The sequence below is a fragment of the Schistocerca americana genome, chromosome 1 (assembly GCF_021461395.2).
Source record: "Schistocerca americana isolate TAMUIC-IGC-003095 chromosome 1, iqSchAmer2.1, whole genome shotgun sequence".
Classification (NCBI taxonomy): domain Eukaryota; kingdom Metazoa; phylum Arthropoda; class Insecta; order Orthoptera; family Acrididae; genus Schistocerca; species Schistocerca americana.
Genome location: NC_060119.1, coordinates 698,048,312 through 698,120,400, shown reverse-complemented (window position 1 = coordinate 698,120,400; position 72,089 = coordinate 698,048,312). Strand labels below are relative to the sequence as shown.

General features: G+C 42.2%; 2 protein-coding genes across 2 annotated transcripts; both read right to left on the bottom strand.

Annotated features, from left to right (window-relative positions):
- Positions 1–17,762: 17,762 nt before the first annotated feature.
- Positions 17,763–27,955, bottom strand: LOC124544881 (cuticle protein 21-like). The gene is made up of 4 exons (XM_047123607.1): positions 27,919–27,955; positions 25,923–26,052; positions 21,970–22,575; positions 17,763–18,021 (listed from the first exon to the last, which is right to left on the bottom strand). Exons 1-4 carry the CDS (start codon positions 27,928–27,930, stop codon positions 17,897–17,899), a joined length of 873 nt encoding a protein of 290 aa, XP_046979563.1. The 5' UTR covers positions 27,931–27,955; the 3' UTR covers positions 17,763–17,896.
- Positions 27,956–47,966: 20,011 nt separating this feature from the next.
- LOC124544873 (cuticle protein 21-like) lies at positions 47,967–54,639 on the bottom strand. Its single transcript, XM_047123595.1, has 4 exons — positions 54,580–54,639; positions 49,769–49,898; positions 48,396–49,040; positions 47,967–48,246 (listed from the first exon to the last, which is right to left on the bottom strand). Exons 1-4 carry the CDS (start codon positions 54,589–54,591, stop codon positions 48,122–48,124), a joined length of 912 nt encoding a protein of 303 aa, XP_046979551.1. The 5' UTR covers positions 54,592–54,639; the 3' UTR covers positions 47,967–48,121.
- Between the last annotated feature and the right edge of the window lie 17,450 nt (positions 54,640–72,089).

Below are 72,089 nucleotides of genomic sequence, written 5' to 3'. Positions count from 1 at the left end.
TACACAGAGATTTGAGTCTCCGTGTCCTTCTTGAGATCTTGTGGAGAATTTTGGAACTTACTTCTCGAAGGGCTTCCTCAACACTTCCGCACAGTTCTTCATTAGTCTTGCACCGATGTTGAGCCACGTAAGATTTTATTATTGCCCACAATGAGTTGTCTGGCTTGGTATAGCCAGAGACTCATACTGGCAGTTTCAATAGACGGGCAGTGTTGTTGAACCACTTCCGTCACAGTTGTATCGAAATTGTTCATTGAGGAACTTACGTAACTGAATAGCAAAGTGTGCTGGAGCACCGACCTTCTTCAACCATACGTGATCGATGCTTATCTTTTCTTCGAGTTGAGGTATTAACCACATTTGCAACATGTTCAAATAAGAATTTACATTGTTATACCCTGAGAAAAATTTTTGTACCATCAAGTATCACGATGACATCACGGCCCTTATCCAACATGAGGTGCGTTCCTTTCCATCTGTTGCACATTATGGAGTTTTTTTCTTACATCTGAAAGCCACATTCCTAGTGTGTGAAATGAGACATAAATCGTACATTGTCGGGACTGGTGGTCTAGTGGTAAAGCGTGTACCTCGAAACAGAACTGTCGCAGTATCTAATCCCGGTCGGACCACGTAAATTTTCATTCTTCCTATAATCTAGCCTTCACCTCTCAACAATTTCAGAAAGCGCCGGGATCGACACGCGGTTCAGATTACACGTTAAACTGTAGGTACTCTTTTCTCCGGTTGATAACTGGTGCAGATTAAGGACACGTATTTTCTCTGCCTCGTGATGACTGGGTGTCGTATGATGTCCTTAGGTTAGTTAGGTTTAAGTAGTTCTAAGTTCTAGGGGACTGATGACCATAGATGTTAAGTCTCATAGTGCTCAGAGCCATATGAACCATTTTTAAGGACACGTAAATCGCCGAAGTGGCGTCCAATAGACTTGCACCTGGCCACTGAGCCACACGAGGTTATTACTGTATCGCACACTCTTCAACTAGATATGGTATTTCGAAAGTGGGTCAACAAAACCGCCAGGCTGCGACTCAACTGCTCCATGCTGTATACTTAATTCACAAAAATCGGAGCAAATCTGCTGATTTTCGGACAATTTTTAATGCAGTCATTCATTGTTGACCACAGGATTGTCAAGTCAGCTGCTCTTTGGGGAATGGATACAACTGGAGATTGCTCAGTTGACTGAGCAATGGCGGACATGTTTCTTCTAACTTTTTTTTATGTCGACCACGTGGCCTGTCTTCAACATTTCCTGAAGCAATCAAACACGATTACATTACGAAGATGGATATTGCCAAAGAGATATCTTACCCTACTCATTATCTCTGTCATTGTTTGTACTGTCTGTAGACGTTCGTGCACCCACATACACGCCAGTAATCGTTCCTCATGAGTGTAGCTGCGTCCGCTTACCTCAGCCATGGATTCACTAACGAAACAGTACGATACTGAAACAAAACAGTACCATATCGAAAACATTGCTTTTCATCAGTTTCAGAGCAAACAAATGTTTATTTCTTTAACTGTACAAAGTCAGTTAGCTTACGGTGACTTCTCGGACACCCTGTATAAAATGGTGAGGTGCTATATCATTATTAAAAGTATTCCAGAAGCTGAGTACGAGGCTATTGCTTGGTAATTTACTAGTGCAGTTTTTGGGCTGATGCAATTTACTATGTACACTGAAGTTTTGATTTGTTGTAAACTACTTGTGCCTACGTTTACCATTCGCAAATGGATGAAAGCTAACTCTTTCGTTTAGAAACCTGTAATATGTATATTCCAACTTCCCTTCAGAAAAATTCCGGACGTTTATTGTAGTCCTTTAAGTTCGACAATGGGACATTAAGCAGGTGGACCTACGAGCGCCTAATTAACCTCATACATTCCAGATATAACTCTGATAATGTCTCGTTTCTTATGAACGGATTCTTTCGATGATGAAAAGACATTCGGCAAAAATTTGAACATTAATAGCGTTTTCGTCTAGGCAGTTTTAAATGTATCCTAGTTTACACACACGTCTTGTTACTGCAATCTCAAAGTTCATTAGCAATGTTGTAGCGACATGAAGGTCCTTTTTGTACTGAGCGCAGCTGCTCCAACCTATCCCAGTTGCGTAATAAATTTAATGTTGAAAATTCACAATCTTATGTCTTAAATTTATTTTAAATTTCGAAGGAGAGGACGACTTCAGTCGCCATCGGGCATCGTAATAATTCGACGGTGAGAGCTGAAAATTTGTGCCTGGCCGGGACTCAGACCTCGCATAATGCGAGCGGCTGCCTCAACCGCCTCGGCCATCCAGACACGCTTCCCGTCCGACTCAAGTTCTCAAGTTGTCAGACGCTAGTAGCGTCCACTGTCCGTGCACCCACACACAGTAGTAGCGTCCACTGTCCTTTCACTTACTTCTTTGCAGCGAGTCTTGTATTCCCGAAAGAGGCACGGACGCTGTTGCGCATCCGCACTGAAGTTATCGAGACAAGTCATTCCTATAGACATACACACATCAAAAAACGTTTTGCATCACCTAGGTTCCGAGAGTTAAGGAACCTGTACAGAAAATTGGAACAGAGATCAACATAAACATCATTTCCGCCGATTTATTGCTCATGAAAATCACATATTGCGTGTTGTACCACCACACAGCGAGGCCTTCAGAGGTGGTGGTCCAGATTGCTGTACACACCGGTACCTCTAATACCCAGTAGCACGTCCTCTTGCGGTGATGCATGCCTGTATTCGTCGTGGCATATTATCCACAATGTCATCAAGGCACTGCTGGTCCAGGTTGACCCACTCTTCAACGGCGATTCGGCGTTGATCACTCAGAGTGGTTGGTGAGTCGCGTCGTCCACAAACAGTCCTTTTCAATCTATCCCAGGCATGTTCGATAGCGTTCATGTCTGGAGAATATGCTGGCCACTCTAGTCGAGCGATGTCGTTATCCTGAAGGAAGTCATTCACAAGATGTGCACGATGGGGGCATGAATCCGTGAAGACGAATGCCTCGCCAATATGCTGCCGATATGGTTGCACTATAAGTCGGAGGATGACATTCACGTATCGTACAGCCGTTATGGCGCCTTCCATGACCACCAGCGGTGTACGTCGCCCCCTCGCCGCCCCCCCCCCCCTTAATGCCACCCTAAAACAGCAGGGAACCTCCATCTTGATGCACTCTCTGGACAGTGTGTCTAAGGCGTTCAGCCTGACCGGTTTACCTCCAAGCATGTCTCCGACGATTGTCTCGTTGAAGGCATATGTGACACTCATCGGTGAAGAGAAGGTGATGCCAGTCCTGAGCAGTCCATTCGGCATGTTGTTGGGCCCATCTGTACAGCGCTGCATGGTGTCGTGGTTGCAAAGAAGGACCTCGCCATGGACGTCGAGAGTGAAGTTGCACATCATGCAGCCTATTGCGCACAGTTTGAGTCGTAACACGATGTCCTGTGGCTGCACGAAAAGCATTATTCAACATGATGGCGTTGCTTTCAGGGATCCTCAGAGCCATAGTCCGTAGGTAGCAGTCATCCACTGCAGTAGTAGCCCTTGGGCGGCCTGAGCGAGGCATGCCATCGACAGTTCCTGTCTCTCTGTATCTCCTCCATGTCCGAACAACATCGCTTTGGTTCACTCTGAGACATTTGGACACTTCCCTTGTTGAGAGCCCTTTCTGGCACAAAGTAACAATGCGGACGCGAACGAACCGCGGTATTGACCGTCTAGGCATGGTTGAACTACAGACAACACGAGCCGTGTACCTCCTTCCTGGTGGAATGACTGGAACTGATCCGTTGTCGCACCCCCTCCGTCTAATAGGCGCTGCTCAGGCATGGCTGTTTACATCTTTGGGCAGGCTTAGTGACGTCTCTGAACATTCAAAGGGACTGTGACTATCATCGGAGTCCTGGGAACTGGGATCAGGCAAAACGTTTTTTGATGTGTGTAATACATATATGTGCGATTATTGTGCCAGACATATCCGACAGAACTGACGCTACACATATATATTAGCTCCATCCAAACAGGCCTCTGAAGGCCCAACGGTACCGACCAATCGCCGTGTCACCCACAGGCGATGCATGTTGCAAGCGGTGCAGCTTTTTTAAACTGGTATTGTGGCCGATTTTCACTTGTCTGTAGTGTGCTGCCGCCAGTAGGGAATTCCTTACATCACTGGTAACAGTACTGCCAACTTACGGGACAATGCAGCAAAATGTAGATTTTTGATTACACGTTTTAAGTTTTAGTTGACGTTAAGTCGAGCTACAGAGTTAGTTGCTTCACTTTCTTATGCCTGTCCATCTAATGAAATATCATCCACACAAGATACCTCCTCCGAACATTAATGGATGTTTAATGGATGAAAACAGGTTACACCTTCTTCCGAATTCTTTTCTCAAAAATAGGTCCTGTACATGTCTTGGCATCTCCAATGTCACGAGTAATGAGCTATCCGCATGTGCATGTTCTCTCCTCTTTCAAAGAATTTTGCACACAACACGCATACTTCCATTGGGTACATGAGAGGTAGCCCGTATTTGACTGTGGTCCCTTCTGTTTGAGTTGAAAATAGCACCTTTGATAACTGGTGGGCGTGACGGTCTTTCGATGTGTCGGCTGTTTCTTGCGCACGCATTACGCTACATCTGTGAGTCACAAAAGGGTGAACATTTATTTTGCATTACCTTGCCTATCAATGGCTTTCAACGCCAGTTCGTTAGTAAATGATACTTTGACACCACATGATCCTCCAGGGAAATGCTGAGATGGTTCCTTTCAAAGGGCACGGCCGACTTCCTTCCGAGACCGATGACCTCGTTGTTTGGTCTCTTCCCCCAAAACAACCAACCAACACCACATGATCGACTTGGCTATCCCAACGGTCTTTTCTCGCTTCTGGATTATGCGCCTGCTGGCTTTGCAGGACCTTGTTCTGAATTATGCAGTTGCTGGATATGCAGAATGTTCGTAAGAAGATATGTCCGCTGGGCAAATCCGTAAGAAAAGTCATTAACAGACGCATGGATTACATAGCTATCTGATCGTCAAACGGAGTCTAACAGTATCCATAACAAATTTTACATCCCCATCGGAGCGAATAACACTTCTCTCGTTTAGATCAGCAAACTAGGGCTATAACATCATAAGCGCACATCCACGTACCAACAACGGCAACACAAAAAATTCAGAAAAAGTCGAACAATTTTGATAAACACCAGAAAAAAGACATAAAAAGTACTAAAGCACCACAAAACACTACTCGTAGCAGACTTCAACGCACAAATCGGCAGAGAAGAGAAATATAAGGCAACAGAAGGAAATTTTCCTGCACACGAACGCACCAATAAGAATGGAGAAAGCCTCATTAATCTCTGCAGACAACTCGACTTAGAAGTAATGTCAACCATTTTCAGAATATTACCGCGGTGAAAAAAGACCTGGTCTTCACCTAATATACATTTAGGCTCATACCAAATGGATCATGTGGATACAACCAAATAAAATCCTAGAGAAATCATGAAAATAGTAGAGATGATGACTTGCCATACTTTTGGACCACATTTTAACAGAAATCAAAGTAAAATCTCAACCTTAGAAACCAAACCTCAAAATTAAAAATATTCATAGAAATTACTCGAAATTACTATCAGACAACAGGAAGGAATTCGTTAAAAAGCTTCAGCCAAAGAAGTCCGGAAATTAGGACGAGATGAGAAAAGTAATAGCCGGCCGCGGTGGTCTAGTGGTTCTAGGCGCGCAGTCCGGAACCACGGGACTGCTACGGTCGCAGGTTCGAATCCTGCTTCGGGCATGGATGTGTGTGATGTCTTTAGGTTAGTTGGGTTTAAGTAGTTCTAAGTTCTAGGGGACTGATGACCACAGAAGTTAAGTCCCATAGTGCTCAGAGCCATTTGAACCATTTGAGAAAAGTAATGGTAGAAATGGTAAGAGATTTAAAACCACGAAGAAGGATACATAGATGGTGGAATAAGATATGTGACAAAGCGATAGAGTGTTAAGCTTGGAAAAAATAGAACGCCAGCAAAACGGAAAGAAAAGGAACACTTTCACTAAGATCGTAAAACACATATCAAAAATTATTCTAACAGAGAAACGGAAATATGATAAAAACGATTAAGAGAAATAGATACAACTGTCAAACATTACAACATGACTTCTCCAAAGTTTCCAAAGAATAAACAACAGGATGCTAGCCGGTGAGACTTCACTTCAAATGTCCAACAAGAACAGTGATTACCAACGACGAAGAAAACTGTGGGTTACTAGCAAAATACTTTATAAAAATCTTCTGAACTGCGACGAATTAACGCAACGAATAATTTTCAGATAGCTTCAAAAGCAAAACCAACCTTCAGAACCACCGTCACTACGTCAAATTGCACAACACATTGGCCAGCTGAAAAACGGTAGAGTGCCAAGTGAAGACAGGATATTAGCTGAAATATGGAAACTGGGAGGGAAATGGGCAGCTGAAACCATTTATGAGGTTGTTAACGATTTCTTGGAAGAAAGGAAGGATACCGGACCACTGGAAACAAACCATAATCCATCCCCTACATGAGGTGGAAGGCGGGTCAGACACCAAAAATTACTGAGGCACGTCTCTACTACCATTCACCTACAAAATTATATCGAAAGCTTTACTGAATAAGATAGAAGACTAAGCAGAACACACAACAGGCGAGTACAAAGCGGGCTTCAGAAAAAATAGACCGTGCCCAGAGCAAAACAGTCCTCAGAACAATACGGAACCTTAACACAGTCGTTATATCCACAGATTTTTTTTTATTTTAAAACCTACGATTATGTAGACAGACAAAGAGTATTCCTGACACTGGAAGAAGCAGGTAGGGACGAAAACACCAGACAATTAGTCGAACACAAAGTCACAGATACAATTTCAAAAGTTAAATTTCTAGGAGAAGTTTTTGAACCCTTAAGTATTAACTAGGACGTTCCCCAGGGTGATGGACTCTCACCAATCCTCTTCAATCTGGTCTTAGACAAGATGATGAGAGCGTGGGATATAGAACTACAAGAGGAGAGCATCGAAGGACTTCACCTAGGACAAGGAAGAGGAAGATTTGAGGTGCAGTATCTCGCTTTTGCTGGAGATATTCTAATAATTTCTAAGAACAAAACAGACGAAAAGATAATGGTAGAAACACTTCACGAAATTGCAGCTAAAACCGTATTACAGATATCGTATGAGAAAATGGAATACATTTAAGATAAACACAACATACACACACACATACTCGCACACGCAACACACGGAAACATTAAAAGAATCAATGCAGTTGACAAGTTAAGTGTTTAGGAGAATGGGTACAATGATATGGGTCAGATAACACCATATGTAAAGAGAAATCTAAGAAAATGGAATTAGCTTTCAAACTCACCCAAAACCAATATAATACAACATTAGCATCGTTCTAAGCAAAAATTAAACACAACGGAACAGAAATTAAACCGGAAGCACTATACGGTTTTTAATGCCTTACAATGAGTAAAAGAGATGAAGAAGAAGAATTGGAAAAGAAAGATAGGAAAATACTCAGAAAAATTTTAGGATAAAAAATGGATGAAGGGGAGAAATGAAGTTCTATACAGAAGCATAGAAACAAACTCAGACACATTGAGGAGGAAGAGAGAAATTTTTACGCTCGTATTTAGAAAATGAATGACAATGCCTAGCAAAGAAAAATTTTAATTTAATTTCCAAATTTATAAGCTTCACTGGATGCTGGGGGAGGCAAGAGGAGATTTAAGAATGCGTAACATCACAGAAGACAGCATACAAGACAGGGAAAATTTCGGGAAACTGATCAGTACTGCAAAATTTCCTATCCAACAACAAAAACCACACCCTAGGAGGGTGACGTCAAATTAACGGAGGCAACCTGTCAGTAAAATAAAACAAGAAAATACAAAACCTGTAGATAAATGGAACGAGAAGAAGACTCGGAATATTGTGGTTAGATTAAGTGTCAAATACAATCGTATGAGAAAGCGCGAAGATGGCGGAATGTGTTGCAGATGGTACTGAGCGAAATAGGTCGATCTGGATGTTAGATTGGAAAGCGAGAGGTGACATGTAAAACTATGGCATTGTGTTCCGTTTGAAAGATGAAGACATGGAAGACAGATGGGAACGAGGGGACAAGGAGGTCAGGAAGCATACTTTTCACCTACTGAATGCAGGAAATAGTGAATACTGTAAAACGGCTGTAATACAAAAAAAGTTTCACTAAGTGCTATTGTGATGATGAAATTTTCGTGTCAGTTGCTTTGTTTTTCCCACTTTAGTAACTTTCGAGGTTTTTCCCTGGTTTATGGAAGTGTGTATCATAAATGTAAAATAGTTATGATCCAACGGCCGCGACGTATGTGTCTGTGTGCTATGGATTCACAAGCACCCTTACTCTCGGTCAGCTCTTCTGTGAAGAGGGTCTCTCAGGTCTACTGTGACACCTGCACGTTATCGAGGGCTCCTTGTACAGTGTGTGATTCCTATTTTGGGAGCAAGATGGAGCAACACCTCATGTCGCTCACCCAGCGAAAAATCAGCTTAATCTTCAGAAGATTTCCAGGTGCATGGCCTGCAGGATCATCTGGTCTAGATTGATGTAACTTTTGGCCCTGGGAATATCTAAAAGAATGCGTTTTACCGGAACAAGGTCGGGCTCTACCTGGTCTGAAGACCAGTACATAGGACCGCGTTACTCAGATACCACCGGAAATGCGAGCAACTATTGATCACGTTGTTTTACGAATGCAGCATCTCATCTATGTCTCCGGTGATCATACTGAACAATTTGTGTAAGCAGCGTTTAATAATAAAATCATTATTACGCCTTTCTCACTTGTATGATATATTCTGTCCACGTCCCTTGTTCACTTAAATTCAATGTCTTTTTGCTAGGCACCCTTTAAATCGTTGGGCACAAAAGTGAGTATTAACTGTCCAGATAATTTCCTGCTAACCCTTTTTTTTCTTTTTAGTCATCAGTCTTCTGACTGGTTTGATGTAGCCCGCCAAGAATTCCCCTCCCGTGCCAAGCTTTTCATCTCGGAGTAGCACTTGCAATCTACGTCCTCAATTATTTATTGGATGTATTCCATTCTCTGTCTTCCTCACCAATTCTGAGGCGAACCTCCTCATCCCTTACCTTATTAGTCCACCTAATTTTCAACGTTTTTCTGTAGCACCACATTTCAAATGCTTCGAATATCTTCTGTTGCGGTTTTCCCTCAGTCCATGTTTCACTACTAAACAATTCTGTGCTCCAAATGTGCATTCTCAGAAATTTCTTCGTCAAATTAAGGTCTATGTCCGATACTAGTAGTCTTCTCTTCGCCAGGAAAGCCATTCTTGCCAGTGCTAGTCTACTTTTGATGTCGTCCTTGCTTCGTCCGTCATGGTCTGTTTTGCTGCCTAGGTAAAAGAATTCCTTAACTTCATGTACTTCTTGACAATCAGTCCTGATGTTAAGTTTCTCGCTGTTCTCATTTCTGATACTTCGCATTAATTTCGTATTTCTTCAATTTACTCTCAATCCATATTCTGTACTCATTAGACTGTTCATTGCGATCAACAGATCCTGTTATTCTTCTTCAGTTTCACTGAGGATAGCAATGTCATCAGCGAATCTTATCACTGATATCCTTTCAGCTTGAATTTTAATTCCATTCTTGAACCTTTCTTTTATTTACATCATTGCTTCTTCGAATGCCTGAACAATAGGGGCGAAAGACTACATCCCTGTCTTACACCCTATTTAATCCGAGCACTTCGTTCTTCACCTTTCAATCTTATTATTCCCTCTTGGTTCTTGTACATATTAAATATTACCAGTCTTTCCCTATAGCTTACCCCTCTTTTCCTCAGAATTTCGAACCTCTTGTACCATTTCACATCATCGAACACTATTTCTAGGTCGACGTATCCTATGAATGTATCTTGATTTTTCTTTTGTCTTGCTTCCATTATCAACCGCAACGTAAGTATTTCCTCGCAGGTGCCTTTACCTTTCCTAAAGTCAAACTGACAGTCATGTAACACTTCTTCAATTCTCATTTACATTCTTCTGTATATTGTTCTTGTCAACAACTTGAAGACAAGATGCATCAGCTATTAAGCTGATTGTGTGATAATTCTCGCATTTGTCGGCTCTTGCAAATCTTCGGAGTTGTGCGGCTGATGTTTTTCCGAAAGTCACATGGTATATCGCCAGCCCCATACATTCTACGCACCGACGTGAATAGTCGTTTTGTTGCCACTAGTCCAAATTATTTTAGAAATTCTGATGGAATATTATTTGTCCCATCTGCCTTATTTGATTTTAAATCTTACACAGCTCTTTTAAATTCTAATAGTCGATCCACCATCTCTTCTAAATCGACTCCTGTTTCATCTTCTATCAAGACATCAGACAAGTCGTCCCCCTCACAGGGGCCTTCAGTATATTCTTTCCACCTATCCGCTCTCACTTCTGCATTTAACAGTGGTATTCCCATTGCACTCTTTATGTTACCGTCCTTCCCTTTAGTTTCAGCGAAGGTTGTTTTGACTTTCTTACCTGTTGAGTCAGTTCTTCCGACAATTATTCTGTTTTCCATATTTACACATTTTTCATGCGGCCGTTTCGCCTTAGCTTCCCTGCACTTGCTATTTATTTCATTCCTTAGTGACTTGCATTTGTGTATTTCTGAATGTCCTTGAGATTTTTTGTACTTTCTATTTTGATCGACCAACTGAAGTATTTCTTCTGTTAGCCATGGTTTCTTCGCAGTTACTTTCTTTGGATCGACGGTTTGCTTTCCAGCTTCTGTGATTGCTCTTTTTGAAGATTTCCGCTTCTCTTCAGCTGAAATGCCTACTGAGCTTACATACCTTATCGCAGTATCTGTAGCCTCAGAAAACTGAAATGCGTACTGAGCTATTTCTTATCGCAATATCTGTAGTCTCAGAAAATTTCAAGCGTACCTCATCACTCCTAAGTACTTCCGCATTCCACTTTCTTGCGCACTGATTTTTCCTGACTAGTCTCTAAAACTTCAGCTTATTCTTCATCTGTACTGCCGGCCGGTGTGGCCGTGCGGTTAAAGGCGCTTCAGTCTGGAACCGCGTGACCGCTACGGTCGCAGGTTCGAATCCGGCCTCGGGCATGGATGTGTGTGATGTCCTTAGGTTAGTTAGGTTTAATTAGTTCTAAGTTCTAGGCGACTGATGACCTCAGAAGTTGAGTCGCATAGTGCTCAGAGCCATTTGAACCATTTTTTCATCTGTACTAAATTGTGATCTGATATCTATTTCGACTCCTGGGTACGCCTAACAATCCAATATCTGATTTCGGAATCTCTGCCTGACCGTGATGTAATGTAACTGAGATCTTCCAGTACCTCCGGGCCTTTTCCAAGTATTGCTGCTCCCGTTGCGATTGTTCAGCAGAGTATTGCTTCAAATGGCTCTGAGCACTATGGGGCTTAACAGCTGAAGTCATCAGTCCCCTAGAACTTAGAACTACTTAAACCTAACTAACCTAAGGACATCACACACATCCATGCCCGAGACAGGATTCGAACATGCGACCGCAGCGGTCGCGCGGTTCCGGACTGAAGCGCCTAGAACCGCTCTGCCACCGCGGCCGGCAACAGAGTATTCGCTGCTACTAGGTGCACTTTATTGAAGAACTTTATGGTTCTTAACATTGTATCTAACGGGACATGTTTCTTGATTCAGTGCATATCAGGAGTTACCTTGATTGTAATGAAAACCTTGTAGGAGCCTTACAAAAACTGTATGAATAGCGAATAAAATTTGGCAGATTCCCCAGTCATATGAGCTACTGTGAAAGTAGAAGCAAAACCCAAGTCTCGACTGTGCGTCAACATTTACAATAATGGAACCTCTCCATCCGGTAAAGTTCTGCCCTAATCAGGAGTATCACTCACCCGATGTTGAAGTCTTCGAGTCGTGTAGATGTGCAGCGCTCGAAAGCAAGGCTGCTAAAAAATTCAGTCACCCGTAAAATTTTAAAATGATGAAGCGGATCGGCTGGATTACCTCCCACAGACTAAGTTCAAATCCTTCCGAATGCTACCAGACTCACCACCAACTGTCCACCAGACCCGACCACGCGTAAACGACTGACCACAAAAGAACACGAGATGCAGCAGCGCAGCCTATTTTAACAACGAGGAAATTACATCACTCTAGTCGTGACCACAACATCTTATCGGTTTACATTAAAAATTTGTCATTGAAAGTACACTTTTTTTCTGAAAAGTAAACGAATTCAAATGAGAGCCCCCTCCTGCCACACTAGATGCGTTTGTGCCTTAGGAAGTCTTCTACCATTCATATTATACTAAGTATTAATGAAAACATGATAAGGTGCCACCAATCACAATTTTTAAAATAAGCAATTGCGACTAAATACAGTATTTCTATATCCACAATGTGACAACTGGAAAACAGAACACAATTTCCTAGTCATTCACACAATACTCTTGGTTCTTATGTTGTTGTTGTTGTGGTCTTCGGTCCTGAGACTGGTTTGATGCAGCTCTCCATGCTGCTCTATCCTGTGCAAGCTTCTTCATCTCCCAGTACTTACTGCAGCCTACATCTTTCTGAATCTGCTTAGTGTATTCATCTCTTGGTCTTCCTCTACGATTTTTACCCGCCACGCTGCCCTCCAATAATAAATTGGTGATCCCTCGATGTCTCAGAACATGTCCTACCAACCGATCCCTTCTTCTAGTCAGGTTGTGCCACAAGCTGCTCTTCTCCCCAATTCTATTCAATACCTCCTCATTAGTTATATTATCCACCCATCTAATCTTCAGGATTCTTCTGTAGCACCACATTTCGAGAGCTTCTAATCTCTTCTTGTCTGAACTATTTATCGTCCACGTTTCACTTCCATACATGGCTACACTCCATACAAATACTTTCAGAAACGACTTCCTGACATTTAAATCTATACTCGATGTTAACAAATTTTTCTTCTTCAGAAACGCTTTCCTTGCCATTGCCATTCTACAATTTATATCCTCTCTACTTCGACCATCATCAGTTATTTTGCTCCTCAAATAGCAAAACTCCTTTACTACTTTAAGAGTCTCATTTCCTAATCTAATTCCCTCAGGTTCTTATGTAGTCCACACCAAATTCGAATTATACTTTGTTTAGTTGGAGACCTGTCACAATCAAATGCTTTATGTGGTACCGAAACATATTTTGAGGGACAGTCAAATGAAAAACGAACACCCATCACAACGGGACCATTGGAATGCTTCCACAAAAGTATTTACCACACCCATTAAGACATTTATCCCACTGGGAGACGAGACGACCAATTTTTGTTTCGTAGCACACCGTCGGCCGTTGACGGTTTCACAATCGCAGCCACTCATGCGCTTCCTCGTCCAACTGAAACTGACGTCCCCAAATGTCTTTCTTCAGGTCGCCAAAGATCTGAAAGTCACAAAGTGAAAGACCCGGCCCGTACGGAGGATGTTGCAGTGTTTTCCAAGCAAATCGCGGAAGCTTTGCCTTCGTATGATTTTCAGTGTTTATCATGCAACAGAATGATTTTGTGCGACACTATTCCGACAACCCGAGGGCAAACGACAAAGCTAACAATGGAAACATCTCACACGCACCAGCAAAAAAAATCCGAAGCAGTTCACACAAGTTCTGATAAGGGCATGAAGACCTTCTTCTATTGCTGGGACCTAATGCTAGTCGAGTTCCTCGAGCGTGGAATCACAATCAATGCACAGTGCTATGAAGACACTCTGCAGAAACTGCGACGCCCCACGGAGTCAAAACGCACAGAAATGGTGTCGGATAGTATCATCCCGTTACACGAGAACATCCGACCCCACACTGCCAACCTGACGAAGGCTACGTTCCATCGATTTCGTTGGGAAACACTTCAACATTTTCCGTACAGCCCGGATCTTCAACTGTGTGATGTACCTGTTTTTGGCAACCTGAAGAAAGACATGCCTGGACATCGATTTCCAGTTGGACGAGGAAGTGCAGGAGTGTGCGGTTATCGATCAGTCAGCGCCGAGTGCGTTCCATGAAACAGGAATTGATCTTCTCATCTCCAAATTGGATAAATGTTTTAACATGTATGGTCATTACTTTTGAATTGTACTATTCCATGACCCAATTCTGGTGGGTGTTTGGTTTTCATTTGACTGCCCATTGTATACAGCTAAACATAAATACAATTAGGTCAAGAATAAAGGTATAAAGTAATGAACGCTAACTTCATGAAACATGTAATTGTGCAATATATTTCGTCCTGGTCAGTTTAATGGTGTGGTTTTAATCAGACCCTTGATACTCTGATACTATCTCGATCCAGTTAAGTTCAAAACAAACCGTATCGACATGTGGTCACTGTACAGTTCAATTTGTGTTTGACATATTGGTTATGTTGTGGCAGTTTTGATTTACCAGGGTGTAATTTATAATGTTTTGCAATCATTATTCATAGAAATGGACTTCAACTGTAAACTGACACAACATCGTAAATGCTGCAAGAGGTAAACAATTTGATATCTTCAATTTTCATGTAGGCTCACTGTATTCAGACTTAGTATTTTTAATATAATATTGGCGAGCAATATTTCATAGCTGCAAAGTGGCACCTTGGCAGTCACCCACGCATCGACAGCAGGCTAGAGCACCAGAAACGTTTAAGGGATTTATGGACGTTATCTGTGGTAGACAGGAGCCAGTCAGGCTTGTAAACTCATGATACCTGTATCTTCATTCAGTAAAATTCGAAGTTTCAAAAGGGAAAAGTCAATTTATAACCGACACACATAAGACAGTGCACAGCAAGATGAGCCTATATTTTCAGGAGATGTTCTCTGTATAGGTATGAAGTCATCCCTTAGAATGCTGGTCTACCCTGTGTAATTCTGAACTGAATAACAATGGCTCGGCATTTATGCTATAGGATCGCATCACACGTTCTTATATTTCTCGTGTTCTTACTGACAGGTCCATGTAGTCTACCCTGCAAATTAATATAACTCTTTCACGATCTGTTACTCGATTCCGTGGCCAAGGTCGCCAACGCACGCCTGTGCGGTGGCGCTCGACTCTTGGAGGTAAATGGATCGTATCCTTGTGGTGGATGAAATTATCAGTACCAGTATTTGGCCGACAGGGGCCGAAGAGGTGGTGATGTAAGGTTTCTGACCAACACTGTTTGCGCTAATGTGCTGGATTACACTCCAAACATCTCCGCAGTGTCTCGTGGAGTGAGGGTATGTGACACTGATGATGGTGATCCGTCTGTCGGATGGGGGCTTTAATCTTGGCTGTCACCTTGGAGCTATTCGAGAAGTGTAGGCTACGTGCCGGCACGGGATTTCACTTTCTCTCTTCCCATTATCACCACGAACACTAACATGACGCTACACTACACTGCACCACACACGCGCACACCAATTGCTGCCCCCCACACAAAACAGACACACTTATGCGCATAATTCTCGTACTTCGCGAAGGAATTCTTCATTTGTGTGGCCATAGTGTCCGTAGTTGCTTTACAATTCTTGTAAGTATTTTTGTTCTGTCATTGCAACTACAAAAGTGCGTCATTTTTTTCACCAGATGCGTTCCGCTTTATTGGGGTAAAGCGTCATAAGTGGTGGAGATTTTCGCTTGATTTCTCGACTACATCGGGAAACGCCGTCTGCTAGCACATCGTTGCTTTCCCGCGTTAGACACATAATTTGGGTCTTATATTTAATTGTTCTGCAGCACTATGCATTTCTTATGTTTTTCACAACACACTTTTATGCACACCATTGTATCTGTTTGTTTTGTACTTTTAAGCACTTTATAGTGCTGCAGAACAACTAAATATTAGACCAAAATTATCAGTGTCTAACCCATAAAAGCAACCATGTGCTAGCAGATGGTATTTCCCGATGTAAGCGAGAAATCAAGCGAAAATCTGCACCACTGATGATGCTTTACTTCAATAAAGCGAAACGCATCTGGCGAAAAACATCACGAATTTTTTGTTGTTGCAATGTATGAACAAAAATACCCACAAGAATTCGCGAAGGAAGGGCGCTTGCTGGCGCGAAGGGTAGGGAAAACCTTTCCCATTATGCTGCTGAACCTCTCCTTTGGGGTCTCCAAGCCACTCATGTCATGGGACTTTACTTTACTTTACGGGATCTACTTATCAATAATAGCACACAACTCGTAAGTGTAAGTGGTACATAATGAATAGTTTGACTGAATAAACTGATTTGTTCATTACCCGTATAGTAGCGAACAAAACCGGCCAAATAAATGTTATTAATTCCACCCAGTTGTAGCTGCTCAAGCACTTTTTGATCGGATTATAACAAGTTACAAATGCATCTATTTTTCCATTTATAGTCACTAGCTGGCAGAATTCGGTCTTTAACAATTTGATTTTACTCATGCTGGGTTCCTTAGCCTTGTTTGTATTTTTAGTAGTCAACAAATGTGTTCGTTTTGTTTTATCGGGCCAGTAGTCCCTGTATACCTAAGTCTCTTTCAGTACTCGTAGTAGTTGATTATATTACAAAAATAGGCATTTTTCGTACCTCTCGCATATGTAAGTCAGGCATTCTCATGCACCCTGTATGCAGATAACTGTTCCATTTTTAACGTCAGGCACGTGAGGGGGAAAGGCAGTTTATTATCAATACGATAAGCGGTTGGCGTCTGCTTGACTTGTTACTTGCCTAACAAAATACTAGCTCCATTTTATTTTCTTCACCTTTTGCGTTTCAGTATTTTATAACTTTGCATCTGACAGCATTTTAGCATTTTTATTTTTTCTAGATTTTGAGTTCTAAGGCGACTCATTGAAGCCGAAACCAGCAAAATCTCATAAATCCACCAAATGCGATCACGACTTTTGTGAATAAGAAAATTGGCCAGGTACGGCTACTACTCGCGCTCCCAGGGTTCCGTACTAGATTAATTGTGTATATAGATAGTTCATCCGACTCAAAAGTCGACCAAAGTGGCCGAGCGGTTAAAGGCGCTACAGTCTGGAACCGCACGACCGCTACGGTCGCAGGTTCGAATCCTGCCTCGGTCATGGATGTGTGTGATGTCCTTAGGTTAGTTAGGTTTAAGTAGTTCTAAGTTCTAGGGGACTGGTGACCACAGCAGTTGAGTCCCATAGTGCTCAGAGCCATTTGAATCGTTTTTGATGCTGCTGGTTGCAATTAGTTAAATCTAGTCGTTTTCAAATGTTATCTTAACGTCAACTTTCTTTCCCTGTAGAACCTACTGATATCTTAGAATGGATTTTTATTGATTTCTTTATAAAAGATACTCAATAATAAAGTAAGAGAAAATAAAAACTGTGTTTCAGACTTTTGTTATCTGCAATGAAAATGCCTGACGACGTAATTATTCCTCGAATGACATCATGTTAATTGCAACAGGACTCTACTAAATGATGCTGGTCACAACTGAAAATGATGAAGGCTTTGTAAGAAAACGATCATCAGCAAATTTCCACATCTTATACCTCGTTTTCATTATATTACGTTACGTTGAGAGATAAAAGAACAATTGCCGACATAGAGTTAACATGCAGAAGACAAAGGTCCTTCATATTATGTCCCTTATATCGAGAAGGGGCGCAAATTAAAGAAGAACAACATTTAAGTCAAGTCTGATAATTTTATTTTTGTATAAATATTGCAGTGATTTGTAAATATGTACATCTGTATTGCTACAAGCGAGCCGTTTTCGTACTATATATCGGTGGTCACATTTGGGGGGGTCCAGCTGGTAAGGGCACTAATAGTGGACATTGGCGTGGGGCGTAGCGATGGCGGAGTGTGCCGTCTTCAGAGGCGCTCCATAGACTCCAGCAGCGGACGCTGGAGACAGCAGGGAGCGCGCCGCTCCAGGAACTATGCCTCCTGAAACAACAGCAACAGACACTGCGGTAATTTGAAGATACTAGTTTTACACCCACCTGCAGCAGGATCAGTACACTACTGGTACATCAGTGCCAACGCTGAACTGAGCTAATAGAGCGTTTAAGTTGTGGATTATTTTATTTATTATTATCTGTCGAGCATTAAAAAAATATTAACGTGGTCCAAATCGTTTACTGATCTCAAATGCGTTGGTAACTGCCTAAACCCTTAAAACACACAAGTGTTAGTTAACGTGAAAAAAAACTAAACTTTTGCTGCCGTAGAAGCCTACGTCCCTGTGATGAACAGGGAATAACAAAACAATACTCACAAACATCAAGTCTTTGTAGACAGTCATGAGTAACAAACAGAGGATAGGAATAAACGTCCGGAAACACTATCCAGTGACGCTGCAACTTGGCATCCCTTTCAGCAGCTGTCTCGGGTTTTTGCGCCGAAGGACCGTAAGCAGCAGTTACGCAATGGAATTGTCAGCATTCAGGACAACTTTAGGTGGCATCGGATTCATCCGCTCCTGTCTCAGCACCGCAGAGAACGAGCTCGACTTTGCTGTTGAAAGGGTGGCCTAACTTCAGGTACTGGCCGTTATAACTACCACATTAACAACCTCAGTTTGTTCCTTAAGACGCCCTCTGCTGTTGGCATTGTTTTGACACATCTTGTTTATCACGCTGGTGTGGACTTGGGTTTGGAAATGAAAACTACATATGATGGTATAATACAGTTTGACAAATTATGCTCACACTGATTTGACATTGGATAGCCTATGATGGTGAAAAGATGTCATTATTTCCATCGTATGAGTATCAACTTCCCTGACATGCCATGCTCTTATGGGTAGATGATATTACTAGAGTTACAGATAAATTGAGAGACATCTGTTACCATAATACGCCCGGAAACACAGCAGAGGTAGGCCAGAACTACGCGTAACGTTTGGCACAACTGTGATTTGTCAACTAATGACCTTTTCACATTGCTTTATGTGGTGATGCATACTTTATTGGGGCTAAGAACAAACAGTATTCTGAATAAGTTTTGAATACATTGTTTGACGGCTGCATCCAACAGCTATTGTGAGAAGCATCAAACGAAATAAATATTTTTAGGCTTAAGGGCTACAAACAGAGCCCATCTTTTCGTGTTTTATTATTGGGAACCATAGTTACTATAAATTCTTCTCTTGCTAAATTTAGCCTAAAACATCAGCCAGAGATTCAAAAACCAGTGGACCTGCAGCTTTAGCTGACAAGAAACTGCAGTTTAAAGACACTTGCACACACTGTCTTTTGTCCTTAATACGCACATGCGCCGGTCGGGGTGGCAGAGCGGTTCTAGGCGCCACAGTCTGGAACCGCGCGACTGCTGCGGTCGCAGGCTCGACTCCTGCTTCGGGCATGGATGTGTGTGATGCCCTTAGGTTAATTAGATTTAAGTAGTTCTAAGTCTAGGGGACTGATGACCTCAGATGTTAAGTCCCATAGTGCTTAGATCCATTTGAACCATATTTTGCTATTACAGGAACGAAGAAGACCAAATGAAAAACAAACATCAAGAAAAATGGGAGAATATTTGTGTTTGGTCGAACTAATAGACAATCGCTATCAGCTTCTTAAAACGAGAACTGAAAACTATTAGTTCATATCTCGCAAACGCAGAACGCTTGTGTCTGAAGCTGAAAGACTTCAGAGATTGCGGTCTAGATAAATATATGTCTAGTAAAATAGTAAGAGCCGAAAAAGTTCATCTTGGTTTAACGGTAGCTTTTGGAGAATGATGTGAAAACAGATCTTCCTAAACTCTCTCTGAAGAAGAGACTAATAGCGAAAATCTAATAGTAACTCAGGCATTCGTAAGATGTGGCATCCCTTAACCCTACAATAAATTCCACAGTCAGATACTATGGGAAAATCTATCGGTTGATCCTAGAAAGTTCTTCTCACACGTAGAACCAGTGAATGGACGCACACATTCTCTTCAGTCTTTCGTGGATTAGTCTGGTGCTGAAACCAGACAGACACAGCTGACTGAAAGCGAAAATATTAAATTCTACATTTAAAAACGTATTTACGGATGAAGATGGTCCCGTATCATTGTTTGAACTGCACACAAACTCAAAAATCTGAAATATTAATATTATCTCCTTGGTATCAAACAACTATTAATCTATATGATAAAGCATATGTCTCCCAAAGGAAAGAACCCAGCCACATCGAGAAAAATAATAAGAGACAATATTCTAAATCCCCATTTTTGTTATGTAGGATGTGTTATTAGTTTTAACCATGCCAAAGACGTTGAGAAGAAAGTTAATAAATATCAAGCTATGTATGGAACAACTGGAAGAACTTGGGAACGAGAACAAGAAAGGAAACTCAAATGAAATTCTACAAATTTATGGATGTACCTACTCCTGTATATGGTTCCGAATCATAGACAGTAACAAAATGAGAAAAACCACGTATATGGGCAGTAGAGATGAAGTTCATGAGATATATAAGGCACTGTAATAAAATGGGTAAAATAAGAAATGAAATGGTAGGATCAGATCTAAAAATCTTTTCTGTTAATGACAAGATAGAAGAGAGTAGAATGAAATGGAAGGATCGCTTTGATAGAATGACAGAAAATAGATTGTCAAAACAGATAATGAATTATCGGCTGACTGGAAACAGAACTAGATAGACCTCATCAGAGGTCATTGAATGGATGACAGACTGGAGCATGTCACTGCAATACCTAATTCTTGAAAGTAGATGATGATGATGATGAAGCATAATTAAGACTACTTAAAATGAACAAGGTACTCGGGCTTGATAGTATTCCAGTTAGATTTTACATCAAATACCCTGCGGATTTAGCTCCTTTCGTAGCTCATATGTCTCTCTTGCAGAACCGGTAGTTACGCGTGACTGGAAAAGAGGGGCAGACCATTCCTACTTACGAGAAGAGCAAAAAATTGGGCCACAGAATTACAGATCAACATCACCCAGGGAACGTGCACATCTCGAAAATGGTTCGATTTATTGGACTCCTTATGAAGGAGGCGTGACGATAGACATCAAACGAATTCAGATACGCGCTGGTAGGATCGTAAAAAGTTGGTATAGCATTCAAGAAATTATAACAGAAATCTTTGAGGGAACCCTAGGAAGAAAGACAACGTAGTTCTCACGAAAATCTTGTGGCTCCCATGTTTGAACAAGTAACCATTATGCTGCCACTATATAACTTTCGATGGGATCGTGAGAGTTAGCTAAGAATCAGTAGGACATTTACAGAGGCGTACTGTCAATCTTCCCTCTTTGAGTAAGGGGAAGAAGTTGGACGTGCTTGCTGAAAGCTAGTGTGATTGTGTTTGTATTTGTGTTTATAGATGTAATAAGTGGTCTAGAAATTGCCTGTGGTGATTTACTTTTTGGGACAGAAGTTACAGGCTTGTGATTGTTTTCGTGATTTTTCCAGAGACGTTGCTCTTATATAGACACTGAGTCTCACATTTCCTGTTTCTCCATTATGAATGGGCCCACAGACAAAGCATTACATTCCAACTACCAACAGATGTGAATAATTTCTGTTCAGTATACTGACATTTTGTCATGAAAAGCTCCAAAGAGGTATCACTGAAAACGGCCATAAGGTTCGTCGTTTATTCCAACCCAGCCCTTAAATTCCACACAAACGTCATTTTCTCCACTGAAAAGACCTGCGACATCTGATTAATCTACTATTTTTGTGCATTTGTGTAACATATTTCTAAGCACATATGCTTTGTTCTCTCTTCTTTACAAGAGAAAATTCAGTAACTGTTTGGAATTGAATCCAGAATCAAGTCTTTCAGTCTTATAATCATGCAGCAGAATTTCTTTAGAGACTGAGATCTTAGAAGATTGAATATACAGCGGTACAAACATCACAATTACAAACCTGGAAGGATGTTTCGAGCAGCGGCAGCGCCAGGAACGACAGCAGCCCCCAGAGGGGCAGGCCCAGTTGGGACACCATCCTTGGAGACGACAGCATTAAAACCCGCACCAGGGGCAGCCGTGTACTGCACTGTGCGGACGCTGCCGTCAGGCTCGACCAGGCTGTAGCTGCCCTCCACCACGTCGCCGCTGCGGCTCTCCTGCTGCTGCTTGGCGTCGCCGGTCAGGGCGTCGCTGACGCTGTAGCTGAAGCTGTACTGCGGGTTGGGGTCGTAGTACGGGTCAGCCAGCTCAGCAGGCAGCCCACCGGCCAGGCGGCCCAGACCACCAACGTAGCGTGCTGCACCGAGACCAGCGTAGCTAGGGGCGAGACCAGAGTAGCCTGGAGCTACACCAGCGTAACCAGGGGCGGCACCTGAGTAGCCAGGGCCGAGGCGAGAGTAGGCACCACCAACACCGGCACCAGGGTAGGCGCCTGCTAGAGCTCCAGAGTAGCCAGGAGCATAACCACCAAGTCCAGCTACAGGTGAGCCAGCAGCAGACAGTCTGGCCCTAGCTGCTGCTGCAGCAGCGGCAGCGGTCGAAGCAGCAGCACTCCCAGACAGACCTGATTGCAAAGCAATGAGTTCAATGTCGCACTTGACTGTATCCTAAGACACACTTGCTTGTTTGTACACTACTGTCTGTCTAGAGTGGTGGCATATAGTCAGGTACAGTTGGATAAATGTCATGTTAAAGGAATGTCCATCTTCAGCCACTGGCGTTGCACACATTATTGAATCGCAGCTGACAATTCACACATTACATGCATTGTATATGGGGCCAGTATACAGAGTGCTCAGAGGCAGTCTGAAAATCTGGCAAGGATATTATAGGGTAGGGCGCGCTGAGAAGCAATTATTAAGAAAAAATTCGATACATTGCGCCATTTCCGAGTTAATTAGCATTGAAGTTAGGCTGTCTTATAGTGGCATGCCCAAATAGCCCATCAGAGTCGGTGTCGCCAAACATTATTCTTCATCTGGTTTACTACAACTGAAGAAGAAAGCAATACAAAAATAAGGCATAGAGGGATAGTAAGGACCAAACCCCTGCTAATGGCGGAGCTGTGTCATCCTCTATTGTCTACAATATGAGAACACCTGACACTAATTGTATCTGGTAGGCTGCTTGAATTTGTGCAGGTAATGCTCTGACAGGCTAACTTCAATGCAAATTAACTCAGAAACGGCGCAATGTACCGATTTTTATCAATTACTTCTCAGCATATCCCATCCTGAAACAATCTTCAGATTGTTTTTGACCACCAGGTACAATTTTCCACAGTTTTACTTATTTAATTTGCCTCGGGAAAAAGATTAGATTTTTAAAAAATGTATCATGTTATTAAAGTCAATTTAAACAGATAGTATCTGATCTCAAGTGTGTTGTTTTGAACTCCTTTGTAAAATAGTCACCAATCTGAATGTCGACCAGAAGCCCATGCTATTAGGGAGCGACTTCAGGAAGAACGTTGCACATGCAGTCCCATGATGAAACTACTGCACAAGAAGACAGGCGCATGGTCAGAAGAGAGTAGGTGTCCTGAGTTCGCTGCAGACACTATTCTGATGCGTTATGGACAAAAGATGCATCACACTGTGGGACTGAAATGTAGTAGCAGTTGGAAACGTACTCCCAAGATGAAGGTTGCGAAACAGTACGATTTTTGTTTGTAGAACGTCTAAATTGCACACAAATTCACCATGCAATTCTAGTGGCGTATGAATCAAATGCAATATCCCATTCAAAACTATTGAAATGGTGACAACAAGGCTGCACAAACGTGGGTTATGCTGTCGTAGAAGGAAGGAAGATCTTCCACTATGCGATTTTCACCGTTTGGAGAAGCCTAAAGAAAATCTGGGGGGGGGGGGGGGGGGTCATTTTCCAGCGATAACGACGTTCGCCCAGCGGTTCTCGAATAGCTCCATGACCATGGATCAGATTCTTTTCGTCAGGAGATTTGAAAGATTGGTAGATCTTTATCATCGTAGTTTACAGTCATCTGGTGACTATGTTGAAAATACACTACTGGCCATTAAAATTGCTACACCACGAAGATGACGTGCTACAGACGCGAAATTTAACCGACAGGAAGAAGATGCTGTGATATGCAAATTATTTGCTTTTCAGAGCATTCACACAAGGCTGGCGCCGGTGGTGATACCTAAAACGTGCTGACATGAGGAAAGTTTCCATCCGATTTCTCATACACAAACAGCAGTTGACCGGCGTTCCCTGGTGAAACGTTGTTGTGGTGCCTCATGTAAGGAGGAGAAATGCGTACCATTACGTTTCCGACTTTGATAAAGGTCTGACTGTAGCCTATCGCGAATGCGGGTATCATATCGCGACATTGCTGCTCGCGTTGGTCGAGATCCAATGACTGTTAGCAGAATATGGAATCGGTGGGTTCACGAGGGTAATACGGAACGCCGTGCTGGATCCCAACGGCCTCGTATCACTAGCAGTCGAGATTACAGGCATCTTAACGGCATGGATGGAACGGATCGTGCAGCCACGTCTCGATCCCTGAGTCAACAGATGGGGACGTTTGCAAGACAACAACCATCTGCACGAACAGTTCGACGACGTTTGCAGCAGCATGGACTATCAGCTCGGAGACCATGGCTGCGGTTACCCCTGGCGCTGCATCACAGACAGGAACGCCTGCGATGGTGTACTCAACGACGAACCTGGGTGCTCGAATGACAAAATGTCATTTTTTGGATGAATCCGGGTTCTGTTTACAGCATCATGATGGTCGCATCCGTGTTTGGCGACGTCTCGGTGAACGCACATTGGAAGCGAGTTTCGTCATCGCCATACTGGCGTATCACCCGGCTGGATGGTGTGGGGTGCCATTGGTTACACGTCTCGGTCACCTCTTGTTCGTATTGACGGCATTTTGAACAGTGGACGTTACATTTCAGATGTGTTACTACCTTTGGCTCTACCCTCAATTCGATCCCTGCGAAACCCTACATTTCAGCAGGATAATGCACGACCACATGTCGCAGGTCCTGTACGGGCCTTTCTGGATACAGAAAATGTTGGACTGCTGTCCTGGGCAGCACATTCTCCAGATGTCTCACCAACTGAAAACGTGTGGTCAATGGTGGCCGAGCAACTGGCTCGTCACAATACGCCAGTTACTACTCTTGATGAACTGTGGCATCGTGTTGAAGCTGCATGAGCAGCTGTACCTGTACACGCCATCCAAGCTCTGTTTGACTCAATTCTCAGGCATATGAAGGCCGTTATTACGGCCAGAGGTGGTTGTTCTGGGTACTGATTTCTCAGGATCTCTGCACCCAAATTGCGTGGAATGTTATCACATGTCAGTTCTAGTATAATATATTTGTCCAATGAATACCCGTTTATCATCTGCATTTCTTCTTGGTGTAGCAATTTTAATGGCGAGTAGTGTAGTATCATGTATGTCACTTTGAAGTGTACTGCAATATTAAAAACATTACACGGCTTGCCATAGTACTTTGTAACTTATTTTCTGATGTCCCATTGTAACTAATAACTCTACATTTCAAGGAGATATGCCATTATCTTCTTCCACATTGTAATGTGACGTTGTATAGGAGTATAAAAATTGAATGTTTAGTTGAAACACGAAACAAATAGAAACGTAGAACATAACAAATAAACGTGCAGTAAACCTTTATCGTACGTAGGTGTAGGTTACTGGAAGACTTGTGGGAGCAATGAAGGGCACAGTAAGCAGCATAAATTGTCACAAAGTATCCACCACAATGAATGAATTACGAGCATGTGCGTATTAAAGCACTCCATAGAGTGATGGCTGCAAAACCTCGGTGGAGCGGCCCCAAAACTCTTTATTGCTGGAGCGTTAAATCAAATACAGTCACTTCATCGAGAGAAATTTGCCAACGTTACCTGTGAGTCCGAGTGCTGCGTTGTAGGGCAGAGCACCACGCAGGGCGGGGGCTGCCGAGTAGGAGACTGCAGGGGAACCCAGGTACCCTGCGTTCGCTGCACCCAGCAACGCGCATGCGCACAGCAACACCTGAAACAGGACACCCAATGCATCCATCAGGTCTTTATATAATAGTTATGCTACTCTGATTAACATAGCCCCGCCTACCAATTAGTAGCTGTACATACGTTCGTTTGCGAAATTTTTTCATTCCTACATTCAAAGATAAAAGATAATTTCCTGTGAATCGTAAGATAAAGAAGTACAACGCTAACAAGTAGACGTTTTTTAATGTTTTTCGATACTCTTGCAAACGAACACTTTCTGTATGCTTGGCATTTTGTTAGATGCAATCTTTTATCAATAGTTTGTCATTGCTACTTCTGACACACCCCGAATAGTTACAGAATGAATACATTTTTGAGATGAAACTGTGTTATCCTCTTGTTTATAATTGTTCGCATTTTTAAGGTTGAAGTAAGAGAGCGTCTCTGAGCTTGTAACAGATTTACATATATGTTTTGCGAATGACGACACTAAACTGCCGTAGCGTTGTGGTCTAGCATTTGTTACGTTGAACTTTCTGGTAACTTAGTCACCAATCCAAAAATTAATGAAGAGGGACTCGTTCACCTTGACCACCAGGTTGCTAGTTTCGTGTCGAGGGGGTGGACATATTATTAGTGATAAGGTTTTGAACATAGTCAGAGTGACAGATTACCAGAGGAAAAATCGAAATGCACATAATCTCAGACACAAGTTTCCACACTTTCTATACCACAACGACGCAGCTGGTAGTTACAAGGTGGAGATTACCGCAAGGAAACTGATGAATACACAATATGGAAAAACAATTAGTGAAAGCTGCACGTATGGGACAATCACCACACAGTTCCTATTCACTCTCTCGTTCTCATAATATTATAATTGTCTAGAATTTGAGGTACTATCATGTGGGTAGAGCACAGTTTCGGAGTAGGCAGAAGTTCACATTATCGTAGGGCTCAGTGTAAGAGGGAACCAAAGCGTAATTTGTAGCTATGGATTTAGATCGTCCCTTTGACAGCCACTATCCTGACGAAGAAAATAAAGAATTTTGTAGAAAGATTAGTCTTATACTAGTTTCAGTTGACATTTCTTATAGATCAGCTCAGCATAGTTGGTGGGGGATTTTAGTTCAGTATAGTACGATAATGTTATACTGTTACAAAAAGGTGAAAAATTGAGGGTGAACAGCCATTAAAATTCAATATGGTCGTCAGCAGAAATAGCTCGAATGAGACTGAGATGATTAGAGCTTCGACCAATTATTGTGAAAAGAGAAAGAAATGGCAATGACCTTTCTGCTTGAGTGTTTCGCAGACGGAGAGTCATCATAATCGAAGTGAGAACATCAGTAGCAAATAGGCACCGATTATCAGAATTTTCAACTGAAGATGCGTGCATGAAGATGAATAAGTTATTTTGAGTCGACGCCTGAAACAGTGTGCGGAAAGAAAAGATGAGTGCTAGATAAAGAGAAAGAGAGGAAATTAGAAGAGTGTGAAATGCGGTGCTATTGAAAGACGCTATACTTGAAATTATGGAGTGGCCTAGCGGTTCTAGGCGCTTCAGTCTGGAACCGCGCGACTGCTACGGTCGCAGGTTCGAATCCTACCTCGGGCACGGATGTGTGTGATGTCCTTAGGTTAGTTAGGTTTAAGTAGTTCTAAGTTCTAGGGGACTGACGGCCTCAGCTGTTAAGTCCCATAGTGCCCAGAGCCATTTGAGCCATTTGATTATTCTGCGTATCCGTGTAGTCATTCAGAATCTACATAGTTACTTCAATAAGCTTCATTTGATGTGTGCCACAACCGATCTGGGAATAACAAATTCGCATCCACCAGCTCAAACGGGTATCTCTTGGAAATCTCGTGTATATACAAAACGCCTTTAGGTCTACACCCAGAGCCTCACCTGGAGAACCATGTCGGCGTGTGGAGACGACTGGTGGGCGACTGGCCCCTGCAGCAGCAGACGGCCTTTTTATAGTGACAGAGCAGGGCAGAGTCTCCATCTGCCCCCGCCGGGGATCTTTGAGTGGCAGACCGGACGGCGGTGACGCAACACCTGGTAGGCGGAATCTGGAATCTGGTTCGCCGCATCTGCCACGCCTCGCGACCTCCTGTACCGGCCGGCAGCCGATCTCGTTCTTCTGCCTCCGGCGTTTGGAAAGGGAGGTGACCTTGGCTTTTCACTCTGCTACTGAAAGGAAGATGGGGCGCGTTCAGCATCACTGTCATGTCGGACCTAATGGTAGGGAAAGGTGAGGTAAACTGGCCAGGGCAGGTAACGTGGCCATTGCACATTTTTTTGCCCTGAATAGTGCTGCTGCCTACCGAGAGGTCGCCAAACTAATTTTAATACACACCATTACTGTCCTCTGTAAATATGGCAAAGGAAGTTTGTTCTATCTTTTTTAGTAAACACTTTTCTGATTTTGAGTTGTTAATATAACGTAAGTGATTTACATTATTCTCGTTACTGCAAATATACGTAGAGTAATACATTTTTAGACTATCAAAGTTTAAGCAGTTCTTTTGGTTCGCAAATGTCTTCCTTGTTGCTTCTTTCCGTTTGATAGTTTCATCTACAAACCACTAACACCCACATGGCGTCTTGTCGGGAAAAGTGGTCACACTACTCGTCGGAAAATGTGGCCAACAAGGGCTACTTCCTGCAACATATCACGCATATCACTAGAGATCAGACTAACTTTGAAATTATTCCACATATTACGCATATTACAACAGATCAGAATAACTCCTAAATTATTTTATATACAAAGCTAACCTGCGTCTTTCTATCGCTTTGTGGCGATTGTGAATTAGTTAATGTTTTGTTCTTTAAAACCGTCTCTGTTCTATTACATTTGCCTCAAAACAAAAATCCAATTAAATACGATCTTCTGTAGCCTCATGGCATTGCTTGGCAATCTATGGCACCAAGATAAACAGAAACATGTCCGCAAATCAGAAAACAAGCAGGGGATTCTCTTGCAATAGCACCGAATAAAAGCCCTTTTCACTTCCGGTTAATTACGACTGAAATGAACGGTATACCTAAAGTCCCCTGTCGTGATCCAAAGGCATCTCCTCCGAAGAATAATTGAAATCCGTGAAATGTAAGTGCTGCTGTAACCTAATCACCAATGCTCTGTGCTTTTAGCAGTGACGATAAGAAAATGAACTTCGATAAAGGTAAAATGTAAATAAAGAATGAAATGGAATCACTGTTATTCGAAAAATATGGAAAGAAAGTTACCAGTTTAGTTACTGAATAAAGAAAATTAACTTTCAGCAGCTGAAATGAGAAAAATTACTGTTTCTGTAATTAATGATTCGTGTTCTGGTGAATTTGTGCAAGAAGACTTGGTTTGTTGTCAGGTGAAAATAGAACGAAATTGTAAATTTTACGTTAGCACAGCTTCAAATGGATATGTCACAGTGGTCAAAAACTTTTCAATTAAATCGTAAACCATGGAAACAATTTAGTAATGCCTAGAGAACAACGAAATTTCACTAACTGTGGAGGGTTACGTAAAATACTGAAATCGTGACGTCATTCTCTGTAATGCTTACTGTCGTTAGTTTTGTGCAGAAGGGATTTATACTTATTCATTGCCAAATGCTGTCATTTAAACCGGAGAACATCAGAATGATTTGAGCCATACTCAAGAATCACTTTTATGTAATCTACAAAGCTGAGTTTCAAATGCGCAAATGAGTCTAAATTCGAGAAATGATTTTGCTGACTTATTGATCACAAATAACTTCAACTTTCACTTCAACGTATTCGCTAACAGCCACTGAAAATCACTTTGTACAATTACCATTGTTTGCTCAAGGCTTAAAAATTCTTCTGAGTGATTGCAGTTGCGTAAAATGAAAACTTATTTACCATTAAAAATACTAAAAATACAATTTATTTAATTTTAATTTTTAAGCACTGATTTTGAAATTACTGTTCAAATTACTAGGCGTAAACACATTTGTTAATTACTGTCTTGCAGACAATTGAAACTTTAATTACTGGTACTTTTTTCAGCATAGCAACAAGTTACTCACCGATTTGTTATTTTATTAGACTTATATTGTGTCTGGCACAGTTGTTAGATCGGTTATCAAGATTTAAGTGAGTTTGAACATGGTGTTATAGTAGGCGCACTAGCGACGGGACACAGCAGCTCTGACGTAGCTATGAAGTGAGGATTTTCCCCAACGACCATTTCACGAGTGTACCGTGAATATCAGGAATCCGGTAAAACATCAAATCTCCGACATCGCTGCGGCCGGAAAAAGATCCTGCAAGAACGGGCCCAACGACGTCAGAGGATAATCGTTCAACGTGACAGAAGTGCAACTCACCAATAAATTGCTGCAGATTTCAATGCTGTGCCATCAACAAGTGTCGGTGTCCGAACCATTCAACGAAACTTCACCGATATTGGCTTTCGAAGTCGAAGGCCCACTCGTGTACCTTTGATCACTGCTCGACACAAAGCCTTACGCCTCGCCTGTGCCCGCCAACACCGACATTGGACTGTTGGTGACTGGAAACATGTCGCCATGTCGGACGAGTCTCGTTTCAAATTGTATCGAGCCGATGGACATGTACCGGTATGGAGACAACCTCATCAATCCATGGACCCTGCATGTCAACAGGAGACTGTTCAAGCTGGTGGAGGTTCTGTATGGAGTTGGGAGTGTGCAGTTGGACTGACACGGGACCCCTCGTAGTCTAGATACGACTCTGACGGGTGACACGTACGTGAGCATCCTGTCTGATCACCTGCATCCAATCATGTCCATAGTGCATTCCGACGGACTTGGGCAATTCCAGCAGAAAAATGCGACACCCCACACGTCCAGAATTTCTGCTGAGTGGCTTCAGGAATACTCTTCTGAGCTTAAACGCTTGCGTTGTCCATCAGATTCCCAAGGCATGAACATTATTGAGGATATCTGGGATGCCATGCAACGTGCTGTTCAGAAGAGATCTCCACCCCTTCGTACTCTAACGGTTTATTGACAACCTTGCAGGATTCATGGTGTCAGTCCCCTCCAGCACTATTTCAGCCATTAGGCGCATACATCGCACGTCGTGTTGCGCCACTTTTGCGTGTTCGCGGGGGCCCTACACGATACTAGACAGGTGTACCGTTACCAGTTTCTTTGGCTCTTCATGTGTGTGTGTGTGTGTGTGTGTGTGTGTGTGTGTGTGTAGGGTGAGCATTTATAGTGTCGAGCCATGTTGTTCCGAAACGAAGGAGGAAATCAGAAAATCGAAAACGTTAACACACAAAATTTGCAGTATTCGTAAGGGGACATAAGATAGTGGCCATGACTCGTCCTTAAAATACCATTCTCAATGTTTTTTTCAGAGTGAAATAAATTTTTTGTGGGATGATGTGTTCTTTTCTACAGAAATGGAAAGGGCATTCAGTTCTGAGTATAAAAACTATAGTACATTTATCCACTAGGGTTAACATATGTTGTGATATTGGACAAATAAGACAGCAAATGGTTTTCACACATTTGATTTTACTGGGAGCCATTTACTTACAATACGTATACTTGTACACTGCATAACTGTAATTCGCGTTCATATTACAATATCAATTTAGTAAATGCTCAGAGTGAAGACCATTAACTTCGATGAATTTCCGAAAACGCGTTCTAAAAGACAGCTGAACATGAATCAACATTTCTTTACTGATTCCTGCAGAGATATTTCGAATTTGTTGACACATATTTTCGGGTGTGTCTAGCATTTATTGATAATCTTTGCTGTTAATGGGTCCCCATGAGAGAAAGCGTGGAGACGTGAGATTAGGGCGAGCGAATTGGCCAATGGACAGGCCCACTATGTCCTATCCACCGATCAGGATAATCTCTGTTCAGTATTTTTCGTGCTATAGCTGAATAATGAGAACGACAATCATCGAATTGACACTACGTGGCACAAAGTTCCACAAGGGGCGCATCTTCAAGCAACGCTGGAAGTTCTTCATCAAAAATTTTGAGAATTTCTAGCCATTCAGTTTACCTCCATTGAAGAACGATCCAATGATAGTTAATCCCAGAATTCCGCACCAAAGATTCACACTCCACTATCTTTGATGCTCAGTTTCCCGTAACCATCTTGGATTTTCTACTGAGGAATAATACATACCTTTTTCAATTTGTACTGGAGTCCATTGCCAGAATTCAACACGATTCTCGAAATCATCCCCGTGAAAGACTTGATGGAGACCAATGTTATACGGATGGAATTTATTACGTTTAGGTATATGAAGAACACTCTTCCGAGAAATACTCGAATCATGTTGCAATTGACGCGCACCTACGTGAGGATTAACGGCAACTGCAGCTAATACAGCGGCTTCAGAATATTCCCCAGTAGCAGTTCTTGTTCGATAATGGTTTTTTGGTGCGACACCTCCCGATTCAGAGAATGTGATCGCAAGTCGTTGAAAACTTCTTACAGATGTCTCTCTCCTGACAGGATAACGTTATCCGTGTAATGTGCAAGCTGCTACAGCGTTCATCAAACCAAAGTGGTGCTCACTGAGAACAATATGTGATGTTCTTATGAGGTTTAAACTGGCAATGGATAAACATACCGATGTCAACAAACCTGTAAACAAATGAGTATTGTTATGGGAATAGAAATAAAAGATCAACAAACCAGCTTACGTCAACAAATGAATTTGCTTCACAAAATTATAATAACAAAATAAAAACAGAGAGAGAGAGGGAGTAGTATTTGCTGCCGTCTTTGTCCAGTACCACATTACTTATCACCCCTAGCGGATAATTGTACTTCAACTTTTATATTCAAAATTGAATTCACTTCCCATTTGTGGAAGATAACAGACCATTTTATTTTTAAAAAAGTAATTGGCCCTGGAAAAACATTGAGAATGGCATTGCAAGGACGAATTACGGTCACTCTCTTACGTTCCTTTATGAGAACTGCAAATATTGTAAGAACACTACTTCGATTTTCCCTTTAGTTTCGGAGCAACATGGCCGCGACACTATAAACGCCTCCCCCTACTGTTTCTTATTCACTGGGATTTTCTCGGATTAGTAAAAATGGATAGGATGGAATCTACTTCGGTAAACTGTCTTTGGTAGAACTGATAATCAACACTTTGAAAAATCTTGCGGCTATTCAGTCACAAAATTAACTACGATGCTGGCTAGCCGAATATAAGACTAATCAAATAACTAGTTGGATCTTAATTCACGCTGAGTCGTCGTCGTTGCATGTAAGGCACTATTCGTTGACAGCGTGTGACACAGGCTCTTCTTCTCCCAGATCCACAATAAATAAAACTAGACTCACAGTAATCTTCACGTTAATTGGTTCCTCTTACACTGATTGTACTGTACCAGGTTAATGCCTAATACTGTGCCTGGCCACACCAAACTTCCGCCGAGCCTTTACATACTTTAGCACCTATGCCTTATGCCCACGTCTCGAAATAAAAACCTCGTCGGTATTCTCTGCACCGTTCTCTATACGCAACCCAACTCAAATGTAAACATCTCAACACTATTGTATACTGTTCTGCTAGTGCGCTCGCACGCCCAGCGATATGCGATTGTAGCTTTTCTGTCCTCTTCGACAACGACGTATAACATTGACTAAGCAGGGGTACCTGCATACAAGTAGCATACATTTAATATTCATTTAATTTCACGATAGAAAAGCAGTATAATATTACAGAATTTCATACGAAAAATGTTAATACAAATTTTTACAAGGTTTGTTTCACAGAAAAACACACATCATAATAGCGAAATCGAAAGAAAAAATAAATTGGTAATCTAGATGTAATCTGGACACATTACTCATCTAGGTAGGGAAAAGTTGTCACTATGTAAACCTTAAGAAATTGCACATAGTTCCTATTGACGATTTTCCTTTTGCCTTAATATTTTTTGATGTGACACCTTACAGTAGGTAATTCAAGGCATGTAAGCGGCGAACTTCCACCAATAACCACGGACTGGTGAAAATTCAGTTTCCCTCAAAGCGACCACATTATCCACCTTCCCCTGTACCAATATTGGTTAGAGCTGAAAGACTAAATTATTGCTACACCTGTGCTTGTACAAGGACAAATATATCAATACACGCGAAGCAGTTGTACAGTACACGGTTACAACTCACATTTTAACTGTTTTTTTTTAATTTTTAAATGGTGTATAATACGGAGGAAGCAAACTGAAACACACATTCACATTAAACAATGTTTGTAGCGGTCAAAACACTGTAGCTGTTTTGCAGAGAAGATCGATTTACAACTTCGTTTTCAGTGGTTTTTCGCCAACACTGTACGAAAATTATAGAATGTTTTTTTTAAAACAACGTTTCCGTGTTCAAGCGATCTAATTCTACTACACACTCGTCGACACGGTGTAAAACAGGAAACTCTTTCGAGTACATGCAGTGACAGATAAAAGGTGTTGATACATCAAAGCGCGAATATGCTCAAAATTTACGAAGAAAGGTTTCTGCGTCACTTTTCTTACATTTCGACAGCGAAATGTTGATCCACGTGGAATGTCTAAGCTTAGTTATTTCTTACCATTAGATATTATATGCTTCGTGTGGAACGTCTAAGTGAATCATTCATTACCACTAAATCTGATAATGCTTACAGTCATCCTTACAATCTCCTACTTACATTTCACTGACACGTTACAGCCGTCCTAGTGACATTAGGAGTGTTTGTGTGGGCATATAACGGAAAGGAATGGGAAATAAAGATTGTGGCGAAATCCTACACGCAGAACGGTTTTGCTATTATTGAGAGTTGCCTTTTATTAACTCCATGGATTGTACATACAAAAGCGTAATCCATGAAAGTACTACACTGAAGCGCCAAAGAAACTGGTATAGGCATCTGTCTTCAGAGATATGTAAACAGGCAGAATACGGGGCTGCGGTCGGCAACGCCTAAATAAGTCAACTGTCTGGAGCAGTTAGATCGGTTACTGCTGCTACACGGCAGGTTTTCAAGATTTAAGTGAGGTTGAACGTGGTGTTGTAGTCGGCGCACGAGCGATGGGACACGGCATCTCCGACATAGAGATGAAGTGGGGATTTTCCGGTACGACCATTTCACGAGTACATCAGGAATCCGGCAAAACATCAAATCTCCGGCATCACTACGGCCGAAAAAAGATCATGCAAGAACGGGGCCAACGACGACTGAAGAGAATCGTTCAACGTGATAGACGTGCAGTCCTTCGACAAAATTGATGAAAATTTCTATGCTGGGCCATCAAATAGTGTCAGCGTGCAAACCATTCAACGAAACATCATCGGTATGGGCTTTCGGAGACGAAGGCCCACTCGTGTACCCTTGATGACCGCACGACACAAAGCTGTACGCCTCGCCTGAGCCCGTTAACACCGACATTGGACTGTTGATGACTGGAAACATGTTGCCTGTTCGGACGGGTCTCGTTTCAAACTGTGTCGAGCGAATGGACGTGTGTAGGTACGGAGACAAACTCTTGAAGCCATGGATCCTGCATGTCAGCAGGAGATTGTTCAAGTTTGTGGAGCCTCTGTAATGGTGTGAGGAATGTGCAGTTAGAGTGGTATGGGACCCCTGATACGTCTAGATACGACTCTGACAGGTGACACGTGCGTAAGTATCCTGTCTAATCACCTGCATCCATTCATTGTGCATTCCGAACGACTTGGGCAATTCCAGCAGGACGATGTGACAACCACAAATCCAGAATTGCTACAGAGTGGCTCGAGGAACACTCTTCTGAGTGTAAACACTTCCGCTAGCCACCAAACTCCGCAGACGTGATCATTATTGAGCGTATCTGGGATGCCTTACAACGTGCTGTTCGGAAGAGATTTCCAACTCCTCGCACTGTTACGGATTTATGGACAGCCCTGTTGGATCCATGGTGTCAGCTTCCTCCAGCACTACTTCAGACATTAGTCGAGTGCATGCCATGTCGTGTAGAGGCACTTTTGCCTTCTCGCGGGGGCCCTACATGATAATAGGCAGGTGTACAAATTTGTTTTGGCTCTTCACTGTGTTTACTAATCACAGGTGTTATCAAGCAACCCACATCCTCCATATCCAGGTCATGCAGGTGAATGAGGCTGATTCTGTTGTCATCTGAAGTGCCTTGCACCATGGTGTGTATTTTTCAGTCTCATCCTTCTAATTTATCTTGAATTTTCATTTTTTTGGTGTCAAATCTATCGTTAATTTCATCAATTTGTCCTTGCATAGTTTCAACATTACTATTAATAATATTGATTTAACTTTTTAAATCTCTAATTGAATTTCTCACAACTACTCTTGAATTTACTTCATCACTTTGTTTACTGATTTTAACCCCTTGCATCTGAATTTGCTTACTTTGTGTTTTCTCAAGTGTTTCAATTTTGTTGTTAATGTCACTACTCAATGCTTTCATTTGATGACCCTGTGTTGTAATTTGTTTGTTAATGTCACAGCATTTTGTTTGTTAATGCTGAAATCTGAGCAGCCGACATTTTTAACAATTTAGTCATATCTAGTGGTTTTTCGCTTTCCTGTTCTGATATGTCCACACATTCAAATTCTGCCGGCTGTGGTGGCCGAGCGGTTCTAGGAGCTACAGTGTGGAACCGCGCGACCGCTACAGTCGCAGGATCGAATCCTGCCTCGGGCATGGATGTGTGTGATGTCCTTAGGTTAGTTAGGTTTCTAGGGGACTGATGACCTTAGAAGTTAAGTCTCATAATGCTCAGAAAGATTTGAACAATTTTGAACCATTCAAATTCTGCTCCTCGCGACTCACTCGTTTCACTTTTGACCTTCGATGAATTAAACATATCCATCGATTCGTTGACATAACCACTGCCTTCTATCGTGTCCTCTCACCTGCCTTTTTTTCATTTGCGACAAGTTCATTATTTGAATCTGATCGTTTGTGTGTGTATGATACTCCACGTAAGCCTGCTGTCGTTTCGTGGCGTCATCTATGTTTGCATCTAGCGAACTTCTGCCACCTAATGCACTTTGTACTTTCCAGTCCCGCTCGTCCTGGTCTACTTTCGTTTTTGTATCCATTTTTACTTTGTTACTATTTTGTATCTTTGACTTTCAGATCTGGGAAACTTTGTACTTTCTATTTCACCTGATACATTACAAGTCCGTGCCGCTGGACATTCAGCACAAGCCTTACTATTGTTTTTCGCCCAATATTTACGTTTTGAACTATTTTTGCAATTAATTGCCTCCTCAAGCTTCTTTCTGGCCGCACATGGGGCCTGGACCCCTCCACCATCCTACACACCTATAAATCCTTCATCCGCCCTATCCTCTGCTGTACCCATACTGCCTGGATCGCTGCCCCTCCTAATTTCTACAAATCCCTTGAAATCCTGGAACGCCACGTGCTCCACCTCGCCTATCGCATCCGCCTCCCCTCCCTCATGCGGATCCTGTATGACTTAATTCCGTTCCCACACCTCCTCCTTTTTCTCGAACGGATACGGATCCTTTATACGTCCCGCAAACTTGATCCCCCTCACCCACTTGTCTCTCCCATCCTTTCCCACCCCCATCCGCTACCATGCCTGCACTCCCACATTCCACCCACTCTCCATCTCTTCACATTCCATACCCTGCCCAAGCTGGCTTCGCCAACTCCCCCTCCCTGATGATGCCCTCCTCCCCTAGATCTACCCCTCCTACCAACTTTGATTCTCCCCTTCATCCCCCTGTGTTTTTCCTCCAGGGCATCCTCTCTCCCTTTTCTCCCTCTTCTCTTCCTCCCTCCCTCCCCTCCCCCCTGGGCTTCCACTAACCCCCTACCCTTTCCCCTACCTCTCCTTTCTCCTCTCCCACTGGCATCAACACCCCCCCCTCTCCCTCCAACCCGCACCTCTTCCCTTTGGAAGGTTCCCATCTTTGTTTCGTGAAAAGTGCAATTTCGTGCGCCTGAGATCGTCGCCAGTGCTCTTGTGTGTCTTCGCGTCAGTGTTTCAGTGTTTCTCCGTTTGTGCTCCTCCGTTCACGTGTGTAAATTCGTTCTTCCCCATTGTGTTTAGTGATGAACGTTTTTTATTCAAACAGTGCACCTGTGAACGGCTTCATTTGTTTTACTATGTCTGTCTCCCAATTTTGTCCACCATGTTTGTTTTTCTGTCTTTCTGTTCCCTGTATGTGTTCACTGTGGCCGAAGAGTGGCATACATAGACCGCTGCCGGCCTACCTTTATTGTAAAGGTTTGAAAATAATAATAAAGAAAAAAATTTGCAATTAAAACTGATAATAAATGTACTGCCACGCGGCGCCAGGTATAACACCTATATGTACATTGTGTCAAATATGACTTTAACTTACAATAGGCGTTACCCTCTGGGAGGAACTAGGAATTGTTTGACCATCTGTTAACCTAATGGAGAGAGGGTATCGAACATAAATTTCGTTACTATGGCAATTAATAGAAAGCTGAAAGACTTTAATTTAGGAAATAATAAAAGTAGTGAAAGATTTCGTGAATGAAATAATAAACGGTCTCCAGCCCAATTAGGCATAATAATAGGGAACATTAAGTTCAAAGAATTTAATTATAACTTTGCAAAAAGGACTCTCATTATTTCTCTCTTTGTACAGTGCAATGAACACACACAATAAGTGGACGAACTGAACAGTGATTAGCAGTATTTATCATTCGCATAAATTAGCAGTCACAGAAAGATAAATGGTACTTGACGCCTGTTTATAATAAACGTCATCTCAACCACTAACCAGTTCAGCACCAAAAGTTATCAAAGACATCACGAGACATCTTAAGATAATCATCAGGAACAATCATTATATAGACAAGTGGGATAGTGAAGTACTGAGGACTGGTGATGTGTGTTTGAAGTTCGATAACGAACATCACAATAGGCGGTTCGGTAGAAGAGGAATGGGAATCCCTAAAAAGGACAGTTACAGAATTTTGACAGACAAATTTACTTATAAGGAAGGCAGCTGTGAAGGAATCTTTAATAGCAGAAGAAACAATTAAAAGTGACTGACGATAAAAGAAAATACAAACAAATTTAGGAGAAGTAAGTATACAGTAATGTTACTTAGGAATGAAATCAATAGGAAGTGCTGGGAACCCAAAGGGAAACGGCCGCAGGAAAACTGTGAGGAAATCGGAAGGGAATGGACATCGAAAGGAAACATTCAGCATACAGAAAAGTCATAATGATACTTGGTGAAATTTAAAATAAGTGCATTAACGTTAAGAATCCATAAGGAATTTCGCTGTTGAATGAAGAGAAGAGAGAGGATAGGTAGAAAGAGTGAACTGAGGTCCTCGACAAACGGGAGTAGCTGACGGATGGTGTGATCAAATCAAATAAAGCGTAGAGCATCCAGTACTAGAGTTAAAGCAAAATAGACAGATAATACTTCTACAGTTATTTTTTAAATCATTGGAGAAGTGACAGGCAAACTATTACTCAAATTAATGTGTAGGATCTACGAGGCTGCGGACGTACCACCTCACTTATCCAAGTTCTGCCCCATGTGGTGGCACAGTTGTTTTTGTTTCAAACGAGATAATATAATGCTTGTGGTGTGTTTTATCTCTTCAATTAAATTTTACGATTTTGCATGTGATTTCAGGGTATACTATTGGTTAACAACTTTTTCATGTGCCTGATTTCTGTAACCAGCTTATTTCTAATAGATTTCCAGAAGGCTTTTGACAGTGAACCACACAAGCGGTTCGTAGTGAAATTGCTTATGGAATATCGTCTCAATTACGTGACTGAATTCGTGATTTCCTGTCAGAGAGGTCACAATTCGTAGTAACTGACGGAAAGTCACCTAGTAAAACAGAAGTAATTTCTGAGTTTCCACAGGGTAGTGTTATAGGCCCTCTGCTGTTCCTTATCTATACAAACTATTTAGGAGTCAATCCGAGCAGCAGTCGTAGGCTGTTTGCAGATGATGCTGTCGTTTATCGTCAAGTAAAGTCATCAGAAGATAAAAAAACCGCAAAATGCTTTAGAAAAGAAATCTGTATGGTACAAAAATTGGCAATTGACGCCAAATAATGAAAAGTGTGAGGTCATCCACATGAGTACTAAAAAGAATCCGTTAAACTTCGTTTGCATAATAGTCAAATCTAATGGCCGTAAATTCGACTAAATAACTAGGAATTACAATTACGAATAACATAAACTGAAAAAAACCATAGAAAATGTTGGGTAGAGGGCAAATCAAAGTCTGTGTTTTATTGGCACAACACTTAAGAAATGTAACAGATCTACTGAAGAGACTGCCTACACTTTGCTTGTCTGCCCTCTTTCGGAGTACTGCTTTGCGGTCTGGGATCCTTACCAGATATGATCGGTGGAGAACATCAAGAAAGTTCCAAGAAGAACAGTACGTCTTGTATTATCGCGAAATAGGGGAGAGATCGTCACTGACGTGATACAGGATTTGGGATGGACATCATTAAAACAAAGGCGTTTTTTGTTGCTGCGGAATCATCTCACGAAATTTCAATCGCCATCTGTCTCCTTCGAATGCGAAAGTATTTTGCTAACGCCGACCTGCACAGGGAGGAACGATCATCATTATAAAATAAGGACAGTCAGAGCACGCACGGAAAAATAAAGGTGTTCCTTTTTTCCGCGCGCTGTTCGAGACTGGAATGACAAAGAATTATTGTGACGGTGGTTCGATGAACCCTCTGCTAGGCACTTAAATATGATTAGCAGAGTATCGACGTAACTGTAGGTGTAGATGTTGAGGTTGTGTTTTGCTCACAGTAGTTTGTGATGGAAAGTGTACATGCTCTTCAAAGATGAAGTCAGATCTCCTTCCTATTTTTGCATTAGTGTTATCAGTGCTCTCTTAGTTTTCAACTATTCATGACTCTTTCAAAATATGGTAATCTTTGGGTCACAGTTTGTGATAATGGATGTCAAATTAAACACCTTTCAGAAGTCTGGTTTACAAACTTGTTTTATTTGGCTATCGATTTCAGCGTTTTACTACGCCATCTTCAGGTCCCTGACCGACGTGTAGGAAGGTTCCACATCGGTTCTGGTCAAAACAGGGCCTTTCGGCAGATGATGGTTGAAGTGATCGCTACAGCAAAAATCTACTAATACCAGTATTGCTGGCCCTTGTTTTAATCAGAACCGAGGTAGAGTCTTCCTCCTCGTAGGTCATGGACCTGAAGATGGCGTAGCAAAACGCTGAAATTGATAGCCAAATAATACAACTTTGGAAACTAGACGGCTGAAAGGTATTTAATTTGACATCCTGTGTAGAACAGCCGAGTCCCGCACCATCTCTAAAAAGATGGACATAGATTTGTGCTAATTTTGTCAAATGTTTTACACACTCCACTGTATTTGTGGTTGTATGATCATGTAAAATACAGAGTTGTTTGATGTTATTTTCTTTTTAGTTTCCTTTTTGACCGGAGTTAGGATCCATTGTCAGCAAGCATGCAATATAATTTTATTACATTAACAGAACACTCTTCTTTTCACTTCTTCATGGTGATTGTGCTACTTGATTTTCTCGATGGATATAATTTTATATTCTGTCGGAACCTATTCCAGGACCACTGGTCTTAGGCAAAGAAACGAAAAGATCAGTTGTAGATACGTCTCTCACTTTTCAGCAATGTCTGTATGCATGAAGCATTCATATTTTACTACCTTCCGATATTTATCATATGATATATATGATATGCGATCGTTTGTGGCTTAATTATGGAATACGCAGTAATCTTGTAATTTTTCTATCTTCTTTTCGGCTCAGTGATTGCAAGTTCTATCTAAATGTAAATCCACTTCCCTGTACGGTATATCGTAGTACTTGAGCCAATAGTGTCTCAATATTTTCCTCACCTCCGTCTTCGCATTCCTCCGTCAACATTTTTAGCTCTGGACCAGTATCTTGTTATGATTTGACGTTATTTAGTACCTTTACCTTTAATTAATCTTATCTTCGCTTGGTTAACAACATAGTTAACATGAAAATTTTCTGCTGTAGTTGCAATAAAACATATAAAATATTGATTTTCAAACCAGAATTTTTGCGACGTTAGAGATCATCACATTAATCGATTTTGTGTTAATTTGTGTTTCGTCAGAAAAGGTCCTTGCAGTTATATGTTCTGCCAAGATATAATATTAATATTTCTTGAAACTCGAAATTATCCCCACATATTTCCTTTCCTTCACAGTATTTTTCCCCGCTGCCAGATATCAGCTGACAATATCGACTATTCTGTGTTCATTCAGCCATCAAATTTTGAAACCAGTTCATTTATCTACAACAACCATTATCGCTGCTGTCTATCTTTCGCAAAAGTTTTTAGAAAGCCATTGTGGTGGAGAGTTCGTACACTGCGTAATTTTTACTTCATTGTATACAGCACATCCCCTTTTTCCCTCTGTCCATGTCAATTGGACATCTTTTTTTAATAATATCAGTAAATTCAAATTGCTTATACATTGGTTGCTGAACAATTTATCACTCAATGTACAGAAGCCAATAAATGGTTTTCACTGTCCGGCAAGCAGATACAGGGAACATTTCAGTAACTTGGTTTGCTTTCTTTCGATTCTTGATCCTTCTAAACTCATAAATGAAGCCAAATTTTTCTAACGACTTGCAAAGTTTGGACCAAAATTTCTAAGTGTTCTTACCAGGCATTTGTAATGATCAATATATCATTGATCCGCAAGGTCACCTTAATAGACGAATCGTCTCCCAGAATCCTGCAGAGAGCTCCCGTTAAAGCAGACAGTGAAAGCTTCAGTCGAAAAAGGATTTATTTTACTGATATAAGGAGGCAGAGCAGTTTTCCGAGATCCGTCAATGACTACTTACAACCTTCAAGAGAAAGTGATACATTTTCTTCTTTCAACAGAAAAGGCGATCCTTCACGCTCTTAGTTAATTAAATATCGTCCTTTCGAAGACTATCTGTGTGTATCCGAAGACTTTAAGACACACAGCGTGGTTTGGATCGTTATTTACTTCATCAGAGATAAGTCTAACTGTCTAGTACGAGGAAAGGTAATGTTTCTCATTTTTGTAGCTACTGGTATCATCTAGAAACTGCGAAGAATATTTACTGTTACAGTGTGAGACTAATATTGTGGATGTCAGTATGTATTTTTTAGGCATACAACAGTAAAGAAGGTTAACGATACGTTAATTGCATTGGTGCGAAAAATAACTGGCTGTCATCAAGTTCTATAACGCTGTTAAATACCAAAAATCTGAATGCCTCAACCTTTCTGTGTTTTCTCATAAAAAAATGTTTAATCACTTTTGACATGAAGTCTCTTTGCAGACCTGCAGCAGTAACAACGGAAATACACTAGTCTTCGTCATCAGTATAATCTTTACTAACATATTGTCACATGCTTCAGGATATCCCCATCGTCAGATCTGTCTAAAACAGTATACAGTCCCAAAATATTGAATGATAACACCATACATATTTGTAATATTCTTTAATATCTATTATGTAAATAATCGAATTCGGATGTAATATCAAGGTCAGACACAAAGACAAAATTATTTTGCTGTGTCTTTTGTGGGAGCAAAGACTCTTAACTAGGTATATCCCAAGAGTCTCTAATTTTGCTCTCAGTGATGACAGTTATTAACGTTGGATGTATGACTGAAGTCACAAGAGTTATTAAAAAAAAAAGCTATTTAGCTCAGATAAAAGTAGGACACATTAAAGTAATGAACGACATCACAAATTACAACTGTCGCACAAGGAAAGTATAAACTGAGCAGAATACATTAAACTTTGGTGACATGTTTCAAGGGCACGACTGAACAGGATAATTTTGTCTCAAACAGGTATAGTACAACAAGTAAGATACATGAAGAGACTAAACTAGTAACTGAAATAACTACAATTATACAGAGTACAATGTTAGGAAAAGAGAAACCACAGTAACTGAAATACGGTAAAATACGTGGCTTATACAGGGATCAGTAATTCACAAAATACTCCAGATGCGTCTACTTGCAGTATCTGCAATTAGAAGGGATAAGCAAGGGAACTGTATCTGATCATTCAGCAACAATTCTGGACAAATAACTATACGTTTATGAATTTCACTTTTTTCAAGACGGTTCATCTTCACCCCTATGAAAGTCTCCGTGTTGCACCTTGTAACTGTGGCCTTCATTAAGCAGATAGTTTGCAAAGCTAGAGACCCCATTTCTAAGTCTCCAACTTCTGTGGCATTCCTTCAAGTGGATGGATATTGCCTTGCCAGACTGGGATGTATAGAATTTGACATAACTACACAGTCCAGTCACTTTAGTGTGACTACCTGTCAAAAGCCTGAATAATCACTTTTTGCAGCATGGACGTGAGGGAAGAGAGTCAGTGAGATTCTGGAAGGTACCAACAGGGATGAGGAGCATTTCCGACTCCAGTGCTGTGGCCAGCTGCACTAGGTTTCTCGGTTGAAGATAAATAGCGTGACAGCCTGGTAGATGTTGTCCCACAGACTGTCGATTGGGTCTAAATCTGCGGAGTTTGGTGGCCAGAGGAGCACAGAAAACTCACCCTGGTGACCTGCAGGCTGTGTAACATGTTGTCCTGCTGGTAGATGCCATCATGCCAGAAAAATGTAAACTGCATATAGCAGTGGACTGGTCGCCAAAGAAGATGCATACTTGTGCTGAGCCATTGTGCCTTTCCGAATGACAAGACCACCCAGGGGAATGCCATGAAAGTATTCCCAAGATCATGACACTCCCTCCCCCAGCATGGATCCTTCCGACGATTACTGCAACTTGTTTGGTTTCAGATGTTCTACGTATTACACGCCAACGTCCATCTGTCCTATGTAACATAAAACGAAACTCGTGAAAAACTCCTGAAAAAGCCACCTGTCGCCGCTCTGTTGCTGATTTGGCGTGCAAATTCCAGTATTTGTCGCCAATGGACAGCAGTCAACATGGGTGCATCAACCATACCCATGCTTCAGAGGTCCGTACAACAAAGCAACGTTCGCCCAACAGTCTTTCAGGCGACACTGTTGATAGCTTCCTGGTTCATCTGGGCAGTCAGTCGCTCAATAGTTGTACGCCTATTCGTCCACACACATCTCCACAGTCGTCGTTCTCCACTGGCATCTATGGCCCATGGGGTGTCACACTTGCCTCGCCACCAATTTTGGGTAGCGCCATTTTTACATGCATGGTATGCTTTAACCACAGCGGCAAGCGAACAGTTTACAGACTTAGCCCTTTTGGAAATGACCCAAAAGCCAATGATCATGCCCTTTCGGATGGTTAGTTGACCTGGGAGAGGTGACCAAACAGCGAGGTCATCGGTCCCTTCGGACTAGGGAAGGAGGGGGATGGATGTCGGTCGTGCGCTTTCCAAAGGAACCATCCCGGCATTTTCCTGAAGCGATTTAGGGAAATCACGGAAAACCTAAATCAGGATGGCTGGATGTGGGTTTGAACAGTCGCCCTCCCGAAAGCGAGTCCAGTGTGCTAACCACTGCGTCACCTCACTCGGTCCTTTTGGAAGGCAGATAAATCGCTCCATTTTCGTACTTTGAGAATTAATGCAGTGTTTTCAGTGTTCTTTCTCTCCCGCCCCTCCTCCCCTTCCCCTCCGACACGCTTTCCACACCCTTCATTGTGAGTGCTGCCACCTGCCGTCTGTAAGTGGTTACTGCAGATTGACATCGAACGTAGTTGGTTTACACATTAATGTAACTGGTTTTTTTTTTTTTTTTTTTTTTGAGTCATCAGTCTTCTGACCTGCTTGACGCGGCCCGCCACGAATTCCTCTTCTGTACCAACCTCTTCAGCTCAGAGTAGCACTTGCAACCTATGGCCTCAATTATTTGCTAGATGTATTCCAGTCTCTGTCTACCTCCACAGCTTTTACCTTCTACAGCTCCCTGTAGACTGTGTTGTGTATAATTAGTACTGTTCAGTCCATTCCAGAGGTCATGTAGGGAAGCATGTTGTACCTAGAGGATAATGCACCTAGCAACACACGATGTTTTTTAGTCAGTACATCAGGGTAGTGACAAATTTTACAATCACATGTAGGAATGAGCACCGTAGACCTCCATAGCCAGTTTCGACAATTTTCTACAGTTCTTGTTATTGTTAGACATGGAGGTTGTGTTTTGCATGACATTAGTAAATTTTTGCATTCTACTCGTTTAGGTTTTGTGTAATATATTAAATATGGTGAGTAAAATGCTACATGTTTTTTGAAATATTGTATAACTTGCAGACTGTTAAGCCATAATTCGTCGGTCGTGCATCATCTTGTATCTTCAAAGATAAGAAGGTGTTTTACCACAGAATATATGACACTTGCAAATGAACTGAGTTTATTTTAAATCTTAACAATTTTATCTGTCTTGACAGTGGAAACTCTGTTAGTTCCCAATTGCTTCTGTCTCAAACATGTAACTACTTTTGATTATATTTCTCTTTAATTTCATTTCACTTACTGATTGGTGTTGTTTAGGAGAGAAATAGTGTAAAATACAGACTGTTAAATACAAAATTGACAAGATTTTCTCGATTGCAACACTTTTAAATTTCAATCGAATATTTGTTCCTAGGTGCATGAAAATGTCGCCCCTTGAAACATATTTTTATGTTTAGAAAAAACCTAATTTTCTGGAACAATTTTTGTAATTTTAGAAAATGACTGCAGCTCATAGAACATGAATGACAACATTTAAAAATAGAATACGAAAATATATTAAACTTCTATTACATGGTTGGCTAGAGGTGGAAGTATGAAAAGTGTACCAACACGTAACACTCTGCCTCCCCTAGTGTCGTCATCGTAATGAAGAATGATTTTACTGTTTACAGCTTCTTGACTTTCGAAATTCATCGCTCCCTAACTGTTTAACTGATTTTAGATTTTAGTTGAATTTTTACAGGTTCTACGATTAGTTATTTTATCATCTTGGCTTCAAAATTATTTGTCAGTATTCTTAACAGGCTTGAGTTAACCATATATTGCCATTGTTCCATTGAAGCCATAAGTATCTTGTCACCATTAAGTACATATATACTACTGTCGTAGTGAGAACAAAACATTTGTGAGACTACAGGTTTTAATCCATTAATTTGATTTGTGTTCAGATGTTGTCCTTGGCCATCTTTCTTAAGCATCCTTACATCCATCGAACAGAATGATCTGCCAGTATGGAAATATTTGATCAACTGATTGCATGATCAAGTTCGTCCAGCAACTTAGTAAGAATGAAAACATTTTGTTCACTATCCACAAGACCATTACATAATGTAACTCAGAGGGCAAGGCGATAAAGTTTCTGTTGCAGATTGTGTTGTACTTTAATGAAGATACTTGACTACGATCCTTCAAGACTACTGATGTATCGTCTATTCCCCAAACAACATCTAGAAAGGAAGAAAGATTAGGGTTTAACGTCCTGTTGACAATAAGTCAGCACAAATGGAGCACAATACTGCCTTAAGGAATTGTGGGGATGGAAGTCGGTTGCGCCTTTTCAAAGGAACAATCCCACCATTTACCATAAGCAATTTAGAGAAACCACAGAAGAACTTAAATCTAGATGGTCGAACATGGATTTGAAAACCTGTCCCCTAGAATGCGAGTCCAGTGTGCTAACTACTGTGAGATAGCACCATGTTAAGTAGAATAGGGTTCTACTTATGTGAAGTAGACTGCGATTGAAAACTACTTCTTCTAACAACGAAAGCACAACTTGACTTCCATATCTTATACGTCGGTTTTACTCTCCTGATTTGCTTGTTTCTCTTCTCAGGCAGAAAAACAAATGCCTAATGTAGGGAATTTCTCGTAGTTCAATTTCAATTCCAACACAACAATTTTTTCACGTAGTATTATGAGTAATGTGCAAAATTTAATAGGTACAACATTGAAATTACGACTGATAATTTTATTTTTATACAAATGTTGCACAGATACATTGAGAGAGTAATTCATAAATATGTACATTTTATTGCTATGTGTGAGCCTTATTCATAATATATATAGGTGGTCGTATTTACAAGGTGTCAGCTTGTGAGGGCGTTAATAGTGTACTTTAGCATGGGGTGTGGCGAGGGAGGCATGTGCAGTTTTGAGAGGTGCTCCGTAGACTCCAGCAGCGGCAGCAGGAGATAACAGAGAGCGTGCAGCTCCAGGAATTATGCCTCCTGAAACAATCACATCAGGCACTGGTGTAGATGTCTAGTCAAATGGGAAGATAGTATCTTTGGTACCTGTTTATATTTGGGAACATGATAGCACAATTACGTTGCTATTAGTACACTGAAAACGTCAAAGTCAGAGTACTATTACAAACCTGGGAGGATGTTTCGGGCACCAACAGCGGCAGGAGTGACAGCACCAGCTCCCAGGGGGGCAGGTCCAGTTGGGGCACCATCCTTGGAGACGACAGCATTAAAACCTGCACCAGGGGCAGCCGTGTACTGCACAGTGCGGACGCTGCCGTCGGGCTCGACCAGGCTGTAGCTGCCCTCGACCACGTCGCCGCTGCGGCTCTCCTGCTGCTGCTTGGCGTCGCCGGTCAGGGCGTCACTGACGCTGTAGCTGAAGCTGTACTGCGGGTTGGGGTCGTAGTACGGGTCAGCCAGCTCGGCGGGCAGCCCACTGGCCAGGCGGCCAAGACCACCGCCGTAACGTGCAGCACCGAGACCGGCATAGCCAGGGGCGGCGCCAGCGTAGCCAGGAGCGAGACGAGAGTAGGCACCACCAATACCAACACCAGGGTAGGCACCTCCTAGAGCGCCAGTGTAGCTAGGTGCGACACCAGAGTAGCCAGTGGCGAGGCGAGAGTAGGCGCCACCAACGCCAGGATAGGCACCTCCTAGTGCACCAGTGTAGCCAGGAGCATAGCCACCGATGCCAGCACCAGACAGTCTGGCCCTAGCCGCTGCAGCAGCAGCAGCGGCGGGGGCTGAAGCTGCGGCACCTCCGGCCAGGCCTCCTAGGACAGGAATGAATTCATAGTGGAGTCTTCTGTATTCACACACACACAGGTACTAGCAAATAGTTTCTTGAAGTACAAGATAGGCAATATGTTAAAGGAATGTTCATCTTCAGTTTATGGCGCTGCATAAGCTATCACAACTGACAATAACAATGCGTTACTGTGTACAGGTAGTATGTCTAGTAAATGCGCTGCATTTCTTTAATTTAAAGATCAATTTTAAGTTGCAATCCATCTGAAAATTTTTCATTAAATGTGATTGATTGTGAGGAGACATTTTGTTATTTCATAGGAATACGAAAACTTCATTAGAAGAAAAGAAAAGGAAAAACTTGTTTCAAAATCTCTTGTCGCTGCCAAAGACTGGTCCTTGAATACTTTTAAAAAAATTGCTACCAACAGCATGCAGCAAAAATTGTACTCTGGAACAAAAATTATGGCAGAACACTCACAACAGTGGATAAAGTGTCTATGTGGTTAAAGAATAGAGAGATAATTCTAAAATAAACCAGTTACTGCTGAAGTAATTTGGGAGGGGAACTGTGACGATAATTACTTATGAAATTATGTAGTAAATTTTCACGAATTCATATGTAGTAGTATAGATATGGAATCGAAACGGAAAACCAAAGTATTTTGTGTGTAGAAGGCCCAAAGACATGTTAGCCATTCCGGCATGTAAATCAGACGTCGTCCCTCCTTTGGGAGACTGCTGTACAAACTACCTGTGAGTCCGAGTCCGGCGTTGTAAGGAAGGCCGCCTCGCAGGGCGGGAGCCGCCGAGTAGGAGACGGCGGGAGAGCCCAGGTAGCCCGCACTGGCCGCGCCCAGCAGCGCGCATGCGCACAGCAGTACCTGCAACACCACAGACAGGGCACCGTGTACCGTCTGTAAACACAAATGCCACTATGCCGAAGAGTGCTATCAACGAGCTGCACAACATATGTTCAACCTAGAGGTTCTTTCTCTGCTATATTCAGGGATAAAAGAGCTTATCAAAATGGCTCTGAGCACTAGGGGACTAAACTTCTGAGGTCATCAATCGCCTATAACTTAGAACTACTTAAACCTAACTAACCTAAGGATATCACACACATCTATGCCCGAGGCAGGATTCGAACCTGCGACCATGGTGGTCGCGGGGCTGCAGACTGCAGCGCCTCCAGCCGACTAAGAGCATATTAGTAATTCTTAGAGTAAAAAAGAAGCAATGTAAACACGTAGTCATTTATGCTGTCTTCGATATTCAAATGAACAATGATCTCCTTTTCAGATTTTGAGTCTCAAAAATGCCCGTTCTCACCGCTGAAGTTTATTTCTACAGATTCAGCATTTTTTTGGAAACGATACTATTAAAAGAAATTTCTGGCTGGTACGGCCGACATGCCCAAAACATTATGAAGTGAACATAATTTTGGACACAAACAGAATTATCTACTTGCTCGGTATTGTTCACCTTTAACTTCACTTGACGGAAATGTATACATAATCACATGCATATCTCTTCACGTACATCTTATGATAGTCGGAAAGCTCCTTCATAATGTTTCCGGAAAGCTCCTTCATAATGTTTCCAGACTTTTAGCACTCAACTTTCACTCTAGAAAATTAATGTTAAACAATTCGGAAATACAGTTAACGGCGCCTGCATGGCTACAGAAGCTCCTATTCAGTCTCAGGTTCTGAGAATATCATAAGTATTAGAAAAAATATGAAGTGCTGTTTGGAAGAACTTTAATGAGGTAGGGAGCTTGAAAAGGGGCTTGAAATTCACGAAATTGCGCTGATGTGAATTGAAAGCGAAAGAGAAAGAACTCGTTATGGGCAATAGTTGGACATGTATCGGCTGCACGTTTGACTAGGGGATCTTCTGGTCATTATCTGCAGAACTTTAGACAAAATAACGGGAAACGATATTAACTGGGAACAACATTGATGCGGATGACATATTGTCGTTGACACCAGTGTGAAGAACCAATACAACAAGCTTCACATTCACGGATTTTCGTTATCAACTGCCAATCTTTCTTCTGAGTAAGAGAACGGAGGATAGCATCACAAGTGTGGAATCTTTTCTTGGTTTGACTCAACAAGAGCTTATGGCATGCATTATGTTAGCATGCTTTGTCGTGGCTTCGAACCCAAGAATTGTGTTCTAGCGTTATAAGAGGACTTAAGATCTGATATAATCAAGTATCAGAATTCCACATTTACAAAACCGAAATCATCCTAATGCTGGAAGAGAACTTTAATTTCCTTCATCGCCAGTGCCATTCTATGTATTCGACAGCAGTGTGCAAGGTGAATGTCAGTTTGTGCTGCTTTCATGAGGTTACAATAGTTGTTCAGATATATAACCTGAAAAAGCACAGCAAGACAGGGAGATTATAGGAAACCACAGCCAATTTTATGCATCTGAGTATGTTGGACGCGACTATGGTCTTCCTACAGTAGCTCTAGCGCTGAATTTCGGCTGAATTGGGCATCGAGAGACAGCAAGTGAGAGAGGTGGAGATAGAGATAGATAGATAGATAGAGAGAGAGAGAGAGAGAGAGAGAGGGGGGGGGGGGGGTGGCGAGGAGGCAAAGGAGAAACCTTAAGAGGGAGTGCGCAGCAAGTTTTTTATGTGCATATCTCAATGGCCGTTAACATACACTCTTTTAGTGTGGAGAGCCATCTTACTGGAACTATGAAGTGAAAACATCAGCAGAAGAGGCATAGGTGATCAGACATTTCCACAAAAGAGGTCAACTGATCTCAAATACTGACAGGAAGCTGCGGAGGAGGTTATAACAGGTGGATTTCTAAAACTTTCCCTTGAGTGGTAGAGGAAGACAGTTGCTGGGAAAATAGGAGGAGAAGGGCCAATTTATTTGAGATGTCGTGGTACACAAAGATACTAAAAATTGACGGATACAGTACTAAATGAAATGTTACTGGAAATAAAAGAAAGGACATATAATTGAGAAAGAAATTTGATGAACTTCAGGATCACAGTTTTGAAACGCAGTGATCACCACACGAAAATGTTCTGTTATGTCTTAAAATTTGGCACGTAAAAGAATGTTAAAAAGTGAGGGAACAAACACAATAAAATATAAAGAGGTATTATAAAAACAGTCCGCAAAAGAAATCTATATAAATTTTCACCAGGTCAATGATCATGCTAGTGGTATTATTGGTAAAACGTAAGAAACGCAACTAACTGGTTCCTGGAAAATGCAACGCCATAGCACTATTGCCGACGATGAATTCGAATATGTAAAAAAGTTACTGAGGCATATAGTTCATACGCCGAACCGAAAAAAATTGCAGGAGAAAGGAAGAGACGGGTAATCGCTTAAAACCAAACCAAAAACTGTAGAATATTATAAAAAAAGATTCAAAACTTCCATCCACAGACATGAAACTAGACGAAAGAAAATGAAAACATCACTGTTGACTATAATATTCAAGACTTTCCATTCGTATGTCGATTACAAAGCTTATTGCGTTAATTGTTTTCCATGGCGTTTTTACCATACATCCTTCCATTCACATAAATGAAAGATTATTTCGGTATCATTCTGTGTCAGAAACAAAACAAAAAAGTTCTTACAAGGTGGTCTGTCTCATATGGACTACAACATCCGTCTACTCACAGCTAAACAGGCAGCGATACGAGTATTTCACAGATAACTGAGACACAATGAATCAGAATTACTTTTCCACATGAATGGAAACGAAAGAAAGGAGTTAAGAGTCTTCATTGTTCTCTTATTTATGTAACCGAGCCAACAGATTTCAAACACCATTGACTAGGAATGATAGCATATTTTGTTAGACATTCACGATACATGGAAACTAGAAATTTGGATTTGAAACCAGAAATAGCCTTTCACAGTTGATATCCTCAGAGCTGTCATCTGCCCATTCTTTAGAATCGCCTTAGCTTGCCTTTCTATATCCTCGCTATGCTCATTGTCCTACAAGTCACCAGTACGCGTTCTGTAGCATTTCAAACAAAAGATGACGTTAAAAGATTAAAACTGGAAAAGCGGTTTAAGAACCCTGCTAGCACTAAGCAGTTTAATGTGAGCTCTAAACCATGGTGCCACTTGTCATTTTCAAATTAACAAACTATTGGCAGAGTTGAGAGAAGCAATAAATGCATTGTACGACGTACTAAGATCAAATTCCAGACCTGCGAATGAGTGATCTTCTGGTACCAATGGAACCAGCATAACATGCAGCTTACGATTAGCCCAATCACATGTCAACACATAATTCATATTTTCGAGTGAGGTTTCCTTTTGAGAAAGCACGTGTAACGTTGCTAACATTCACTGACACTCTGCACCATGGTTTTCCCTTTCTTTTCGGCGGATGTTGGGTTCTATATACAGTCACAGTTTCGTACATTGCGAAGCGGCAGAGTTAATGCAATGGTAAGAACTGGACTCGGTCCAAACACCCAGTTGACCATCCAGACTTACGCTTATTGGGATTCTGTTAGATCGTTTAGGGTGGATCCAATGAGGGTTAATTTGAAAAGTCGCGTTCTGTCTGCTTCCCCATCCTTCCCAATAGTTATCAGATATAATCTCTCACAATTTGGTCTACAAAGTGCTGTATCTGAGTCAAAGCAAATCAGAGTCATCCTTCAGCATGAGTAAAAATTTAAAAAAGAAGTTAACAGTTTCGGTTTTTGATTAAAGATGCATCCATTTCTCGGCATACGGTATCATCGATATCATGCCGTAAGTTTGATTTCCATATGTTCTAAATTGTTCAACTTTTCTCTTATTTATGCAACTCATTTTCCAAATTTCAAACAGGGTTAACTAAAAATGAGAACAGTAACACACTTTGTTAGACACTCAAGATATGTGAAACTAGAAATATGGATTTGAAGCCTGATGTTTCTTCCGCAAGCATCTGTCCATTCTTTAGAACCACCTTCGCTTGTCTTTCTCTCCGTCTCCCAGCTGTACTCATTGTCACACAAGCCATCTGGACGCGTTCCGGGTTATTTCAAACAAAAGATGACGTTGAAAGGTAAAAGCTGCAAAAGCAAGAACCCTGCCAGAGCTAAGTTTAACGTGAGCTACAAACTATGGAGCCGGTTTGCATTTTCTCGTTCACAAACTATTGGCAGAGCTAAGAGAAGCGATAACTGGCATAAACATGGTAAGACCTATTGAGGTCAAATCCCGAACCTATGAATATGTAATATATTGAAACAATCGAGCCAGCATAACATGCAGATTACGATTAATTGAACCATATACAGCTATAGTTTGTTACATTGCAGAAGTGTAGAGTTGATGCAGTGGTGAGAACTGGACTAGGTTCAAATGCCCATCTGACCATCCAGACTTACGCTTCCTGGGATTTCGTTAAATCACTTAAGATGCATGCTCTGATGGTTCTTTTGAAAAACCGTGGTGAGTTTCATTCCCCACCCTCTCCTATAGCTCGGAGATACCATCTTTTGGTCGACAGACTGCTGTACCTGCCTACTACTACGTCCTTCCCATCTCGCTGCTGCCTCACCTGAAGAGCCATGTCGGCTTGTGGAGACGACTGGTGGACGACTGACTCCAGCACCGGCTGGAAGCCTTTTTATAGTGACAGAGCAGGGCAGAGCCCCCGCCTACCCCGGCCGGACATCACTGAGTGGCAGACTAGCCGGTGGTGACGCAACACCTGCCCAGAGGGATCTGGTTCGCCGCATCTGCCACGCCTCGCGACCTCACACACACACACACACACACACACACACCGCCCGCCGGCTGATCTCGTTCTTCCGCCTGCGGCGTTTCGAAAGGCAGGTGACCTTGACATTTCACTCTGTGTCTGAAAGTAGGATGGGTAGCGTCCACCATCACTGTCATGTCTGGCCGAATGGGACGCCGGAAACGGTCAGTGGCAAAACACGAAATTGTTCCTCCTTAAGTGCGTATACTGCGTGACATTTCACAATACACGTCAAGCGGCTATACACCAGGTGAATGTAACACACACACATCGAGCATGTACACAAGGGATGAGATGAGTAGCAAAGTGAAGAAGCTAGACCAGCTTCAGAAACAGGAAACAGCGCCTTTGGCCTCTTTTGGGTCCCTGCTGAAATGCCGAGACAGCAATATCATATCAACTTTAGCAAAGGTCGTTCGTCACATCAGATCCCCAGCCACCAACTGTAATACTAGACGAGGCAACCTGGCCCTTGTCAGAGATATGATCCCGCAGCAGAACTCTTCTAGCTTCACCTATCTGCAGACGTCTTCATGGGAATGGATATGTCCTGTAAGCTGATCTGACAACATACTGAAGAACTGGATAATAATTACATCTTGCTGCTAAATTAATCCAAGGAGAACTGCAGAGAACTGTAATCAGTTGTACAGAGAAAACCCTATTTGCACTCGGAAAGAAACTAAATTTCTCAATGGCGTCGACATTTTATCAGTCCGGTGTAACACGTAGCCCTTGATCTTCTACGAATCAAATTCAGTAAAGATAATAAACAGTTGAAATACATGTAAAGTAATATGTGTTACGAAAAGGAGCTTCATGCTGCTGCCCCTCAGGAATTTATTTCCCTATGCCGAAGCTGACAAAGATCGTGTGGTGGTTAAGATTCTGGACTATGTTGAAACGTCCCCTTACAAAAATTATACATGACTGTGCTTAAACTGACACACAATATTTTTTAGCGCAACGCAATCTGACTTTCAATAATCCCTACAAGAGAATGGCCCTGACTAAATTAACCTATACGTTTCACAAATCACTTACCTCACAAAAATCTTCGTTACTCGAACTACTGCAATACTGCGAGCGCCACTACTGCCTGCTAAATAAAAGATTCAAACTACTGAAGGCGCTAACTACTGATAGGCATAGTTAGCAAAAGAAAGATTTTGGTAGAGAACAAACAATGTATTTACCTTAACAGTGTTCAAAAGTCATAATATATATATATCAGTCCATGATATCCAATATTACAAATTTACACTTTCTGATGGACACACGTGCAGATAGTCCGCTCTCAAAATTCCACCATCTCTCTCCCCACATCCACCACTGCTGGCGGCTCACTTCCAACTGCCCAACGCCACGCACTGATAACAGCCAACTGCCCAACACTACAATAGCAAATTCCAACAATGGAACCCAGCCACAGACTGCACACAGCACAGCCAGTGATTTTCATACAGAGCGCTAGGTGGCGGTAGCGTTACCAATATAAGAACCTAAATAGCCTACTTACAATGTATAGCTCCCCCCTCTTTCAGCAGCAGCGTGTAATTTATTTTGATGATAATAACCATTGAAATGTAGTGGAAGATATAGAAAATATACATACATTTTGAACTTTAAACACGACCATTATTTTCCATAAGTAGTTTTAAGACGCGTTTGACTTTCTATTTTAACACGCTTCATTACTGAAACAAATTTTTGTGCTGCAACACAATCATTAGCCTATACTCAAGCTCTGTCTCGTTCCGACAGTAGCTCCCATTGTCATCTTAAACTATACAGCAGATATTGATTTTAGCTTGTTCATCGAACTTAATTATAAATGTTTACAGGGCCATTCAAAACAAAGGACAAATTGCGGTTCTTTATTCCAGACAAACTATGAAAGAAACATATTGCGCATGTCATTGAATAGAGGAGGATTCAAAGTTTTATGTTCGCACAGACACTACACCTTTCACTCAACCTGAGCACCGTATGTTGTTCGAGAAACATCGAAACGGTAGGTGATTTCATTCCACGCACGAGTCAATAGGTCCTTGTTTATTGAACCGGCAGCAGCAATTCGATTTATCATCTCTTGAAGAGTGGCTACCATTGATGGAACAAAGACTGTCTTTCATTGGCGCAGAAAAAAATCGCAGGCTTTGATGTGTGGTGATCAGGGAGGGCTAAAGCAATGAACAAGATTTTGTTGCTCACCGCTTTCAATCCAGCGTTGTAGGATGCTGTTGTTAAGATATTGCCGCACGTGAAGTGAAAGTGAGGCCTTGCGCTGTCATGTATAAAAATGAAATCACCGGAGTCTCCGTGAAATCGAAGAAACAACCAATTTTACAGCATGTCCAGCTATGAGACTCCTGTCACAGTTCCCTTCACAAAAAGGAAACTTTGTGAACAGAAGCGGTACTAAACACGTTCCGTTTCGGTGAGTTTCTTTCGCGTTCGACGACGACGCCCGGATTTTGTAACCCCGATAGGTGAAACGTCGATTCGTCCGAAAAGATGCGTCGTTCGGAAAAAGTGTCCTCTGCCACGTCCTGGAGAACAGAAAAATTCGTAGCTTCTATTTTGATCGCCGGAACGCAATTGCTGCAGTAAATGTAACTTGTAACGCTTCACATGCAGGTTTCGTTTCAGGACACTCCACACCGTTGTTTGAGGTAGTTGAAGTTTCTGGCCTGCCCGTCCTCTTGACTTCCGACGGCTCCAGGTTAACGCACTGCGGATACGCTCGATATTTTCATTAGACGTGCGTGGCTAACCAGGGCTCTACTATTTGCATATGCAACCAACTTCCAGTAATTTTGTATGCCAGTCATAAATCTACACACATAAAAAAAAGTTTTGCATCATCCCCGTTCCCAGAACTCCTGAAGATAGACTTTGACTGTGGATATTGTATCACAGGCTGTTCAGAGACGTCGTTAAACCCGCCCAAAGATGTAAACAGCCATGCATGAGCAGCGTCTATTAGACGGAGGGAGACCGACAGCCGATCAGTTCCAGTCATTCCACCGGACAGGAGGTACACGGCTCTTGTTGTCTGTAGTTCGACCCTGCCTAGGCGGCAATGCCGCGGTTCGATCGCTTCCGCATTGTTACTTTCTGCCAGAAAGGACTCTCTGCAAGGGAAGTGTCCAGGCGTCTCGGAGTGAACCAAAGCAATGTTTTTCGGACATGGAGATAGGAACTTCGATCACATGCCTCGCTCAGGCCGCCTAACGGCTACTACTGCAGTGGATGACCTCTACCTGCAGATTATGGCTCGGAGGATCCGTGACAGCAACGTCATCATGTTGAATAAGCTTTTCGTGCAGCCACAGGACGTCGTGTTACGACTCAAATTGTGCGCAATAGGCTGCATGGTGCATAACTTCACTCCAGACGTCGATGGCGAGGTTCATCTTTGCAACCGCGACACCATGCAGCGCGATACAGATGTGCCCAACGACATGCCGAATGGACCGCTTAGGATTGGCATCATGTTCTCTTCACCGATGAGTGGCGCAAATGCCTTCAACCAGACAATCATCGGAGACGTTTTTGCAGGCATCCAAGTCAGGCTGAACGCCTTAGGCACACTGTCCAGCGAGTGCAGCAAGGTGGAGATTCCCTGCTGTTTTGGGGTGGCGTTATGTGGGGCCGACTAACGCCGCTGGTGGTCATGGAAAGCGCCGCAACGGCTGTACGATACATAATTCCAACCTCTGACCGATTGTGCAACCATATCGGCAGCATATTGCCGAGGCATTCGTCTTCATGGACGGCAATTCGCGCCTCCATTGTACACACCTTGTGAATTAATTCCTTCGGGATAACGAAATCGCTCGACAAGAGTGGCCAGCATGTTCTCCAGACATGAACCCTATCGAACATGCCTGGGATAGATTGAAAAGGGCTGTTTATGGACGACGTGACCCACCAACCACGCCGGCCGGTGTGGCCGAGCGGTTCTAGGGGCTACAGTCTGGAACCGCGCGACCGCTACGGTCGCAGGTTCGAATCCTGCCTCGGGCATGGATGTGTGTGATGTCCTTAGGATAGTTAGGTTTAAGTAGTTCTACGTTCTAGGGGACTGATGACCTCAGAAGTTAAGTCCCATAGTGCTCAGAGCCATGTGAACCATTTGAATCACCAACCACTCTGAGGGATCAGCGCCGAATCACTGTTGAGGAGTGGGACAATCTGGACCAATAGTGCATTGATGAACTTGTAGATAGCATGCCACGATGAATACAGGCATACATCAGAGCAAGAGTACATGCTACTGGGTATTTGCGGTACCGGTGTGTACAGCAATCTGAACCACCACCTCTGAACGTCTCGCTGTATAGTGGTACAACATGCAATGTGTGGTTTTCATGAGAAATAGTAGGGGCGGAAATGATGTTTATGTTGATTCTATTCCAATTTTCTTTACTGGTTCCGGAACTCTCGGAAACGAGGTGATGCAAAGCTTTTTTTAATGTGTGTACTTGTGCAGAAGCGGCTTCTTGCTGAAACGATGGTGGAATGCACATTGCACTGGAACAATGGATTGACTTCACTCAAATTCCAGCACACAGAGTGATTGCTCTTCTGGTGTAGTCGCCATGTAGCTACAAACAAACAACTTTGAACCTTCGTCTACCCAGTGACATGCGCAATGTGTTTCTATAATTTGTACTTTATCTGTAATAAACAACTGGAATCTGTTCTTTCTTTTTGAGTCACCCTGTAGATTACTCACTATGCACATGGGAAGAGCAGTATATTTATTTTTTACGCATAGCTGATGCTACGCTGACCCTCAAAACACGCTTACTGGTAGTGTGTAGTTCAGCCATATCGATTTAAGTTTTCAGTGGTTTTCCTAAGTCGCTTTAGGAAAATTGCGGAATGCGGAATGACTTTTCAGTACGGCCCTGGCCAATTTCCTGTCCCATCCCTGCTGAACTGACCTGGTTCTGCGTCTCTAGGTGTTTGGTATCGACGGGGCTGTAAACTTTAAACTTCTGCAAAAATATGCAACGGAAAATTCGTGATATGTGAATCTGCTCGTGTCCCTTCAATCAAGCAGAAGTCCTGGGGCGTTTCTCGTATGTCTGGAATGTGATGAGCAATCATATTGTAATGTTTTTCTGTAAATGCTGCTTACAAAGCTTAGAGTAATCTGATGTGTTCAGTTCTTCCAGTAGGCAACATCCTGCCCCAAGAGAAATGGAAAAAGAGTCTGTAAACCGCAGCTCCAACGTCAGCAAGTTTTAGGATGGTTTGTTGGTGCCTTATGCTACTTGTCTACACTTTAGGTAATTTAAACTACATAAGAGGCGTTCTGCAATAAAAAGTTATTCTTATAAATTACCATAATTATATAATTAAGGTACTAATCACTGCCAGCACATCGTTCAGTTCAAATTGCTGAACTCAACGTCCGCAGCAGATGGCACCTCTACATTCCAATGTTGACCCAACGACATTATCAATTGGGATTGCAGTGGGGACGGGGACACTGACATTGCATCCCGGGTCAATGGTAACGTGTTATATGGTCTGATGAATCACGTTTCTTGTTCCACCACGTCGATGGTCGTGTCCGAATACACCGTCGTGCTCGAAACTACGGAACCAGACTGACAGGTGCAGTATTATGTTAGGAGGGACACTGATTTGGGCTTCAGTTGGACCTATGTTAGTAATCGAAAGCATCAGGACGGTTGTAACCTACGTGGACGCTATTGTGGACTACAAGCAACCCTTCAACTTAATGTTTTCCCAGACGACAATGGCATGCTCCAGCAAAATAACTGTCTGCGTCACAAGGGCGAAATCGTACTACAGTTTTTCGAGGAATGTGATAGTAATTTCACAAAATGTCTTGGCCATGAAATCCGCCTGATTTGAACTCGATGAAGAACTTCTGCGATGTTATCTGGCGTAGGTTCTGCAGCCACAAACCACTGGTCCGTAATTTATTTCGTGAGCTGTGCTTAGACATCTAGTACTACAGAAAAGCAGAATTGCTACTCTACTGCGCTCTAAAGCTGAACAAGTGCGCTATCAAGCACTTGTGATTTGACACATCAGTGTATGACAAATAGTGTGGAGCAACTAATCTGAAGCAAGTATTACTAACTCTTTGTTGTTGTTGTGGTCTTCAGTCCTGAGACTGGTTTGATGCAGCTCTCCATGCTACCCTATCCTGTGCAAGCTGCTTCATCTCCCAGCACGTACTGCAGCCTACATCCTTCTGAATCTGCTTAGTGTATTCATCTCTTGGTCTCCCTCTACGATTTTTACCCTCCACGCTGCCCTCCAATCCTAAATTGGTGATCTCTTGATGCCTCAGAGTATGTCCTACCAACCGATCCCTTCTTCTAGTCAAGTTGTGCCACAAACTCCTCTTCTCCCCAATTCTATTCAATACCTCCTCATTAGTTATGTGTTCTACCCATCTAATCTTCAGCATTCTTCTGTACTAACTCATATGAAAATATTTCCAGTCATTCTTGCAGGCTCTTCTGGATTCCAGTAACGTTCTGCGGGCATGTTACGATGATTCTATTACCATACTGATGGGGAAGAAAATAGCAACATCAAGAAGGAGTTTTGCCACATAAACGGAAATTAGTAGGCCTGTTTTTATATCTGAAAGATGATGTCTATTCAAATTTCGCTCCAGTCGCATAAGAGTAGCACTAGCAGTACAACTATAAGGATGCCGATCAGATTTGTTTTAAATACACGATGTAACGGTCATGTGCGTTAATTAGCTTTTAGATTGGACGTGTTGAGTTGATGTTATTCAAGAACCCATTTAAGGCGACAAAGACGCCATTATTAACGCCTCACTGAGTTTGAACAAGGTCGTGCAATAAGGCTACGAGAAGCTGGATGTTCCTTCTGCGATATTGCAGAAAGACTTGGCAGGAATGTAGCCACTGTACATGACTGGTGGTAGTGGTGATCACGAGAATATACGGTTGCAACTAGACTGGGCTCCGGATGGCCACGTCGCACTACCGCCAGGGAAGACCATCATGTTCAGCGTATAGTTGTGGCGCATTATACTGCATCTGCAATTTGAGGAGCAGCTGGCACCACAGTGAGAACAGGAAACTGTTAGAAATCGCTTGCTTCTAGTACAGCTCCGAGCCAGACTGTCTGTAGCGATCAGTCCACTGACCCCAAACTACCACCACTTGCGACTTCAGTGGTGTCAAGCAAGAGCCCACTCGAGGACAGGGTGTAGATCTGTTGTCTTTTCTGATAAAACCTGGTTCTACATCTGTGCCAGTGATGGTCGTGTGTTGGTCGGAAGGAGGCAATTGAGGGCGTACAACCAACCTGTGTATGTGCTATACTCACTGGACCTCGGTATGGAGTTATGGTCTGGGGTGCGATTTCGAATGACAGCAGGAGGGCCCTTGTTGTTATCCCGTGCACACTAACTGCAGATTTGTAGGTGAGTCGAACTGTTATGCTGCTATTCATGAACAGCATTCTGGGGGTGTTAGCCAAAGGATAACTCTCGCACACATACTGCTGTTGTAGCCCAACATCATCAGATGACAACTCCAGTGTCATCCACAACCAGCATTGACAGACCTTGTATTGACTGAGTGCATCAAGCATGGAACTCCATACCACAAACTGACATCCGGCACCTGTACAACACAATACATGCAGTTTTGCATGCTGGTATTCTATTTTTTCTGTTTCCTTATTTCATTTCGATTCCCTCCCCCCCTCCCCCAAGAGGAGGGCTGGTGGGCTGGCAGCAGCGTAATATACTGCTCTACAGCCTACAGAAAAGTTAAAAACCACAATGAGAATATAAAAAAACAAAAAAAAGGCGATAAAACGGTGACGTTATAAAAATCTGTAAAACGGCGGAAGGTTGTGGAATTCAAAATATAAAAACACTGCGGTGATGCGGGTGAAGACACACAATTACAAAAAACAAGGTGACCTCTGTTCACACGAGAAGAAAAACACAACTCGCGACAGGATTGTGGCTGTTCACAACACTGACAGGGACGCACAACACTGAACACTCACTTAAAACAGGTGACACAGCGGCAGAGGGAGGTGGGGGGAGGACCCCGACCGATGACGAGAGGAAAAGAAAAAAAGGGGGAGCCGATGGAGGGATGGGACATAGAAAAGAGGGGGGGGGGGCTGGGAGGACGCGAGAAGGAGTGGGAAAGGCAGTGCAGGGGTGAGCAAAAATGACTCGGGGGGGAGAAGGAAGGCAGAGAGAGGGTAGGCAGGGAAAAAAACAGGGTGGAAGGGGGGGAAGAGGGGATCCCGGGAAAAGGACAGAGGAAGAGAGGGGAAGGTGAGGATCAGAGTTGGTAGGAGGGATAAATGGACGGAGAGAGGGCATCATCCAGAAGGGGGAGTCGACGGAAGCCACCTTGGAAAGAAGATGAAGGGTGTAGAGGTGAAGGGTAGGGGGGACACAACGGTGAAGGCGCGGCAGAGGGCGGGGGTTGGAGAGGAGAGGAGCAACCAGGGGATGAGGTGAATCAAGCCGGCGGGAGATGTAGAGGAAGCGGATATGTTCGAGGGGAAGGAGCATACGGGGGAAAGGAATCAGGTCGTATTGTATTCTACGTTCTGGCGGTTACTTATTAATGTACCAGCATTTCAATTTTGCAGTGGCTTATCTCGCCCATACATTAAACTATGATCTTGAAATCTTAATCACTTAAATATGTTACCTAGACAAATAATTTCTGGAAATTTTGTTACTGTACATTAATTATTCTTTGGCATTGCGACTTTTCTTTCCATCAGTGTAAAAGACTTACTATTTCTTTAAGTCGTACGCCTATAAATGTATTAGGCTTAATGGGAAATTCCTCATCTTGGTAGAGAGACGACACTGATATCAATGAAGGTTTGTTTTTCTCCATGCTGCACAATAGCGTAAGTCGAAGTCGAGCTTGATCTTCAATATGGTTTTGTTCACATGCAGATTTAAAGTAGACATGCTCACAGTGTTCCAATGGATAATTTAGAATACTGTGTTGCCAGTAAAACATTTATTAATTATAAATATTTTATGGCGAGCGGTGAAGTCTTATAAAGAGCTTGCTCTTTTGTTTCAAACAGGACGGAAAGAGAAGGAAGTGCTACCAAGACCATCAGAAATCTGGAGAAGCAGAAACTCACAGAATTTGGAACTGTGTGCTGATGCTTTGGAAGAAACGTCAAAATGAAGAACACGGATAAAATACGAAATAAAGTACTAAGAAATACAGGCGAGGACAGAAGACTACGGAAGACCCTTACCAGAAGAGCGAACAGGCTAGCGGGGCGTCTGCTACGGCATCCAGGAACAGGTAATCTGACAGTGAAAGAAGCTGTAGGGAAAAAGAGAGAGATCGAGAGAATGTTAGTTTAATAGTCATGTAGAAACGGAAAGCTTAGCACAAGACAGGAAAAGACAGAGCACAGTGTCAAATTGGTTGGAAGACTAAAAAGTAAAAGAAAAGAACGGATAACTGAATTCAATTTCACTCTAATTCTCTGCAACACGACGCACTCCCTAACACTGAAATCACTAATGAATGCTTCAATAAATTCAAATATATGGTAGTAGATCAATGACTGAAACCATAAGTAGTAGCTGTCGCATAGCCATATGAAAAGTACTAATCAACTAAGCCATTACTGGGCGACTCATTTGCTAGGAGCTCCACCTGCGAAAGGCTTGCGTGCAGATTCGAGGTCTTCCCAGACACACGGTTTAGTCCGTCTGGCACTTTCTTAGATTTTCCTTTTGTTTACGCAGCACTACAACTCCACCTTGCAGTAAACCAAATGATAATGTGTTCTGCGCATTAGGCAGGCCCTTCGCTGCACGTTCACTGTTCTCTGGCCTTCTCAGCTTGCCGCCAATCTTCTAACAGCTGCGATTAATGTAGTTTTCCTGAAGTCACTAACTGGTGGATATCTTCTTCTTCTTCTTCTTCTTCTTCTGGTGATCTTCCTGGTCGTTATATCTTCCATCGCTTATTATGCGGTTTCTTCTTATCCAGCGTCCTAATCAATTTCCTCTCCTCCTCTTGTTTCAAGTATTTGTGTATTTGCATTCGCCCTGTGAAACACAACCTCATTCCTCATTTTAGGTGTCCATTTCACACTTTCCACTCTTCTCCAGAGTCACATCTCAAAAGCATATAAGCATTTCTTCACTCTCCGCCACAATGTAGATGTTACGGTACCATGAACGACAACACTCCACACAAAACACTTCACTAAATCAAATAAACTGTTTGATTTCTTTCACAAAGTGACTAAATATTTTCGATTACCATGAATTTTTAGTGTGTAGAAAACACATACACAGTCTCGGAGTGGACCTACTCGTGAAGCTTAACGAGCGAAACAAGAAGGAAAACAGACGCCAAAGATAACCGCACATCTACATCTACGTGGCTAAGCTTCAAATCACTCTTCAATGCCTGGCGGAGGGTTCATCGAAACACCTTCACAATAATTCTCTGTTACTCCACTGTCGAAAAGGGAGCGGAAAAAACGAAGACTATGTTTTTCCGTGGGAGCTCTGATTGCCCTTATTTTATTATAATGATCGTTTTTCCCCTATGTAGGTCGGCGTCAACAAAATATTTTCGCATTCGGAGGAGAAAGTTGTTGATTGAAATTTCGGGGGAACATCCTGCCACAACAAGAAACGCCGCTGTTTTAATGACGTCCGCCCCAAATCATGTATCATTTTAGTGACAGTCTCTCCCCTGTTCCTCGACAATACAAAAAGGGCTGCTCTTCTTCGAACTTTCTCCATGTACTCCTTTAATCCTGTCTAGTACGGATCCCACACGGCGCAGCGGTACTCCAAAAGAGGATGGACAAACGTGGTGCAGACAGTCCCTTTAGTAGATCTGTTAGGTTCTCTAAGTGTTCCGCCAATAAAATGCAGTCTCCGGTTTGCCTTCCTCACAACATTTTCTATGTGTACTTTCCAATTTAAAGTGTTTGCAGTTGTAAGTCCTAGCTATTTAGATGGATTTACGTCTTTTAGATTAGACTGATTTATAGTGTAACCGAAGTTTAATTGATTCCTTTTGGCACTCATGTGGATTATTTCACATTTTTCATTATTTAGGGTCAGTTACCAAGTTTAACACCATACGGACATGTTATCTAAATCTTTTTGCAATTGGTTTTGATCTTCCGATGGCTGTACTAGATGATAAACGACAACATCATCTGTAAACAACCGAAGACGGTAGTTCAGATTGTCCCCTAAATAGTTCATACAGCTAAGGATCAAGAGAAGGTCTATAACACTACTTAGAGGAACGTCAGAAATCACTTCTCTTTAACTCGATGACCTTCCGTCAGTTGGTAAGAACTGTGATCTCTCTGACGGAAAATAACGAATTCAGTCACATTACTGAGGCGATATTCCATAATCACGCAATTTGATTACATCCTGCTAGTGCGGTACAGTGTCAGAAGCCTTCTGGAAATCTAGAAATACAGAATCAATTTCAAATCCGTTGCCGAAAGCACTCAATACTTCGTGTGAGTAAAGAACTAGTTGTGTTTCACAAGAACGATGTTTTGTACATCCGTGTTGACTGTGTGTCAATATACCGTTCTCTTCGAGGTAATTCATAATATTCGAAAACAATATATTTTCCAAAATCCTGCTGCATGATATGGGCCCGCCGAGCGGACTGGCCCCGCGGTTTGAGGCGCCATATCACTCAGTGCCCGGCCCCTCCCGCCGGAGGTTCGAGTGCTTCCTCGGGATGGGTGTGTGTGTTGTTCTTAGCGTAAGTTAGTTTAAGCAGTGTGTAAGTCAGGAGGCCGATGACCTCAGCAGTTTGGTCCCTTAGGAATTCACACACATTTGAACATTTTCGATATGGGCCTATAATTTAGTCGTTACTCCTATTGCCTGTCTTGAATTTGGTCTGACCTGTGCAACTATCCAGCTCTTGGGTACAAATCTTCCGTCGAGCGAGCGGTTGTATATGATTTTTATGTATGGGGCTAATGAATCAGCATATTCTGAAAGGAACCTAATTCGCATACAATCTGAACTGGAAGATTTGCTTTTATTAACTGATTCAAATTGTTTCACTACTCCGAGAATATCTCCTTCTATGTTACTCATGTTGGCAGTTGTCCTTGATTGGAATTCTGGTATATTTACGTCGCTTCTTTGGATTAAGAATTTCGGGAGGCTGTGTTTAGCAACACTGTCAACTATAGTATTTCCACTGCTATGCGCATAGCAGGCACTGATTGTGTATTGCCGCTAGCATACTTTACATACGACCAGAATATCTTTGGATTTTCTGGCAGGTTTCGAGACAAAGTTTCGTTGTGGGAACTGTTATGCACCATGTGCTCTTCATGGTATCCGGAAGGCGCATCTCGTGGTCGTGCGGTAGCGTTCTCGCTTCCCACGCCCGGGTTCCCGGGTTCGATTCCCGGCGGGGTCAGGGATTTTCTCTGCCTCGTGATGGCTGGGTGTTGTGTGATGTCCTTAGGTTAGTTAGGTTTAAGTAGTTCTAAGTTCTAGGGGACTGATGACCATAGATGTTAAGTCCCATAGTGCTCAGAGCCAGTATCCGGAAGGACCCGTTACACGTCTGGAATGACTCCACCCGGTATGCACGCGGAGTGCACACTGATTTTCTTCCGCTCTCGGCAGCCATGTCCCTAAGAGGCCCCATTATGCGCCTAACATTGGGACACCCAGCTACCACAATCCCACCCTCTGTGACTGCCTGGATCCTGCAGTCTGAGAGGTTTCCTCTGAAATAGGACAAGCGACTGCATCTGGCTGAGGGACATTGTCAGCTGCAAATAGTACCTGAAATGTGTTTGTCAGATTAGCCGGGGAGGCTTTACATTCAGCCCCCTGGGTAATCTTTCGCAGTCTGCCTACCCCTGACGCTATCTCCCACTTGACTACGGGCGAATGGTCTACCTCAATGTGACTACTGGTGCGGAACGAACGGTGGACTCATGGGTCGTGCTGGACGTTCGTTGGATCACCACGGCTGGTCCACAACAGTGATGTCCATCCACTTCAGCCTGAAGCTGTGTAGCCGAAACCAACACGCCCTGGAGCTGTGAGCAAAGTGTCACCAACTCAGCTCGCATCCGATACGGCAATCACAGTCCCTATCCATACTAAAGGTGGTGGAAAACTACACGACAAAGACAAACAAACGCCTATCGACGAAATTCTACTGTAAACACTGACGAAAATCCAAGAACTGTGTCCTATAAAGTAGATTAAGCCACAGGAATTTAAAAACTGAACTATCAAAGAACAAAGGTGAGACGATAATTCGCTCCTGGTTAGGAAGTCGTAAAATGTCACAAAATCGGGTACACTTCGACACAAACGAAAACGTGAGAACTGTATCTATTAAAAATTAAATTAACAAGCATAAATTCAAAAACTAAACTACCAAAGCGCACGGATGACATTAAATAATTCGCTCCGTGTTACAAATTCGTGAAATGTCACAAAATCGGATTACTTTCCTGTTGATGCTCTGTCTTGCCCGGGGTATGCTGTCTGATTAAGGACCGTTGCTCTGGCTATGCTTGTTAGGCTAAGGGTGACAAATGAATGGAAATGTCTGCCCAGGAGAGTAAAAACCCTTCGCGTAAAATCAATATTACAGGTGGGAGACATTCTGTCGTTGCTTGTGTACCAATTTATAGGATCCTCTATGTTTTGTTGTCCATTAGAAATAGAAAATGCGATGAATACCTCGAATGTTGACACTTTTCATTACATGTTTTAAAATGAGACAATCTGCTTAAAGGAGTACTGTAATCAGGGACCAAAGATTGGTGAATCATTTCCGCTCAGAAAATGAAGAAATAGAATATGTACAATACACTCACATTGCCCGACAATGAACATGTAAGAAACTGTAAAATGCAGTAACGTGTCCACTTTCCTGTCGTTTAGATAACACTTGTTTTTGTGCACTACACGAGCAGAAGTGACGCTTACGGCAACTCTATTCATCAAATTCGGAGCCTATCTGTATCGAAACCTCCCGAACGACAGTCAGGTTTACGGCCAATCGTTTCTAAATTTACCAGAATCTACCCTATTACCAACAATATATTCAGAATAACAAGTTATTTGCTTCATATAATAATCTCGGTTACCGACATTAAGACTGCAGTCGGAGAGTTGGTAGAAGAGTGATAGTGAACAGTTCGTTCCACTAAAACTGAAATTGCAGGAAAGAGGCGTGAAAAAGGACGACACAGGGCAGGCTGCTCAGTCTACGAACTTTCTGTTAGAATACAGCGATTCGCTCACTACCTTTGCTCATCCACCCGTTTTGGTAATAGCTCGGTGTGGTCGTTATTTTTGGCCGCTTACCGCAACGCTTCGTGTGTATTAATAGCCTTGCACTGAAGACAGCCTTTCGAGGTGCAACGTTTTTATTAGGCCAGTCACTGCTATAACTGCCTTGCTTGTGCAGTAGTAATAACGGGCTCACGCTGTTTAACAAAAAGTATTCATTTTCTGTCGTTAGCAGACAGCAGAATACGAGCTGACTGTGTGGAAAGTGACTGCTGTTATTTCACAGATGAGCTTTTCTGGTAATCTAACTGCAATGGAACACGAACCGAATTCCGTAATCTTCCAAATACCAAGAACGTTAAATATCTCTTAAACATGAAAGAGACTTGATTTCTTTTTCCACAGAATTTCTTCTTCGCATTTTGTTCACTAGTTTATATTCAGACGGAATCAAAATCGAAGCTACGTAAGCAGTACGTTTTAACAGATAACAGATTCAGTGAATTGCAACGTTCCAATCACTGACCTAGCCGTTTCTTCCATTTTTACACAGAAAAGACAGGCTTTTGACTATAATCAAACAACATGTTTATGTTACTAATTGTCTCATTAATCATTGGGTACACATCTGGCACCAACTATAGGCAAAGTGATACAGTCTGATCGTTATAGCTTCATGATGCCAAGCCTCCCTGCTGGCCTCGACTTATGTATTAGATGATGGGTGATTTCGTGAGAATTTCATGCATGTTACCTTTCAAATTGCATTGATACCTTCTTGCCGTTCATGTTTTTAGAAATAAATTACGGTCACAGAACAGGCATAACTTTTTTAAATATAAATTTTCGAATTGCATGTTCGCTCTGCAGCTGAATACTTGTTATTTTAAAGAATGTGCTATTGTTGCAAGTCGAGCCCTTAATCTTTGCCGCAGGTCCCAACGCCGAGAGTAGAACTGCTGTAACTTGAAGCAGAATGTTTTACCTGCTTATCAGTCACTCACGTGTTCGGCTTGCGCCTAAAAATGTGATTTCTTCGTAAATACTAAGCATCAGTTCTTACTACGGAGACCACCTTTAAACTATAAGTTCTTTTTGAATTCTAGCTCTTCGTTGGTAATGTAAGTTTACCTGAAGTCCTGGAAAACAAAGGTTCTAACAATTTCAGGATGTGAAACCCCAGTTCATGACATGATACGGGTTTGTCACTCATAACACCTGGATATGTGAAAACATACTTTGTGAACATCGGCATTGTTTTATTGCAAGCTGTATCCGGTTTATAGTTAAATAGCTCATTTCAAGATAAGAGCTTTTGGAATGGGGAGAGCCTTCAACAATCACTTTAGACTCTACATTGTGTAAATTTTTCACTGTTTACTTGTTCTACGGAATCTTCTCACGATGGGTTAGTGTATAAAATGAATCACATTCTGTAAGGATCAAGAAACAGAAGCTACCCGATTAGTTTGTGAACAGAGCAAGGGAAAATTATATGCGTGCCTAATCTCTGTTATTCTCATGATACCTATTCAAGATATACGACAGTCTCTTCAGAATAGCGACGAAGTGTTCCTTCGGTACCTGTTCCGTAAATGTATACAGCAGTATTTCACGAGGTCTACAGCATCTTTCTATCAACGACTAACACTTAACGTTCCCCGAGCATTTGTCTTTTGCTTTGGTATGGGCTTTACCGACCAATATTACAGTCCAAGAAATGCGTCTCTGAATTCTTTCGATCTCTTCTGTCGGTCTACTTAATTAGGACTTCAATCGCTGGAGGACAGAACTTCTCGCATTAACTTCTTGTCTTTGATTTTCTTTATTGACGCGCTGCTAATTCACACAAATCCAAAGAATTCTGTCTTCTGTCTGCCTTCCCTACAATTGATTTTACGTGTTCGTCTCATTTCAGATTGCTTCTTATTTGTAGTCCTAAGTTTTTAAGTGAAGTGATTGGCTCCAGAAATTTACGACTAGTCTTGTAATCTTCTCCTAATGGGTTCTGCCAGTTTCTTATGGAAACTGTCTTCCATTTGTTCACCATTAAATATGGCTATTATGCGATTCATGAAGCAGAAAATCTGTGCAGAACCTTCCCGAATTTCTCACCGTCATGTTGTTATGTGAAAACGTTAAATGCTTAGTGACTGGTCTGGATTTTTATTTTATTTATTTTTTTAAGTGTAAGGTGCGACTCTGACATTCTTTGGGCGAATATGATGCTTGAAGAAACTGCGTGTGGTGGTATTTCGGTTACAAGTGAACTGCCTTGTTCAATATTGGACGGCCATTAGAAATCTAGAAAGGGATGCATTTATTTGCAAGGTATAATGTGTGTGAATGAAGTGATCTGTATTTTGCGTAAGTTCAAATGGCTCTGAGCACTATAGGACTTACCATGTGAGGTCATCAGTCCCCTAGAACTTAGAACCACTTAAACCTAACCAACCTAAGGACATCACACACATCCATGCCCGAGGCAGGATTCGAACCTGCGACCGTAGCGGTCTTGCGGTTCCAGACTGCAGCGCCTTTAACCGCACGGCCACTTCGGCCGGCTTTGCGTAAGTGCTTTTTTTTTGTGAACTCGATGGTGATTCTTTGAGAGAAGCTTCTTTTCTAACAGAAACGCTGTAATAGCTTAAGACAGTCTCTAGAATCCTGCAAGAGACGGACATTTGTGATCACTTGTGTGTAATCCTACACATCCATTGTTTTACCCTTTTTGTAAATAGGAATGACTTAGACACTTCCCCAAATTTCAGTAGACGAAAATGAGTAAATAAGCTGAGGACATTAAATAGCGCTCAAAACTAGTCAGCTCTTACGACTTTAGAGAAGCTCGTAAAAAGAAAAAAGAAACCTATCCACAATACGCAAACTTTATGATCTCATAGCTGCAGATGACCCTGACGTCCCGAGGTTTATCTAACTGCTCAGAGAGCTGGTGGCTGCACCTGCGAAGATGTAACAC

Excerpts from the sequence above, each read along its gene's own strand:
- LOC124544873 (XM_047123595.1), bottom strand. Across the intron at positions 49,041-49,768 it reads CGCCGGACTCGGACTCACAG|GAGGCCTGGCCGGAGGTGCC; the intron begins GTAGTTTGTACA and ends TTCCTGTCCTAG. Across the intron at positions 48,247-48,395 it reads TGCCCGAAACATCCTCCCAG|GAGGCATAATTCCTGGAGCT; the intron begins GTTTGTAATAGT and ends TGATTGTTTCAG.
- LOC124544881 (XM_047123607.1), bottom strand. Across the intron at positions 22,576-25,922 it reads CGCAGCACTCGGACTCACAG|GTCTGTCTGGGAGTGCTGCT; the intron begins GTAACGTTGGCA and ends CTTTGCAATCAG. Across the intron at positions 18,022-21,969 it reads TGCTCGAAACATCCTTCCAG|GAGGCATAGTTCCTGGAGCG; the intron begins GTTTGTAATTGT and ends CTGTTGTTTCAG.